This window comes from Triticum aestivum, chromosome 4B, assembly GCF_018294505.1.
Source record: "Triticum aestivum cultivar Chinese Spring chromosome 4B, IWGSC CS RefSeq v2.1, whole genome shotgun sequence".
Classification (NCBI taxonomy): Eukaryota; Viridiplantae; Streptophyta; class Magnoliopsida; order Poales; family Poaceae; genus Triticum; species Triticum aestivum.
Window position 1 is genome coordinate 497,542,378 of NC_057804.1, and position 70,942 is coordinate 497,613,319.

The following is a 70,942-nucleotide window of genomic DNA, read 5'->3' on the forward strand; positions in this document are numbered from 1 at the left end:
AAACCGATTGTCATTTCCTTCTGCTCCTCGTTGAGTTCGACACTCTTACTTATCGAAAGGACTATGATTGGTCCCCTATACTTGTGGATCATCATGAAGCAGCAATCTCCCTTCTTGTTCTTCTTGAGGGTCTTCGTACCCTTCTTCTTAAAGTTGGTATTATGTTGGACAAAATTCTTTTCCTTGGACTTGTGGGAATTGAAGTTCCTCTGATGTACCATATTGTCTATATAAGTTTCTTCGTTTCCTTTCCCGCGTGAGTCCTTTGCTCTCGAGTTTCGCTCAACACTTAGATGACCAAAGACATCCTCAACTAAGAACTCTCATCTCTGATGTTTCAGAGTAGTAGCAACGTTCCTCCACGAATTAGGGAGCTTAGCGATTATGCATCCCGCGACAAATTTGCCCGATAAGTTGCACTTAAGAAGCTCAAGCTCCTTAATGATGCATTGTATCTCATGAGAATGTTCCAGTAAAGAACGGTTCTCGACCATTTTGTAATCGTGGAACTGGTCGATGGCATACATCTCGCTACCAGCATCGCTTGCACCGAATATAGATTCGAGCGTCTCCCACAAGTCCTTGGCAACCTGCATATGTAAATAAACCAACTTATCTCCAATCACACTTAGAACTGCTCCAAGAAATACGACGGTGGCCTTCCTGAACGCCTTCTCCTGATCAGTAGCAATCGTTCCCATGGGAGTAACACCGGCGACCGAGAACATGTTCATAGCTATGAGCCATAAAGTGGTTTTGGGTCTGCCAACACTTAAAGTATGTACCAGTAAACTTATCCGGTTTCAGTGTAGCGGCAAAGCCATGGCAAAAATTGCCTACACACATTAGGTTTTTGGACCGTTGAGTATATTAGCAATTTTTTGATTAATTTAATCCACGAATAAATCATGAACATGGCATTGCCATAACATACTGATTACGATCTACATAAGCACATACTATGCGTACAGTAGAAACATCTACGCATGTAGCTAGTACTGCTAAGACAGAAAAAACACAGGAGCGGGATAAGCGTTTTATACTAGTAGGCCAGTTGGTCGTAGCAGCGGCAGCGGCGATGGCCTCCTCGGCCGCCTTCTTGCCAGCGGTAGCCTTCTCGGCGGCGATTCTCTGGACATGATGATGACAAAGGCAACACAGACGTAGTGGATGCAGACAAACGGTGGCGAGCACTTGCGTAGGAGATGCTCCCCAAAAATCTAATCGCCCCTCTCCCGTATAGGATCTGGAGAGGCGGGATTTCGGAGGCTTGCTCTCCCGTCAACCGTGTACGTGGTTGACGGGACGGGGTAACCGGCGGCAGCAGCAGCAAAAGGAACGACAGCGGGTCGCGCCTCCAATATATAGGCGCGGCCGCGTGGAGAGACATGGGTTGGACCCATGACCGGCAAAAATAAGCGCATAGTTGTGAGCTCGGCTAGTTCCGGCGACGGAGGAGCAGCGCGGGGGAACCACTTCTCTTCTCAAACTACAATAGCATGTGGAAGAGAATCCCTTGTAAGGAAGTCCAACTCCTCTCCGACTAGCAATATGGGACTAAACTTCTCCCACACTCATTGTCATAAACCCCACATGGGCCCTTGCAGATTTTCTGAAATTGTTGGATGGGCCTAAGGCCCATCCTATATTTCAACATATGGTGTCTTTGATCCATAAGATCCACAGAACGCAAGAATTTCACAAATGCAAGATTGCAATATCACGTTATCTTGAATTGTACGTGATTAAAAGGATGTTTGGTTGCAATTTTATGAATATTTTCAAGGGGTTTCGTGGCAGGTAGGGTTGGCCGGCGCCTTCAATATATAGGCGCGGCCGCGTGGAGAGACGTGGGTTGGACCCATGACCGGCAAAATAAGCGCATAGGTGTGAGCTCAGCTCATTCCGGCGACGGAGGAGCGCACGGGAACCACTTCTCTTCTGAAGCTCCAATAGCATGTGAAAGAGAATCTCTTATAAGAAGGAAGTTCAACTCCTTTCCAACTAGCAATATGAGACTAAAGTTCCCACCACACCCATTACCATAAAACCAGAGACGAAGCTAGAAGAAATGTTTGATGGGGTCATGCATATGGCAGTGGGTTCATCCTTTATAAATGTTAGTGACTAGTACTGAATTAGGGAAGGATTTTTTAAATTCATTGGGGTCAACTGACCCAATGCCTATGAGGCAGCTACGTCCCTGCATAAAACCCACATGGGCCCTTACAGATTTTCTAAAATTGTTAGAGGGTCCAAGGCCCATCCTATATTTCAACATAAGGTCTCTTTGATCCATAAGATCCCCAGAACGCAGGAATTTCACAAATGCAAGATTGCTGTATCACGTCATCTTGAATTGTACGTCATTAAAAGGATGTTTGGTTGCAATTTTATGAATCTTTTCAAGGGGTTGAAGTCTATGAAAATAAAAATATGTGAAATGTGGTGCAGTTATACTTACATGCAAAAATCCTTGCAATCCTACAATCAAACTACCAACATAGAAGAAATCCCAAAGGGTTACAATCCTCTAGAAATTCTGGGCATCAAATTGGCATTGCGGTTTATGATCTTTTAGGCAAGATGATTCCAGCTTATGCTTAGGAATTTCTGAAATTCATCATATTATCTGCATGGATGAACACAAAGGTTCTCATTAGCCCATCACATATCGCCGTTTCACCACTCTGGCATATAGCACGGCTGCAAAGTTGCCACACCGCAGAAAGGCGCATAATAATAATATCATGACTACTGTATGATCCTATGATTGGTCTAGGTAGTATACTAGTGGTTGGGGATACATGATCTCCCAAGCATGTGAGGTGACGCCATATATATGCGCTGCATGTGATTGGACTTGCCCTTTAATTAATACACGGGCAATTGCAAAGACCCAAATTGCACCAGGCTAGCACATCAACCAGGGAAGGGCTTGATGGAGCGAATCATATGTGCCCTTCTCGTGGCACTTGATAAGCTACTTGACTCCTTGATTAATCAAGATGATCAATTTGGCGTAATAAAAAAATAAACAAACTGGTGTAGGCTATTTACTATATCCACTACGAGGTAGCATGCTACATAGATATAATGCAATTTGAGGTAGTATATTTCCTCGCCGGAAATGCAGTTTGAGATACTCATATAGTAGTTAGGATTCATATGACATCCATGCACCATATAATGTGTAGTACGTATATATACATTATTCTTTCTATTAAAAAAATTAAATAACTAGATGTATCGTTAGATGTTGGTGGAGCAGAGGGAGCTACATGGGTAACAGGTTCTAAATTTCGTGGAAACAAAACCATTAGTAGCCTATCCCGCAAAAAAAAAACATTAGTAGCCTAGTAGCAGCTCACTCCAAGATTAGACTGGGAGTAAATCCATTCCGATTGAACCACATAAGCTAGAGAATCCAATTTATTTATTGCCATCATCACCTATACTAATGTTACCTAAGCAAGCTCATCCGAGAATGGAGTGCAAAAAAGGTGTATGAAGGGACAAATGTAAACCATTAACTTCTCGCCGAAATACATATCTGATATCTTGTCAATGAATGTCCAGATCTGGTTAATTCAAGAAATAAATAGGATGTTCCTTGGATATATTTAGTAGAGCCGATCGTGCCCCCTTCATCCTTCACATACCAGAGTCTAGATTTGGTCTTGGCGTGTTCTCTAATAAACATCAAATTTGCGAGCACGGAATAATATATATTTAGCATTTTATTAAATTGCGAATAGAGCAAGTAAATGATGAAAAGTAATTCAGAATTTATACCGAACCTTGAATTTTGAAGCAAATGGTGTTGCCGTCGACTGAAATAAGTTCCACTATTCTAGTGATCTCCTGTTGTAGAAACCGACCGATTAGTTTTGGATTTTGGTTCTAGTTGCGAGCACAAAATAATACTAGTATATATTTAGTATTTTAGTAAAATTTTGCATAGTCGTATTCTACAAGATTTTTCTTCATCGTAAACTCTGCTACAGGTGAAAATTATTCCTGCCTTCCCCGCCGCTTGAGTCCCAGATTGTCCTTTTGTAAAACATGGCATGCGTTCCCATGACAGAAACGGCACGCAGGCATATACCGACGTGAAACGGCATCCCGGCTGGCTCCAATCAGAGCTGGACAAGTCATTCGCCACTTGGGTTGCCAAGGGCATGATCTATCTAGGTTTATGGACCAATGACACAAGCACCACAGCGACACAACAAACGGGCGGCCGCCAACGCAAAAGAGGCCACCAAACAGCGCTTACGAACCGCCGAGGGGCCCCCCTATCATCATCAGGGATCTAGCCGCTCTCTAGTATTTTAGTGCGTCAGAAATGTGCTACCACCAGTGCCTTCCTGCCGCTCATTTCACTTGGGCCGTCCCCTGGCTTGAGTTGAAGCGATCAACTGACGGGGTAGATCGGCCGTGGTAAAAATGGAAGAGAGCATCACATGGCGGGAAGATCTGGCAGTGCGCGTGTCTGACGAGATGCTGTGGGGAATCTTTCTCCGGAGTTCTTTTCCTCGTCTGTCAATCTATCTATTTTTCCTTTGATTCCCCCGAGAGGGGATATGTGGCCATGCCTGTTTCCGTTAGCCGGTAGATGATGGTGATTAACTAAACCCACCTGACCTGACGTCGAATCTTTCGTGCATGGCAGGCACGGCCGCATGCTGATAGTCTATACCACTAGTACAGTAGTATTGAAAATGCTACTACTAGTCAAGTGGATTTCTTTTTTGAACCATATATATGCAGTCAAGTGGATTTCTTTTTTGAATCATATATATATGTGGTCAAGTGGATTAGTCAGGTGGGCGTACGAACAGGTGTGCTGCCCTTTTTCATTTTTGCAAGTAGCTCCAGTGGTAGTAGAAAACGATTAGCAACTGTCATCTCTAGCGCCGTTTGCAGCGCAAAATTTCGCTAGATCCTGGTACATGCATGATTGGCTTTAGACGTAGTAGTAGTATAATTGCATCGTAGTGGCGGTGCCAGGCCTATGAAAGTTTGGTTGTTAACCACTTGTACCACGCACGTGGTGCAAGTCACTGTGGTCGATATCGATTCGTATAAAACATGCTCTTGAGTTTTATATAGAACTTGTTCGAATACCACCGGAAGAAAAAGCTGGGGGTATTTCTGCATGGGATCGCTAATAGAGACGCAACCATTGGCCATTTCTAGCATGCCCTCCAACTCTGACCAAACCAAACCACCTGGCAACAGAAGGCTAACTTTCATCACCACAAAAGCAACATCTCATCAGCTCCACACGTTTCGCTCCATCTTGCGTGGATCCGGGGCGCCAACCCGGCCGCCTCGTCAAGGAAGACAAGAACGACTCGGGCTCTTGCACAGGCTGACGAGACGCCGCCACATCGCCTGGAGCCACCGCCGCCACCTCGCGAGGGGGAGCGCCGCGCTTTCGGTCGGGTAGATCTCCATCACTCCATCACCCGACTGCCACCACCACGACCGCCGCGAGACAGCGAGTCGGCTGCTACCTCCGTAAAGGCACGACCCCATCGCCGTCGCTTTCGCGGCTTGGCATCCACACATCCTCGCGCCTTCGTAGTTATCCAGCCGAACAAAACCAAGGAACCTCCGGCGTGGCCAGCACGGGCTGGAGGACCACACGAGCTAGGCAGCTTTCTTTCTGCGTCCAGAATTCCAAGACTGGTACCGTACAAGATTCACTGAAACGTGTTCAGGTACAACTATAACACATGGTGTACAAACATAATTCTTCGGATCAATCTCCCCAAAGCATGTGATAATGATACTGTATATGGCTCGTGAACTAAAGAAATCACTTGCCAAAGATGGAGGAGATGTACAGTACAACCGGTCCGACTGTCAGAGTGAGGGCGAGGGCCATCAGATGGTTATTAGTACGGTATATGCTGAAATCTGCCGTCTTCCTGTCGAGCATCACTATCACCAACATATGAACAGTACCCGCTCCACATGCACACGCTTCAAGATCACCAAGCAAGCGTTCCTTGGTCCACACTGGTCTCCCCCGATAAATGGTGTAGGAAACTGGTGTGCAGGGCATGGCCAGCCTATGACAAATCAGAGGAGAAATATCAAGTTCGGATGCCACAAACTAGTTTATTTACACAGCTCTAAGGGTAGCATAATAAACTGGATAACATAGGAACACGAAGCGAGGACAATACTCTACAAACCATTCTATCAGATAGATTATTCTTGTGCAGAAAGAAAAGAAAAATCTAGCGGGAATATGCTGTGACCTAAGATAAACCCTATCGTCTCAGGGCGACATGTTCGGCACAGCACGTGAAAGCAAGAGGTTGTGATATGCCAAGAAACACAAAAGGCTGGTCTCTAGTTTAAGGTCACAATCAGGACAATGAGTGTTATTGCAACTGATGCTTCCTTTGGTTGAGCCTGTCACAATAGCGGAATAACCATACTTTTTACTCGGTAACTGATGCTTCCGTTCAGATCAACTGTAACTTTTTGCCTAACTTTGACTAGATCCCTGATCTACCACTGGCCAGGGATCATTATTCATAGTTTTCATTGTCATGAACTACATAGTTCTTATTGCCTACCACTACAAATGGTATTGGATGTTTACTTTATAAAGGGAGAACTTCACACAAAGCTAGAAAAGCCAAGCTAATGTGTGCTTGAGCAGCAACAGCCTTGTACAGTTGTGGTGGTGCTCCTGTTTTTTACTTTTTCTGTTCCTTTTGTTTGCTTTCATTTTCTTGCTTTTCTTTTTGGTTGCGGTTTGGTGACGTTTTGCGCCATTTCGACACTCTCTTCTAATACAAAATGACACATATGGGTGCGTGTTCAAGAAAAATAGGCAAGTGAACGTCATGATCACAAAATCAAGCCCTCCAAAAAAAATGACACATGAACTTACAAAAAATCTCATGAAAAATGACACATGAACTTACAAAATCAAGCCCTCCAAAAACAAGCCATGAAAAGATTATTTTTAATTCACCTAACAACAAAAGAATCTCAAGTATATTCTTGAAGTAGTCAGGAGATTTGATAAATGTTCAAGGTCTTCTTAATTACTCCCTCCGTAAAGAAATATAAGAGCGTTTAGAAGTAGTGATCTAAACGCTCTTATATTTCTTTACAGAGGGAGTACAAAATAAATTGAAAACGTGAGCTAGAGTAAATCAAGCCCACAGATGGACTGGATGGAAATCTAACCAGTGGTAAGCAAGCATACTCCAAATGATCATGGGCCACGAATAAGACAATTATAGTACCAGTGCAAAAGTGATGCGCTACGAACTTATAAGATGCAGTCGCCACATTATACAATAACAATGCTGTAGTCAATTGAAGTTAAAGAACGTACCTTGTAGGCAACTACATGAGCAATTGGAAAACCCTGGCTGCCATTCCGTGCAAGAAGTGAGAAGTCACCTATAAGATCTAAAATCTTGTGGCGGCAAGGTTCATCATCAAAACGAAGTGGTGGGTTAAGCCAACCACCAGACATACTGTCAATTGCCAAACAAGTATACCATTATCTGACTAAACTGACATGGGGATGGCCAATTACTACAATACCAATATAATGCATACACAGTACTTCTAATGTTATTTGACTGGATTAAAAAAAAGACGGGCACTTCTAGTGTTATTGTAAAGCTATATTATGTGAAGTATGAACTACATAATCAGTTAAGCACCAACTAAATTAAGCTTATACTTAACCACACTTCTACAAAACCATTGAGCATGCATATTCTTAGAAAGCTCTGGCGACTAACCATGTTGATTACTTAATCATTCAGTTATTCCTCAATTAGATTTGACAAAAGAATTGTTAGTGCTGCAATTGAGTTATGGATGAAAAAAGTAGTCATATTTTTTTATTAAAGCCAGATCATTTATTCATTCATGTAGGCATCATCAGATGTATTTATTAAAACAATGTCAACAATGAAACCACCAACATATTATTATTCACCTGCAAACCATAGCATTTTCCAGTGATCCTCCTTTTATAAGCCCGGCATCACGCATTTTTTCAACCTGACGAAGTTAGAATTGCAGATCGAAGAAGTGAGTGTCTGCACTCACATGTACTCCCTCCGTAAAGAAATATAAGAGTGTTTAGATCACTACTTTAGTGAAGAAGTGAGTAATTCATAAGAACGAGGCCAGAAAATTGCTGGGGAATGTAAGACATAGCCAGCAATTCTGCAAAATCCCCAACAGAAAGGATAAAACGCAGATTGTAGTACTAGAGGAAATGAAAGAAATACTTGAAATCCTTAGTTATGCAAGATTCATGACATTACTCATTAGTCAGGAAGGTGGAAACGAATATAAACTTTTAAAGTTATGCACCATGGAATCATGATAAAATACATGAGAAACAAACCATGTGCTAGGCAAGTTGCAATGCCATTATTATTGGAGAATTTTTTATGATACTCCCTCTATCCGGGTTTTTTAAGGCGGGCATGGGTTTTTATGTCTTCAATTTGACAAGCAAAACGTGCGTTATATGCCACTAAAAATATATCATTGGATTCGTCGTCGAATGAAGTTTCCAAACATATACTTTGGTGGCATGTTACACACATTTCGTTGGTCAAATTGGAACCTAAAAGCCATGCCGACCTTACAAACCCGGATGGAGGGAGTATCATATATTTTGTATGAGAAAGACATTGATTTTTTCCCCTGTTAGTACCAGAGAATGAATGATATTGCCAGTATACAGTAAAAAGAGAGGAGAAAACAACAGTAATAATAGATTACATATGAACATCAGTTAATGTGTGCGCAAACCTCTTCAAAAATACAGAAAGTTCTTGCAGGAGCTATCTTGCTTGAGTATATATCAGCATCCAGGAAAGTATTGAACCATTGACAACCAATCGCTGGCGCCTACAATAGGATGCATAGTTTGCTCAAGTCCCTTGAAACATTTTTTGCACACTGTCAAAGCTTTTACTTAAAGAGTAGTAATAAAAACTAGGTAACATTCCTTTTGTTCATGTCCTTGCCAACAGGGGGCATTGGGGCAAGCATTTTATTAATGCAAATAAAAAATGAAGGTGCTTACATTTTTTCATAAATGTCTACTCCTGTGATGATCATCAAATCAATGATTATAAAAACGCAAGGATAATTTCAGCCTTATGCACAAAAACATTAAGCCTCACAGTCGATGTCCTGGCACACATTATCTGTATGAACAACTACTGTTCTATGCATTGGGAATGTGACAGGCTTCGAGCTCTCCCAACTTTGATTCCACCATGATTAAAACATGTGCAAAGTCCGCCAAACTAAAGACCCAATAACAACAATCTAATGGCCTCTACCAAATCACTACATATGAAAAGAAAGTCAAAGGCTAGCTTCGGGCAGTGCCGATCTGGCATCGATTTCATAGCAACAAAATACCATTCTATTCCCGGTAATGCACCTTTGTTACTTAGAATTTTCAATTCGAGAAGTGATACATCATACAATAAAAAATACAAACCAAATTGCATATCAACCAGATCGTTAACCCCCTACAATAATCACATTTCGTTGACTTAAAAAAAGGGGAGGGCATGAGACATACATACCTTTGGAAAATCAATTCCATAGGTGATGTGGATTTGCGAGGAAGGGAATGCAGCTACAAAGCAATCGTCCTTACGCAGGTAAACAGGCTCGTCGATCTTGGGTGCCAGTTTCTCCAACTTCTGTCCACCGATATCCTCGGCCGCACACAGACCTGCACCCCGAATGGCCTCCACCCACTCTTGCGCTGATCCATCAAGCAAAGGGATCTGTCATCGCTTAAGAACAAATTCACATGAATTGGAAATACATCGTAGATACTAGGAATCAGACATGAGCGTCTACTCGACTACTGTTAGCAGCATCCGGCGAGACTGGCACGCACCTCATCGCCGCCGCTGACCTCGACGCGGCAGTTGTCGACACCGAACGCCTCCATGGCCGAGAGCAGGTGCTCCACCGTGCGCACCCGCGCGCCGCCGCTCCCGCTCCGCAGCGTGGTGCAGAGCGGAGACTGTGGCTCGGCATTCCCCGCCTCCGCCGCCACCCTCGCCTCCTCCACGACGAAGTACCTCCCCTCGCCGGCGCGCGCAGGGAGCAACCTGGCGGTGGCGCGCGCGCCCGAGTGGAGTCCCACGCCCGACCTGCTCACCGCCGCCGCGAGCGTCTGCTGCGCCCGGCCCGTCTGGTGGGAGGGGAGAAGGGGTTAGTCAAACAGCCAGTCAGCGCTCCAGGGTTTAGAGACAGACTCCTTCGCTGGCTCCCACTCACCGGCTTCCAGGAGAAGGCGGCGCGGGAGACGGATTTGAGACCTCGGCCGGCGGCGGCGGCGGCGGTGGACATCGCAGCGGCGGCGGCGGTGCGGAGGAGCGAGGGATCACAGTTTGACTAGCCAGAAGTATGGCCCGCGCGTGGGGCCCAAAAGGTTTCTCCTCTCTCCCAGTCCCAGAGCCCCTCACCGCATAACCCCCAGGCCAGAGACCAGGAGGCCCAGGGCTGCTCTCGAATAAACCATGTCCTCGCGGCTGCGGCTGCTCTCGCTCCTGCGGAGCGGCCGCCTCGCCCTCGCCCCCGCCCCGGCAGATCGCCTCGCCGGCGCGCCGCCTTCAAGGGGCCTCCGCCTACCCGCTGCGGCGGCCGCTGCTGCCTCCTCCTCAGGTGAGCGCTCCCCCCTGTGACCCTGTTCCGTGGTCTCGCGTTAACCCCCGCAGGAGGATCCCTGGGCCGTGTTTAGCAGGGAAATGGCTGTAGCGAGGCGGAGTAGTGTGATTTCAGCTGGTTTGAGCGGTTGGATCGTGCGATGCGCTCTGGGGTTGTAAAATTGAGTTGATTTAGTGGCAAAATATTGGGGGATGATGTTGCGTGCTTCCGATTGTTTCCATGGAGAGAAGAGGAGCACGACGGACTAAGAGTAGATTAGGGAGAACTGATGATGTCCCCCAAGGCCCCCATGCCCTTCGATGGCATGGGATCAGACTGGAATTGGAATGTGCAAGCTACAACCTTTGTGTAAATCTGAGTCTCCAGGGAGTTGTTCAGCTCTCACGGAATAATATGCAACACTAAAGCTTGGTTGATCCATGATACTCCCTCCGTCCCAAAATAAGTGTCTTGAGCTTAGTACAAATTTGTACTAGAGCTAGTACAAAGTTGAGACACTTATTTTGGGACGGAGGGAGTAGTAGCTATGCCCTTTGTTAGTGAACTGTTCTGGATTGAGTTATAATTTGTCCTGCTTCTATTGTTTCTAATGCAGAGCTATGCCCTTTGTTAGTGAACTGTTCTGGATTGAGTTATAATTTGTCCTGCTTCTATTGTTTCTAGTGCAGCCAAGAGTGACATTGCTCGTGTTTGCTTTCATGGTCATTTTGACAAAATGCATGATTTTCTTCCCCAGGTTCTGAATCTAATGATGGTAACTTCAGTTACTTTTCCAATCGACGGCTGGGTTTCAAGTTTGGCGCTATACTGATTGGACAAGCAGGTCTGGTCTCATGCATATGCACCATCCCCTTTTCATGCATTGCAGACTGCTTAGCTGTTGCTGAATTCATAAATTTTAGTACAAGACAATAGTTGGACTGAAAGTATTATTATATCACTTGCTACCAAGTGGGGTGCATGCAATTTCAGCATTTGGGTGAGGTGGAAGAGAAAAGTTGAGGGAGGGTTATCTTGTTACCAGATTTAGAAACACGCTAACTGTGCATGCCGACAAACAAGCAAATGGTATAGCGATAAACTTCTGGACATGCACAACAAACATGCTAATGTTTCTAAAAGTACATTTCTGGAGCCCACTCTCTTCCAACACACATGCAACAACCGATAACTTTCTAGGTTCTTAGACACGAGTTTAGGAAACAATGGACTGGACAGCTTGTTTCTTTTGATGATTTCAGGCATTCTTTCATCCATGTTTACAAGCTAAGTTACAAACGCAATGACCTGCACATTTCACACATGACGAAACAATTACTTACTACTTACTACAGTTTATTTCTGATAAATACAAACATCACAGTCCTATGAGTGAAAACATAGAGGATACGGCACCAAGTAGCAATAGAACTTTCACTTTTATCAGAATAAGTGGATGCCAACATTGGTTGTTGGATAAAAAAAAGCCTTCTCATTCCCAATGCAGTTATGAGGTAAGGGGCTCCCGCACTTACAAATTAGATCCCTTGCCCTTCCACTAATATTTTTGGTTTTTTAAACTAAGAAAAAATAACTAAACTAGCTAAATATACTAAGCTACCAAAAGCAAGAAATTAGAAGCTCCAGCGGTTGCTTCCCCAGTAACGGTGCCAAAAAAACTTTCATGTGCACATGTATTGTTGGTATTGCTTATTCGATGAGAAAGAATGCCAAATCCATAAGGAAGTGTTGATTGATTTTGTTTTGTTCCACAGCTGATATCTCACAAAGCCAGCAAGCGGTGAAAGTGGAAATTCATAACTATTCTTCCTCAACTAGTTGCAAGCTTCCAGATCAAAAGAAGAACTAACAAGAGCTAAAGCAAACACTAGAAAGCTAAAACTGAAAGTACTATAATTAATTCTGCGTTTGGCATTGCGGTGGATTCTCATAATCCTGTTTGGCCCACCCGCTTTTCCCTAATTCTAGTGTTACTTTTATGGCTAATTTCCAACAGCAGATTATAAAATATAAGCGCAGCACTGCAAAGTTCAGCAACCGCGGACTGAGCCTAAAACAGGATCCGGAACAAGCAAGAAAAACTATTAAATTAATGCAACTAGGTTCATTGCTCTTCCACTATTCCAGCAATCTCTCTTCCACATATTGGTGTTGAAAACCCCGTGGGGGAGATCAATAGTTAGCGTGTTTAGTTCCTGTTTTGCTTTGCTGAAAACTTGTAATTAAGGTCCATTGACCTCCAATGTTCCAGCAATTCCCCTCTTCAGATATTGGTGTTGAAAAACCCAGAAAAAAAATCAATAGTTACTGTTTTCAGTTCATGTTTTACTTAGTTGGAAAATCCTCCCCTTTACAGTCGGTGTCTGTCAGCACTTCACCATACACTAACGGCCCCTCAAACTCACTGGCTCCTTCGGTGTACAACCGACAGTCCCGTAGGGACCTTCATCCATCGGTCAGTCACACACTAGTGTCCAATTAAGCCAGAGATGTCAGAACTCAGAACCAGGCTCTAGTACCAACTGTAGGAATATAGGATTGTAAAGGCATCCACATCCCCAAAAGCTACCTTGCTAACATAGGGGACTGCCCCACTTCTAATTTAATTATATTTATAGCAAATGTGTTCAATTAGGTTTGTTGCCTTTCAGCAACCAACGTGGCTACATTGAAAATAACCAATGTGGGGAACTTCCAAAAGCCTCACAAGTCCTCCCATTATTTTCCCAACTTCAGTCTTCAATACTCCAGAGTTGATCCACAGCAACTTAATAGAATTCCCACTCTAAAGCTTTGAAGCTCTATTATAATTTTACTTTTCAAAATTTAATGAAGGAAAACTCATATTTGATATCGTGTGATCCTAACCTCGCTCTTGTTACAGCTTTTTTTCTTAGCCTGAGCGACGGCTCTGTATTGGCTCAGGATGACTCAGTTGCTCCAGCAGCTACAATGAGTAAGCAAGCTGATGCTATTGTTACTGGTCTACGTCGGATTGAAGATGGTTCAGTGATCTCAAATGAACACACGATCAAATGGAGAATCTTCACGGATAAAGCAAAAGCTTTTTTCATAAAAGCAAGTACCTCTTGTACTTAGCTTCATCTAGCCCACCTTTTGGCATTATCTTTCTTATAAAAAAATTACTACCTATAGTTCCACACTTTGTTCCAGCATGATCCTTTTTTTAATATGTGTTATCTAAATTTGATGCAAAACTCGATCACGATCATCTTGATATATCATAACCTAGAGAGGATAACTTCGGTGTGTTGCCACATGATGCTAACTGTTTGGTCCACACAGTTTGGCCACCTGCTACAACTCTTTCTATGGGCAAAAGCCCTTTAGTTTCCTAATTAATCTTGTGAAACTGGAAGGTTTAGCTTGTCATTAAACTACACTGTTTTTATGTTCGTATGCTGAAACTTAATAGTAATTTGTCATGATATTTTGGATTGCTATTGCTTGAACGCTTGAGTGTAGCAACTTCCATAAGTACATATTCTAAAACTTGCTTGAGTCAGTAAACCATGGGACTGCTGAACATTTGCATTAATTATGATCATTTGGACCATATGCCATGTGCATCACAAGTTTCTAATACCATAATGTTCCTTGGAGTATGACTGTACGTAAGGAGAAAAGGAGGGGCCCATCTTTAGTACTCCTACTCTGCGTTCGACCTTTGAAGTACAGTTATTGTTATCCTATTATATGTATTTATCTCCTTTTTTAGGGAAAACTAGATGAAGCTGAAAGGTTCTTCAAGGCAGCCCTACATCAAGCTAAAGAAGGATTTGGACTGAGAGATCCACATGCTGCATCGGCACTAAAAAACTTGGTAATTGTCACCTCTGACTATGAACTGGAGACTGAAGTAACATTCTGTTTTCCTCTCTAATGAATGGAACTCTTGCACTCCATAAGCTTTATGAGTTTTATGACCTGTTTGAGTTCATAGCCAAAATGCCAAACATAACCACACTTTGTCACACTCTAAGATGGGCAAGTTTGACCGATTTAGGTATGGGATTTAGTTTGTAGTCACGCGTTAGGAAAGATTAATTTTCTGACAGATGGGTCTTGTGTGTCATGGATTAAAAAGGTGTGGCAAGATTCTCTTAGTGATGCTAAAGTGCACTCAGATTTTATTGACCTAACTTAACGTGAGTTTGGCAAGAAGTATGTGGCAAAGTTTAACTGCATATAAGGCTGTATACCTATGTTTTTAAGGCGACGCCTTACCGCCTTAGGGAGGGGGGGCGCTTTGGCGCCTAGGCGACGCCTAGGCGGGCGCTTTGGACGCCTAGGCGCCCAAAGCGGTCGATTTTCCAAAGCGGAGGGGGAGTGCTTCGACGCCTAGGCGTCGCCTAGGCGTCGCCTTAGGGACGCTTTAAAAACATAGCTGTATACCACATAAGCCCTCTGGAGGTGGGGTACTGACAACTTAACACTATGTAGGATATGGCCACGATTGAATCAACTAGTTTTTATGCTTTAGAATTAAAATACTTGGGTGTATCAATATTAGATTGCATGCACTGTATTTTTAGGGTCCAATCTTTCTACCAAGTGAATATCCATTGCACCAGTAACCAGCCAAGATCCCTCAACCAAACAACTTTAAATGACCCGAATTCTTGGCATCAGTGCATCATGTACTGAATTCATTATGTATCATTACATTCTCCCCAGTATGTTAAATTGTACGGGTTGCATTTAACACACCAGCAGTCGATGGTTTCCATGTAAGAATTTAAAAGGCCAGGCTACGTCCTGTCTTGTGGTGGCTTTCATAAACCTCTCAGTACTGCTCTTGCCTGAACAGACATTCCTCTTGTTCTCTGTTTTCAATATTGCAGGCGGAGTTTTATGTGTTAAGAAAAGAGTTTGAGAAAGCTGAACCGTTATTTCTGGAAGCAATTGAAATCTTGGAGCAATCATTTGGACCTGATGATATACGGTACTGTAAGTTTTAGATTAAGATTTTTTGTTCAGTAACTTCTGATTCGGTTCATTTTGTAAAAGGAATGAACATAAGGTTATATCTCAAGGGCAAAAGGCTAGTTTTTAGGGTTAAATTGGAGCGGATAGAAAGGGATGCATAGGTGACATGATATTTGTTTCCATTACATGGTGCATGTTATGCATCCCTGCCTGCTTGGTGTGTACTGTTGTTGATGAGCGGCAGAATGGTGTACACTTCCGCCTTTGTAATAGCAGAGAACTTAATATTATATGCTGATCACTCTGTGTTTGCATGGTTGATCACACTTGTCGATGCTTATGAAGTTCCATCTAAATTCCCTACTTTGGTGAATTACCTTGTTCTGCATAAAACATGTTATACATACCTCTTGTAGGGTTGGAAGAGCTTTGCGTAATCTTGGACAACACTATCATATTCAGAACAGGTTTGATCAAGCTCAGACATGTTATGAGGTACCTGTTGTTACCTCATGAATCTTTTCGAGTTCAATTTTCAAATTTTTTGTAATTGTGTTATGCTATACAGTTTGAAAAGTGTTGAAGTGATTAATAAAGTCAGTTTGAAAAGTGTTGAAGTGATTAATAAAGTCAGGTGGTTGGCCTAAAAGAAGCGTTTGAGTGAAATGTCATATAATAGCTCAATAGAACTCTCCCCTACTGTTCTGGGGAAAAAATGTAACAGCTAGCAGGCAATAGTTTGTACGGCTTGAATATATCAGAACAGAACCACTATCTGTTGCTTACCCTTAATATGTAGTTCATTTATCTTGCTGAGATCAATCGTGGAGCCGTTTACTCGTTTATCTTTGCAAACCTGAATAATTTGCACAATCTGATTCTAACTTGCATATTTTATGAACGTTTCCCAGAGCCTGCAAAATCGAACATAGGAATCAAATGTCCCCTTAAAGAAACATACCATCATTATATACCATAGAGTTCTTACATAGCATCCACAACACTGCAGAAGTTCTCATGTGAATACTCATTTGTGTTGTATGAAAGCATTAGCACGGCGGCCATTTTCTATCTTGCTGTTAATGTGATTCATTGATTTAAGCATCTCTGCTTATTTGAGTTGCTCGTCGTCTGCTCATGCGCAACAAAAATATTAAAGAGGCTGCTTGTGGAATAGAAACTTTGAAAGGAAAAAAAGAAAATTTTGCCATTGTGATTTTCATATAATTATTGACTCAGTTTTCTATGATTTATGCATGTTTTCTTCAGCTCAAACTTGCTTCTTATATCATTTTCTATTTCTATTGTTTCTTTTTTTCAGCGTGCTTTGAAGGTAATACTAAATTCTTGAACCTCCTTTCTCTTTGCATGTTTGAAATTATTATTTTCAGCGTGCTTTGAAGGTAATACTAAATTCTTGAACCTCCTTTCTCTTTGCATGTTTGAAGGTAATTCTTGAACCTCCTTTCTCTTTGCATGTTTGAAGGTAATTCTTGAACCTCCTTTCTCTATGCCACTGAGATACTTCATATTAACAACATCCAAGTTAAGCAGTACACACTAGTTTATCTGGCGTGCACATCGTTCTGCTGTTGGCACGTAAGGAGACTAAATGATAGGCCATCAGGAAAATATATAATTATTTGTGTCATGACCCGTTGGACAAAGCACTAAAAAAATGTATGCATGTTAATCGATGATAACATGAACAACTCTTGCAACTCACTGTTGAAGCCAGCATGAGCAAGTATTAGTAGATCGTGTTTATGAGTAAAAAGCTTTAGTCATAGTATTCTGCTGACTGTTGTTTTATTTGTTTTCTTTTAATCATCAAATATTTGTGAGTGGTGCATATCAGTTACGTATCACTATATGTGTGTTCACTTTTGTACAGAAATAATACTATTGACTAATTTTTCGGATATTTTTTTGTAGTTCTAACGCTCATTGGTTTAACTCTGGTGTAGATACAAGGAAGTGTTGTGGGGCCTGGTCACCCAGATTATGCAAATACAATGTACCTTCTAGCCAGGGTACAAGTACAACTGCTCTGTTGCTGTATAAGTACTGTTATGTACTGTATTCTCTTATTGTTTTCTAGAGACATCTCTCTCAAAGGGCAGGATCTGCCTTTCTTTAATAAGAATAGAATTGCACAATTAATTAAGGGAAAATCAGATACAACGAGTACACGTCTATGCTAACCTAGGTCCTGAACCCCACAGGCCAACAAAACGACGTATATTGTTTGCTAAAGATATTTATTTCCTTTCTAGGCACTGGGCCAGATACAACACGCACACACCTAGCTAAACTAGGCCCTGAGCCTCACAAGTTTTTTTCTTACCTGGAACCTTGCCGATTCAGTTAACCATGTGGTCCAATCAAATCGTTGGCCACCTCATGGGATGTCTGGAGCCTGACCTGGCCGCATCTAGGGAGGGTTCTAGGACCAGCTTAGCACCAAATGTTGCCGTGGAATGTGCAGCTTTATTACAGTCTCTGGAACAATAACTACATGAAATCAATATAAAGTTAAGCGAAGAATGGAATTGATCTCACAGAACATAGCTCTAATGACGCTCAGGCCATTTTCACTGAGGGAAGAGGAAAGGAAATATGTATCGATTAAGCATATCTGACACTGACACTGTTTGGTGGAAACTATGTAAAGTTCATGGATATTAATTATTATCTAATGGTCATGCTAATTGAAAACTGCATCCGGCCTAAAAACATGTTACTTGATTAATGAGTAAAGATGTTAATTCGAGAGATTCACCTGATAAATCAGCCGGTAAGACATAATCAAGAGAAATATATATCAAGTTTAGCAATAGATCAAGTTGCTTTGCTCATAACAAAGAGGACCCTCTATGAGGAACTAATTAAGCAAAATAAATCAGTCTTATCTCAGTCTCCTACTTCCTCTAGTCTCTCCTGCCCTTTAGGTCCGGCTGCCATCAAGGCTCCCTTCCGCCTCTTGTGATTCATGCTACTATCCTACCGTGCAACATTCCTTTTGCAATATTAATTAATTGCCTCATACAGTTACTGGTTCTGGAACAGTTAGGAGCTTGCAGCTGCCTCCACAGTTGTGCCTCCTTGCTTTCAAACCTCCGTTATTACAGTTCGTGTGTCAGGAGTCGAGAAGTGTAGCCTAACACAGGGCATCCTACCATATGAAAATAGCAGGAGCATTTGTTTCAGCATTTGCTCCCTTTGTTGGTGCACATCCTCCAGTTCTTTCTGTCCAAAAAAAATATTTTCTATTTGAACTTGTGAAATGTATGATGTCTTGAGAAAGATTGGATTAGAGTGCCTTCTGAGAGCACGTGAGAAAACCCCCTGCCTAATGGGCTTGTATGAGTCTTTTTAGACTCTTTCCTCTTAATATAATGATGTGCAGCTCTCCTGTGCGTTTGAGAGAGAGAGGGAGAAAATGATGCGCAGCTCTCCTGCGCGTTCAGGGAAAAAAAGTACGTGAGAAAACACGGCTTCAAAGCTGTTGGTCAGTTTGAAATAAAACCCAGTGTCTTCACATGTGTGGCTGTATGGATCATATATAGTTCATGATTTGTCGATTTCCTGCAAGGCAGTAGTGATGTGTTTCTCTCTCTGAGAATCTAACTGTTATATCACCATGAAGCTCATATGGTTGTGTGTGCTCTGCTGCATAGAACTGTATTTTATTCTTGCATGAAGTGTTTTCATATATATAATCTTCTTGAGCTCACTCTAAACTGTGTTTTCTTGAGATTTCCCTCCTTTTCGTCGGTTCCCTTAACTTAAATAGATGGATTTACCAGGGAAATGCCTTCTAAAACATACTCCTATTGTGTATGTCACAAAAGCTAAACCTATTGTTTTGTCTATTCTTAGGTGCTAAGTCAACAAAGAAAAAGAAAAGATGCAGAAGCTCTTTTCCGAGAATCCATTAGGATACTTGAGGTATGCTTACCATTTCAGAGTAGATTTAATCTTTTTTTGGCATGAAAGGGGGCTTAATGAGGATTAAAATAGGAAGCTGGACTTGGCGAATCCCCTGCTTGCTTACAAAGAATGATGTTTCACTCTACGGTAAGCACCTCTCATATTTCCTGCCTCTCAATAACCACTGCACTTTCTGAACTTGTGCATAGGGGTTTCAACTGTGTTCATGTTCACAAATGGAATATGCAGTGATGCTTTTTAGTGTTCAAAAACATGGCATGTATGCCACAAAGTTGCATATTGAAAACATAAAATACATTTGACAACCATGCAACAACATGGTGATTAAACCCTTGTACTCCCAAGCATTAGACCAGTGTCTCTAAAATTTAGTTCACTCATTTAGCGAGGCATCCTTTCAAGGTTCATGGATTCCTTTAATACAGTATCCAGCATGGTTCTGTACAATCAGTTAGAGCATCTCTAGCAGATCCCGCAAACCGGGCCATCCGCTAAAATAACCGCCGGTTTGTGGGATCCATCTTGTATCCCCGGTCCGAGCATATCAGCCAAATCGGGCCGTCCCGGAATTTTTTTTGTGGGATCCCGCATCCGCGAGCCCATTTCCTCCATATGTGCGGGAATCCACCCAATTTTGCCGGATCCCCTTTCGGTTGGCGCGAAGCACTTACGCCGGCTTTCGTTTCCCGCCTCCCGCCCCAATGCCACTGCCTATCCGTCCTCTGACCTCGCCATCCAGCCTCGCAGAGCAAGAATTCAGCCGGATGGAGCCACCGCCGCCACCGCCGCCGGTCCGTCCGCCCGGGCCTCCACGACTCCAACTTCTGCCGCCGCCGCCCTCAAGAGGAAGCGCCAAGGGAGCCATCTCGTTCAAAGCGGCGCAGGAGCATCACCCCTGCTTCGGTTCCACGCGCCCCGCCCAAGAGGAAGAAGACCGCCTCGACCAGCCCCGCCAATGCGCGGGCGAAGCCTCCAAGGAAGAAGGCAATCGCGTCAAGGGGTCGGGCTCCTCCTCCGCCTCCGGCCGACCGCGGCATCCACATTGACGGCGATGCCGCCGGCCACGCCTACGACGTGTTCAATGAAACGTCCGGGAGGTAAAAAAATATTTTGCTTGCTTTGCTCCTGTCATCGTTTTTCGGCCTTCCGAAACAATTGCTTGAGCTTTGGCCGTCAATTTTTGTAGCCAAAATGTGCCCTACACATATACGGAGATGTTGGCCGAGAGCATGGTGAATTTGAGTGCCCCTCTTGGCGATTTTGATGCATCATATGTTGAGGTCGACGCGGAGGTGCACGGTGAGAATGAAGATGATGATGATGTGCAAGAGATCCTAGAGGCCGACTATGATGCTAGGTTGGGGAGGACTGGCAACTACATGGAGACGAAGGATGTATGCTTAGTTAAAGCATGGGAAAGCATCTCTGTTGCCTCCCTCACCGGCAAGGATCAAACATATGGCAACTATTGGCAAAGAATTGAAGACAAAGTTCATCAAATGATGCCATTCCCATCCGGTCGGAGCTTGAAAGGCCTTCAAGGCCGTTGGAACACCATCAACAAAGCTTGCTCCCATTGGTTCGGATGCTTGGAGCAAGTGCGGAATGCACCACCAAGTGGTGTCACTATTGATGATTATGTGAGCATTTCTTCATCTTCAAGTCCCTAGCGGTGTGCATAGGACGATTATGAGCTCATACTTGTCTCAATGTTTGTGTTTAGGATCGCATCACCAACGAGTACTACAACCAAATCCCAGCCTCCAATGTCCGGTAATTCAATCGTCAATATTGTTGGAAATGGCTCCGAGATAATGAGAAGTGGAGGGTGAGGGACAAGGGATCCCCTTAAAAGAGGCATCAAAGTGGAGGTTGAAGATGATGATGATAGTGATGATGCACCAAGAGGAGGAAGAAACAAGGGCAAACCGGATGGAAACAAGGAGAAAGCAAGAGTCAAGAGGAATTCCGAGGCAATCACTTTGAGGGATCAAATTGGTGAGATGGCGAAGATGAAGGAGGATATGCTAGCCAAGCATTGGGATGCAAAAGTTGCCATGGCCGAAAGAAAGAGAAGCACAAAGAGGAGAAATGGGAAAAGAGGTGTGCCTTCGAGGAGCGCAAGCTCATCCTAGAGGAGCAAAGGAGGAAGGACGAGAGGACCGCCGAGGAGGACCGGTTCATGATGATGAATCCGGAGGGCATGGATGCAATGGCAAGAGAATTTTGGGAGATGAAAAGAATGGAGATCATGCTCCGGAGGAAGATGGAGCTCCAAAATCTTATGACCGGTGGTGGTGTTGGGTTTGGATGGGGCTTTTCTTTCGGCAATGGTGGTGGTGGCCTCGACATGGGTGGCGGAGGTGGCTTCAGCATGGTTGGTGGTGCTTCGGCAAGCCAAGTGAATGGTGGTGATGGTGGTCGTGCTCAATCTCCGGTCCAAGTGAATGGTGGTGATGGTGGTGCTCACTCTCCGGTTCAAGTTCGTGAAGATGGAGGTGCTCACTCTCCGGTTCAAGTTTGTGAAGATGGTGATGCGAGCTCTTCGGTCAATGTGGATGGTGGCGATGGAGGTGTTAGGGGCGGTGTTGGTGGCAACGTTCTTCGCAACAATGAGAATATTGCTTGATTGATCAATGTCGTTTGAGCATCTTTTGTCTTGTTTTATCGCGCATTCATGAACCTAAACTTGATACCTCGTTTGTTGCACATGATTTTGGATGTGATGAACTAGTATGATGATCAACTAGTGATGTATATATATGATGATGAACTTGTTATTGTATTTGCGGGACGGCAAGCCCTCCTGCACGGAATAGATCCCGCAAACGCGTCCCGCAGAACATTTGCGGGACGGGTTTACGGGAACTGTTCCGCCGGAGGGCTCGCCGTCCCGTAAATAATTTTTGCGGGAGCCCTCAAACGACTTTCACGTCCCGGCCATTTGCGGGGTCTGCTAGAGATGCTCTTAGACGGATATTATAGGGTTGAGGACAGAGAATGGAAAGACTAGATGACGCGTAAAAGTATCCCCAAAAATTTATATGCTAAATTTTGTTCAGATCCCTAATTATTTGTTTAAAATACGCTAGGCTGGGCAGGGGGCTGCAGGTTACATCGGCATGTCTTGGTCGCCAATCTGAGGAGAGCATGACCCACCTACTGATAGGTTGCCCTTTCTCCTGCACCTTAGGGCATGAGGTGGTCTTGTGGATCCACGGCGCGACCTCCAGTTGTTGTGATATGGTGGCATCAGGTCATCCTCTCCACCCCATCAGCGGTGCGGAAAGGCACGTAGTCGGTTGCCCTTTTTAGGGCTTCTCCCAGCGATGCCTAGCACTAAGAAGTGTGGCATTGTAATTTAGGGTGTTGCCACTTTTAGGGCTTGTACAGAGCTTGTTCTCTATCGTGCAAGACTTCTGCATTTTTTCTCGAAAAAGAAAAATATAATAGGGCAAACAACGGACTGCAGCAATTGTATTCAACGGTTTGTTTCATTTCTGTATACTGCTTACAGGAAATTAGTTTAGACACAAACCATGTAGTGTATGTAGAAATTGTGGTGTGTATAATCCATTCTGAGTTGAATACTAATTAGACAAAAATCGCAGGAGTCTGTTCCTAACATGAAAGTTAACACGTCAGGTCTTGCACACTGTGTCTGTTTTTTAGTGTTAAGGAGACAGTGAAATAAAGTTACGGATCTAACATACTCCCTTGAAAATCAATTTCATCATTTTCAGCACTGATTGACAATTGGCATCAAATTTACACTAAAATTATTAAATTGTTACATCAGAACCATTTGCTAAGTAAAAGGCTAAGAATGGTTATAACTTGAAGTTGTGCCATAGATTACTCGTACTTCATCGTGGTCTAGGTTGCTGATCAGTCCTTTTAAGTTCCTAGCAATGATTGCATCTCTTTTTTCTCTTATTCTATGCCCTACACTGTTTTTTTTAGTAGAACTGTAGGGGAGAGCCCTACAGTATGAGTAGGAACGTAAGTTTGCATCATGAGGACTTGAACCCAGGTGGTAGGATTGTACATCCACTCCCCCAACCAAGTGTTACCAGTTTGTGATTTTTTGATCGTAATTTGTGATTTTACTTTGTTCTTGAGAGCATTTTTTGTGGCTTCATACTCATGTTACCAGTTTTTCCAGGAGCTGATGAATCTGAAACAACTGGATGAAGCTGAAAATTTGCGAAGGAAGATATTACGTATTATGGAGCTTTCGAAGGTATGCACATGTAGCTGTAATCCTACAATGTTTCTTCAGTAGTCTGTCGTACGAAATCAGGCATGAAGATAATGTGGGCCTTAAATTGGTGCTTTAGTTGGTCACACTGATTTTTTGTGAAGTTCTGCATTAACTTTGCCCGAAACACAAGTCGTGTTTAGTTGTTTGTTTATTCAAGGTTGAGTGGGGTGGCAAGGAAGGACAATGTATCACTACATACGCATTCAAGCGCGTTGAAGCACATATCACTATTGCTCTTGCCTCTTCTTGCTCCCTCCATTCCAAAATAATTAAAGTTATAGGTTTGTCCTAAGTCAAACTAGCTTAAGTTTGACCAACTTATATAGAAAAATGTGCTAGGATCTACATAACCAAATACACATATGCGAAAATATAGTTCATAAAGAATCTTGTGGGACTAATTAGGTGCTCTAATGTCAATATATTTTTCTATAGACTTGGTCAGACTTAAACAAGTTTGACTTAGGACAAACCCAGAACTTCAATTATTTTGGAATGGAGGTAGTACGTAGACCAGATGTGCAAATTTAGCGAAATAGCATCACGGTGATCCTAAATGTGCAAATTTATGAAATATCAAGAGCTTCAGCTTTGTCCTACTCATTATGTATAACAGTGGATTTAACATGCCAACATAGCTAGGGGGGAAATACCAGTGCATTCACAGTGATCCTTGACATTTCAACGGGCTGAAATTCTACCAGAAAATAGCATACAATGATTCTTGACCGTTCGACAACATCTCAAGTAGTAGAAAGTCTGAAATAGTTTTGATGTGACATACTTTGTGAAACTCTAGTCCAATTGGCAGTCCATACTATTTTCTGATAAAGCATATAGGAAACAAAATAAAAGCTGATTGAAAACAGAAAAGGAGGTGACAGGCACTCTTGACCAGAGCCTGTCACATCATCCCTACGTAAACTACTGAAAATTATCTGTGGAACTGTTTGCTAGGGATGGGATTCGTTGGGTACTACAGCCGCAGCCGTACAATTAAGTGTCACTCTTGTAACCCTAGGGAAGCTGAGGGAATCAGAAGAATTATTGCAAAGGTAAAAAGGTTACTTTTAGGTTCTTTGGCCAGTTTTAAAGTTTTCTTACTTACAGGTTCAATGATTTACGATGTTTAGATGCCTTGCAGTCAGAAAAAGGATTCTATCTGAAGACCATATTCAGGTTTGCCATTGCCTTATAATATTTGGCTTTTGAGCTGATTTTCAATTTATGGTAGAAAGTCATCTTGTGTTACCAGATGAAAGCATTGTGGCCAGTTGTCTCAAATGGTCATAGTTGGTAGTATATCACAACCTCCGTTACTTGGAACCTCCGCCTTCTTAAAATTGTTTATCTTACAATACCTTTGTGAAGTTTTTTAAGAACATGTAAACAGGTGTTTGAATCCTTTGTTACACATGATATTTGTATATGGGATGACTGATTCGGCCCATATGGCCCTTCTAGGATGACTTGGCTCATGTGGCCTAATACTCTCTCTGCTGTGGTTAGAAGCATAGAACCTGATGGTAATACCAGCCACCTTGCTGGAGCCAGTCTGGGACTGGCTTCTGAAACATTAACACAAATTTGTTAAACAGTCACATACTATTAGTGGTCAATAACCTGTCTCATTGTTACAGGTAGCAAGTATATTGGTACACTTGGCAAGGCTAAGTTTGCTTAGAATTATTAGTGATATCAAAGTGAACAATGACCTATGTAGATCTCACCTTGTGAGGGGAAAAAGACTTGTCAATGATTCGATAAGGTATTCCTTTTAGCTCCATATATTTTTACACGTTTTCGGTTCCTAATCTCCATAGTTCCATTCGGCACATCAAAACTAAAAAGATGCCTAGATACTAAGTGCAGTAGTGTAGTAAATTGTTTGAATCTTTGTGAATCTATGTTTCGTCATGGTAGGATAGCGGAAAAAATACTGAATCCTTTGAGGGAAGATCAGAAAAAACCGAAGAATGCCTTTCCTATCGAATTGGAGCGGATTGCGGCAACAGGAATACTTGTATGTTTCCCACCCACCCACAAAGGGATTTATCTTCCAGTTATATGTTCATGATGTCCAACCCTTGTCCATTCTTACATTTTTCTTCCCCTGCTTTTGTGGTCATTTAGTTTTCTCTCCACTGATTAAGAATCCAATAGAGTTGCAACTCTCAGGATTCCATGGATTGTGTTTTTACATAAACAATTGGTGCATTAAATTTCGTGTTTGTCATGGTTACCATAAAGCTTCCTTTTAACATCACCATGCCTTCACATTTCTCCTGTTTTTTGCATGCCGCAATGTGACTCTTATCATATTCCCTTTCTATTTAGGTCCTTCTCTTGAGACATGTCAGCATAGACAAGCATGCACCCGAATACTTTTCAACCCCATTTTCCAATGAAGACATAACACAAACGCCTAGTATTATATCCGAAATTGTTTACATAAGAATTATCTCCCGGCATCCTTGAATCCATTTGTAACCCGATACGGCAGAGTTGTAGCTAGGATTGTGAAACGTTGGAATTTTATTTACTTAAATGGTGTTAGTTTCTTCTCAACCAGGTAGATGTGTGAATGCCATGTTTTTTCTATTGATGATACTGTTGTTGTAGTTGGAAGCACTTGAAATTGTTGGACTTCTTGACTCTGGAAGAATGGCAATACAAGCATGGGCACCAGCGGTACTTTTCCTGTGCTTCATTTATACGTTTGGCAATTATTGTTTACATCATCTTTTTTGTTTGCTTCTAACAAAACAGTGTTCACTCTAGAACTCGGTACTCTTGCTAAGGCTTCCTCGGGAACATATGAAGCATGGATACTTCAAGATTGATGTTGTGCGCATACCAGACAAATGCTGGCTATTCATATGGCCAGCAAAATATCGCATAAGTCTTCGATATACCACGCTACGAATCCATTTTAATAAATTTGAAAAGGTCCGATACACCACTGTTGCATGTTGAATTTACTTAATCATGTAATAATTACGTTTTATCAACTTGACTGCTTATATACAGTTTCTTCATTTAGCTTTTGTTGTAGTAATGCATGTTGCTTTATTCATATAATTCCTACTTCGTTCTCAGTGGGTCAATGGGATGAGACTTATTGCTCTAGAATTTATAAAGTGATTGCGTTTTATTTTAAAATTCGGTCACTAATTGTAATGGTCTCGTTCAGTTTATTATTTTATGGTATATGCATGGCAAAATTTTGTTTTGCTGTTCTAAGTTACAAATCCCACACTTAAAACTGTGTCAAATGACAAGGATACTTGACCAACTTCCTTCCGTGTTACGGTATTCATGCCTAATTTACCTTTGGTGTCTTAGCTGACTTGGATCTCTCTGTTTCAGTTTGATTATGAACATTTTGAACAAGCTCTGCGCAGGTGGGTTTCACTTTACAATGAGGTATGTGTTGGGTCCTTGGACTGTGAATTTCATTTATTTATTTTTCGAACCATGCAGGAGAGCGTCGGTTTCATATTTGTGACACTGGATGAGGATGATATGCAGTCAGCGCAGACTACAGAACTAAATAACCATTTTAACACGATATTTACTGTTGCAGCCTCGTACACGAAACATAGTGTCCAACGCCCTCAGGCCGCACTACATGAAATGCTGGAGGACCCTCGTCGGTGCTGCTCGGCACGCTCCTTTCATGGATGCACCACATTTGCAAGATTTGCTGGCTGAGTCGCAGCAAATAATGAAGGAATTGGGAGGAGAGAACAATATGATGACGGGCAGTGTGGATTTTGGTGATTCAGAGGAATAACCATGTCAGACTCAGTAATTGTCGGCAAGTGGACAAAACGTTGGCAGATACATGTATACCCAAGATCGCTTCATGATTTTTTGGATTTCCTGTGCAAAATGAGTGCTTGCCTTTTGTCTTATCTTTCACAACTCTTTTGGGTAGAATATCAAAAGATTAATTACTGTACTGTTCAGAGTATCCAAATGCTAACGACTCTTTTGGATGTTCAGAGTATCAGAATATCAGCGTTTCAGTTTCAAATTTGGAACCCAATAGTGTCGAGCCCTCTGACCCTACAACCAAATTTTCAGAATTGAAAAAATAGTGTGCGTTTTTAACAAATTTGCATCCCTCCCAAAACAGTTGCGTTGATTTGCAAAAAGAATAGGGGTTCCACGTGTAGCCTGTATGCAGCACATGTGATATATGACCAACAAGTTTTCAGCTATAGAAGAAACTGATGTTCTAACTAGGAACTAACAACACTACGGAAGCAACACAATCTCATCACAACACAATCAAACGACATCACAAAGAAACAAGGTAGACTGCTCTGTTTCCAAAATTCAGGCAACAGTTGACATATAAAAGGATGTACAAACAATTTGATCCGTGATGAGCCCCCTCCTGGGTTCTTGCACAAAATTCCACTACATGGATAAACAGCGTATGAGAGATCAATGTCCAGTTGAATCAAGATTGTCTTGGCTTTATTCCCATACTTGGTACAACAACAAATGTGCATCCCACACTTTACAATGTTGAGAGGACAAATAAAGAATGGCTAGTAAGGAGATAACAATTTCTCCTCTAGGTCACGGAAACCTCGGTACACATTATCTGTTTGGCTCTGTGGGAGATTTAATCGCCTCACCTCAGTCATATACCTGAAGATGCAAACACAATGTGAGCATGTAGAGTTGTGGTGCTTATGTGATTTACAAGAGGTGACACTAAAATAGCAAGTATAAACAAAAAGGATTAGCAATTTGACTCACGGGGATTAAGCTGCTTACCTGTTTGCCAAACTAATTATTTTATCTCGAACACCTTTCTGCAAAGACCCTGTTTGATTCAGCGAAAATGTTCCATCCAAAAAGAACGAAGCCCCAGCAGTTGTGGTGCCTAGCTTATGGGCAATGACCGACATTCCCCATTCGCGAAGGATTGCGAGAACTGATCTCAGAAGCCGCAGCTTCAGATTAAGTGAGGGCACGATTGCGCCATTCGATAACAGTTGATCATACACAGCAAGCACAGGCTCGGCTTGACCTTTACAGGCTCCAAGAAGGGCTCTTGCAACATCCTCATCACCAACTAATTCTTGTCCTGAACTTAACCTATCCTGTAGATACGAGCATTTGATGATATAAGTCTCCCTGTGAAGTGCACTGCTGCTAAGTATGAAAATATATATATATATATATATATATATATATATATATATATATATATATATATATATATATATATATATATATATATATATATATATATATATATATGCCATGTACACATACCAACGCAGCCTTCTCAAGATGAAGGCATATTATATCCAAAGGTAAACAAGCTCCATCTGCAGGATCTAGTTTTGAGCCAACTCTTTTCACCACAGAACATGCTTCTGCTAAACCACCTCTTGTCAGTGTTTGGTCAAGGAGTCTGGCCCAAATTTCCCGGACAATTTTGCTATCAGCATCTCCAGAGTAATTTGCAAAGTTGAGCATTTCCAGGCAAACCTAACAACAACAACAAGCTTTAAGCCGTCAACTTTTTGAGTAATTACCCATAACAGATGTAAGCCTTACGAAGTAAAAGGCACTCCAAAGTACAAATGCATGACCCAACAACAGAAAGGCAAGAACACCAAAGCCAGAACGTCAGTTTGCCTTGAGGTTCTTTTGTTTTGGAACTAGGCAAACTTATTGAGCACCATGATTTATTTTCTGAGAAAAGAAACATATACTAGCAGCAAGATTTCCCAGTAGTGCACACTTCATACTCCCTCCGTTCCCCGATATTTTAGCTTTTTCTTGATTCGTATGTATCTAGACACATTTTAGTATGTATGTTCACTCATTTTAGTATGTATGTAGCCAATATTTTGGAACAGCTAAAAAGGTCTTATATTAGGGAACGGAGGGAGTACATCATAGTAATCATAAGCCAGCATGATCTTACAGTGCACATCAACCAACATCTCATGCAACTTCAATGTTGGTTAGGGTTCAAAATTTTAGGTGAATAAGTGGAATGCACACGAGCATGCTAACAAACAGGACATGAAAGGTTGTTTTGAGAAGTCCATTTGCTAAGACCTCAGCTCCACAAAGGCAAGAGTTGAAATCATGTAACAATGTTGTGATCCAACTTGAATTCCATGAAACACAGAAAATCATACCTCCCAAAGATTAAATGGAACAGCATAGTCGTTGTATAGTTGAGTAATGCTCTTAAGATTCAGTGAAAGCTCTTTCGCCTTGTCCTTGGCCTCCTTGGCAGATTCTGCATCAGCTAGAACATTATCACGAGGAAAGGGGTCGCTGGGTGATTCAGAACTGCCTGGGATAGTTTCAAGCCGTGAAGCCATAGACTCCAGTTCTTGTTTAATTTGCATTTGAAACCGAAGCACTGCGAGTTTGCCTTCAAGTAGATCCACTGTACTACTGTCAATAGGATTTCTCGACGAATCAGCAGCAATGCCTGCACTTTTGGCCTGTAGCACAGCATTGCTCAGATATTGATACCTGGATTCCAAAGTTAGGTGTTAATAGATACAACACATGGACATACGAAGGTAAAGAGAAGAAGCACAACAAAATCTGGAGACCTCTGATCAAGAGCAGGAGCTTCTTCGGCATTGGAACACTGCCTTTCTGCCAATATCAATAACATCCTGGCAGCAGCAACATGCTCCCCCTTGAGAACATAGTACCTTGCTAGGAGCTCAAGATACTTCGTTTGGCTAGTAGAAATAGGTGCACCTAAATCATCCAACCTAGGAGCCCCTCGAACCTTAAAAGTGGAAGAAAGAGACAATCAGGACAGCACAACATGTATATTCTTTTATAACACAGTAAAGTCTTGAACTCAGTATAAGTTACGATGATGATGACTTGGAAAGATCTAGCAAACATACAGGCATTTCTAATGCAAGGAATCATATAGCCAGAAGTTGAAGAAGACACTTTTAGATTATCAGAGCAAAAAGAAAACCAAGTAGCAGGAACAATTGTATGATAGTATGATTGAATCTGGCTGGTATTAGACAAGATATGGGCAGGCTCCATGTAAACTTTAGCAGATGGTGTACCTTTCAGCTAACACTAAACAGGATATAAACTAAATGAACTCATGTTAATAATTTCAATTTCCATTTTATTAAGATGAGAACAATATTAAGTTGAGGCAGTGGTGGAGCCTGTAGGATCGATAAGGCAGGCAGCTCAAGCAAAAATGCAAGATATTCTTCTACACTCTTCTACAAGGCCTTCAGATTCAACACGTTAACAAAATTTTCAATTGAGTTAACATACTAAATACATCTCTAACAATACCAGGTTGTTATTAGGATTCACCTCTTCTTGATGCTTACGACCAGCACTCTGAAGAAAAGCAACCAAATCGGAGCCTCCGTACTCCAAAAGTTCATTATCCAGACCAAGCTCAATAAGTGTCCTGTATAGATGCTCGTGGAAAGCTGTGTCTGGCCACTGGACACTTAGCTGAATAATCTGTTTGATACATTTGCTTCGAGAAGCTGGATCAAGGGCAGTCACTGGACCAGGTGCCCCACTTCGTCCCGCACCTTTGAGTGTACGCAGAGCATTCATAACTATTTCATAGCACTGTACACGCTGTGCAGTTATAGTATCATGATGCCTTGCATCAATTTGCCCATTAATAACATCAGCATTGGAATCAAGTGCTTGAGCCTTCTGTAGTGGCAACCGCACTACTGCCTCATAGAATCTGAACTCCCATCCAACAAAACACAGAGTCAGCTTGCAGACCGAATAAATGAAATTGTTCAGGATTTATAGATTTGTTTTATCATATACAAGATGATTCAGTAAGGAACTAACCGTAGGTTCTCAAATCTCTTGCATATAGCACTCAAATCAGCAGAGTCTGGAATTCTGGTCAAGAGATTGAAGGCTTCCCTAGCAAGAATATCCCTCTCGTCCTGGTTGTTTGTCATAGATGCTTTCTCGAGACTCTCAACTGCGGAGTAATACTTGTAGTCTGACTCATTGAAGTAGCTAGGACAGCCCTCCCTCAATTTAGTGCTGATATCCTCAACAGTTCCTTTGCCCTCTGGGCCAATGTAGTACTGCAAAAATCAAATGAAAGTACAGATTAAACTGCAATGAGTGATGAATCACCAAGGCTGTTCCCCTTTTGTTGACAGTTTGGGCAGAGCGGAGAGAGAGGGAGAAGAGTGCTACCTCCATGAGTGAAGAAATAAGCCGCATCGCAAGCTGGTCACCATCCTCAGAACATACTAACTGATGAAAAGTTAACTGAACTAACTTTTTACGCAAATCATTGCCTAGTGTCTGAACCAAGCGAGCAACATTATGCTGACAAAGAAGTTGAAGTAGAACAAGTGCTTCACCAGATCTCCGAAGCAACCGCCTAAGGCACTCGATTGCCCTCACCTGTTATACAAGTAAAGTATTAAGCAAACAAATTTAGATTTTCTCTTCCTTGAGAAATTACAGAAATGTTACCTCCATAGCAGCTAGTTCTGCTGATGTATAAAGCGACCGTGGCTTCTTATTCGATGCAGATTGATCTGCAGAGTCCATGTCTCTAATGCGGTAGGGGGTCTTTCCATTGTTATGGATACCAGCACCAATGGTAGGCCCTGTTTTGTACAGTATGGAACCAGAATCACCCAGGCCAGCAACATACCCATAAAGTCCTCTTCTCTTGTTTCTTCTGGACCTCAAAAATGTTTCCAACGAACGAATCTTACTCTCAAGAACTTTCATGGCACCAGTAGAAAGCCTACAAACAACCACACCATCCCCGTGGTCATTGGAACCTATCAGCCCCCGAACCACCATAACTGGAAGCTCCCACACAGGATACAGAAGTCTGGATGAGCATAAGCAAAGCCCTTCATATGCGCCGGAAAACAAAGGTTCTGCTTCCTGAACAACTTGTCCCATGCTGAAGCCTCCAGCCTGAGTTCGAGTGTTAGACAAAGCAGTAGTGCCATTAAGTTGAGGCATTCCAACAAGCCCAGGGTCCTCAAATGCTTCAGCAGCCTTCTCAGAAACCGCATTGCTTATCAGACTATCTTCAGTGTAAAGTAACTTCGCAGCTAGCATTAAGCACATTGCTGCAGCCTCTCCAGCACCAAAGCGATTAAAGAACTCTTCTATTTGTGATCTCAAGGTGTTCCCATCAAACAACTTCCTTAGAATGTCAACAGGCCTGTTAAAAACTAATTCCATCAAACCCATTGTATTGAATACTACCATCCTTCTCCGTGGTAAGATATGTTGGGTAGGAAGATCACCTTTGGCCCACAGCTTTACAGATGCTTTCTCAGAAAGTTTTCTGAATGCTGAAAGGCATTCCACATCAGCGTATAAAGACTGCATGATGAAAGCAGCATCTGGAAGTGGGAAGACATCAGAAGCACAAAGCATCCGACCCTCAACTGGCAAAGCGGAGACTGTTTCGCGGAGAGCCTTAGAGCTTCTAGAAGCTGTTGCGAAGGTACTAGGCAGTGATAACTGGGCAGCAGAATCTTTCTGCACAGCTAGAAGGGAGGACATAGCTGTAGCAGATGAATCTGACATTATAAGAGCGCCGGCAGAATAGAAAGCAGACTCCACTTTTAACGCCAGATCCTCCGGCTGAGCTCTGCCAGCAGCAGAAACAGCACCAAATGTGAGTCCCCCACCAACCCCTAGAGGTGGGGAAGGCCTAGTAGCAACAATTTTTAAACAGCTTGGCCTCTGCAAACCAGAGTTCAGTCCAACTGAAGAACTGCTTCCACCTGATGTTGAAATGAATAATCTCTTGCCATCTGATAAAACAGCAACAGCATGGAGCCATTTCGATTCCATGGCAGACAAAGGTGAGATGCATACTATTGATGGTTTCGGGGATCGTGCAGCTCTTGATGCATTAGGCCTTCGACCACCATAAGGTGCATCTCGTGGATCAACAAGGTTCTTTTCTTCAGTGATTTTTTTCAAGGGACCATCACCGCTAGCTCCTAAATCAAATAGTTGCAATTTCATGCCTTCTGTGCGTGCATAGATAGTGTTCCTCTCCTCATCAATAACCATGTCCACTATAGGATCAACAGCAGAGAAATTAAACGCACTTGGCAGGACCCACCTGAAAATCAAGTCAACTGAATAAGCAGGTGACCAGAAACACATAAAAGGCAAAAAAAAGGTCAGATTATTTCACAGCTGATACCTGGAAAGAAGACTGCCTAAACCCGTGGTAAGGCAAACTTTACGGCAGCGTTTACGCCAACCTGAACCAGTTGTGTATTGCAATTCATATATATGCCCATCACGTCCTGACAGGAAAATCTGACCCCTATCTGTACATGTGATGCATGTCATTGTGACACCATCAGTAGAAATCATGTACTCAGGTAAAGGTTGCAATGAAAGTTCAGCATACGGATCTGTTCCATCAGCACTAGCAGAACAGCAAACTCCAACAAGCATCACCTGACACAACAGATGTAGGTGAGTGTATATTTATTGACCAGAAAATAAGTATCCTAGATAGTAACTTTTGTAAAAGCTTGCATGATTTGCAGGTTCGCAACAGTAAATGTCAATCAATGAATGGAAAATCAGAAAAAGGAAAACAGCTGTGTAACCAGAGGATTTATATCAACCTCAGTTCAGCAGAAAACGTTTCTGTGATGTGTATCATTCTCCAATAAATGATACTTCACTATAATTGATTGCTTTAAATCACTTCTAGTATTCTAATATTATACCTACAGCATTCTCTGTCCTAACAGAAAGTAGCAGCCATGAAGCTGTTAGGCATATGCAACTTTTATTTCCACAAATCTTAATTAAAATGGCATCTCAGTAACGTGACTGCACAAGGCTTAAATGAAAAAATGGACACAATCATTTGAATGAGTTCTTTCTATCAAGCAAACAAAAATTATCCATCTAATTGGATTCTGAGCATATCAATACTTCGGCAATTCTAGATGGTCAAGCTGGTAACCGAATAACCGTTCGTATCAGTATAACCATTGTTATTACAGATTATTTCTATCTAACAAGCAAGCCACACAAGGGCATTGTTAGGTTCCTATACAGATGTTGACAGGAAGGAGAGAAAATAATGACTAGTTTGGTATTCTGTTGGTAAGCTCCATGCTGATGTTTTTCGTAGTTCACTGCATACCCTATATATGCTGCATGGGGATCTAATCACCTTGGCAGAACTACAGGGTATGACATGGCTATATGCAACTAGCCAGACAGGGGTGGCATCCAGTGCTCCACTAGTCAAGCATTGTGGAACGCCAAAATAGTCACATGCAAACCCAAAAAAAAACTGAAGAATAGATGTAAGAGTTGTGTCCATCATTTTGTAAAATATAAATTTCTGTTCTACCTCGATATTTGCAAGAAAATAGGCTAGTGGGAAGAGTAAATTTGACCCTCTTTTCCAAACTATATTTTTCACAGGTTATCAAATTATTTCAAGTTCTCAGTTTAATGAGTTATGGAGACAAACCTTGGAATCGAAAGGGTTTAGGCTTAGTAGAACTAAAACCGAGTACATGATGTGCGGTTTCAGTACTACTAGCTGTGAGGAGGAGGAGGTTAGCCTTGATGGCCAGGTGGTACCTCGGAAGGACACCTTTCGGTATTTGGGGTCAATGTTGCAGGAGGATGGGGGTATTGATGAAGATGTGAACCATCGAATCAAAGCCGGATGGATGAAGTGGCGCCAAGCTTCTGGCATTCTCTGTGACAAGAGAGTGCCACAAAAGCTAAAAGGCAAGTTCTACAGGACGGCGGTTCGACCCGCAATGTTGTATGGCGCGGAGTGTTGGCCGACTAAAAGGCGACATGTTCAACAGTTAGGTGTGGCGGAGATGCGTATGTTGAGATGGATGTGTGGCCACACGAGGAAGGATCGAGTCCGGAATGATGATATACGAGATAGAGTTGGGGTAGCACCAATTGAGGAGAAGCTTGTCCAACATCGTTTGAGATGGTTTGGGCATATTCAGCGCAGGCCTCCAGAAGCTCCAGTGCATAGCGGACGGCTAAAGCGTGCGGAGAATGCCAAGAGAGGGCGGGGTCGACCGATTTTGACATGGGAGGAGTCCGTTAAGAGAGACCTGAAGGATTGGAGTATCGACAAAGAGCTAGCTATGGACAGGGGTGCGTGGAAGCTTGCTATCCATGTGCCAGAGCCATGAGTTGGTTGCGAGATCTTATGGGTTTCACCTCTAGCCTACCCCAACTTGTTTGGGACTAAAGGCTTTGTTGTTGTTGTTGTTGTTGTCTCAGTTTAATGATTGAATCTCAAATTTTGCACAGGAGAACCCGCAAGCATTCTTACCTCCACAGGAGTTGCTAAAATCAAAATGTACTGGATTGCTTCGACAAAAATCCCAGGCTTTGCTCTAGCAAGTCCAACAGCACAAATTGCTTGCTCATCTGCATGATACTCTTGACACTGGCCATCCCTGGTAAATAGAGAAAAAATATACCATGTATTAGATGGTTAGCGACAAACATGGCCTATCACCAGTGAGGGGGATTACTATTCGAATTTTGATGAGAAGTGAGATCATTTGTGCTAATCATTGGATTTAACTATATAGAGGTGAAATTACTTTTGCTAATCAGACCTGATCTTTGCCATCTATGCGATTACACAGAAATACAGGAAGATAATTTTCAACAACTACTATACAGTTATGTTGCCTAAATGCAAGGTACAATAAAAGAAGGTACAGCTTCATAGACAATAATAGATGCTTGGTTTAATAGAAGGTAACACATCATAGACTCATTACACTCAATTTCGACCAAACAAACATGCATATCAAAAGGAATGGTATTAAGGCATTCTCTAGAAAAAAATTACAGAGGAACTGTGCTGCACCTGGCAAACTATTCAAAACAATGGCACGAACTTTGAGATGCAAAGTAACAAGAGTCGCATCATAAAGTACCACTGGTGTTTTTTAGCTTAAGTTGTGTGTCAGCAAAGGGGATGAACAAACAAAAATAATGAATTACCACTTATCAAAGCGCCAAACATAAAATGAATTGTCAACAGTTGCCCAGGCCCGGTGTATTTCAGAAAATATTCCACAAAGAGCTGTTCCTTCACCAGCAGCTGCATTATATCTCTCAATCAGCATAGGAGGAAGCTGCCGAGTTTCTGCAACTTCCACTAGAGGAGGCCACTGCAGTAGAACATGAAAGTATCTTATATAGTTATTAACTTCACAAGAATACAATCAAAAATATTGTGTTCAAAATGCATAATAACTTCAGAATATAACTTACAACTCACACAGAAGGTAGAAAAGACTAGGCCTTATACTAAACCAATGTATTTAAGTGATTGAAAAGGTACACTTTTACAGTCAAAGGAGTAAGGGAAGATCTCAGTCACTAATATCAACAATTGTTACCCAGTATCATGAAAATTGTTGATTAGCAAGACTCGAGGATCAACTGCATTTGAGGCAAAAACTTCCCACAGAAACAAGCAAGAAAAAACAATAGCTCCTAAATCCTAAAATTTTGTTTCAAATTTGAACTAAAACCACGACAAGAATTATGGAACGAAGGGAGTAGAACTTTGAATCTGTCACCAGAATGAAGGACGCTCGTTGCCTAAAAGAGTCTAAGTGGGTGGGAAAAGCAAATTTTAAATAACCTCCGCGTGGCAAGAACAAGAATGCCATTGGGCTGGTAGTACTGTGCTGCAGACTCTCGAATGTAAAACAGTGGTTGCTTTAACCACTGGAGGTTGAAAGATTCGAAGGAAGTTAAACTGTGTCTTGCTGGCATATACTCTAATCAATCTGTTCTGCAAAGGATGTTGGAGAATTCACGGGCAACAAGGAGAAGTTGCAGGTAATGTTGCAGACAAGCTCAGCTCAACAAGATACGAGCTCAGCACCAAATCAACCCAAACTCAGACTCAAAGGATTATTGAGTTTAAGCTGAAGCTAAGCGTAATTATAAATTATAAGTGAATATATGCATGCATTCTAGTAAATACTAATACACGCCTAGAAAAACAAGTGCATTTTACGATATGGAGGTCTAGTGTTAGAGGGTCTACTGTTAAATAGCATTGTACAACAGCAATGAGCTTGCCGAGAGACATGTTTAAGCTCTCCTTTGAGCGGATGCATCCTCTGTGGTTTCGCTTATATGCTTAGGCCTGCTTACATGAATGAACCTTACTAAAGAAGGAAGCTCACTGCTTCACACGGTGGTCGGTGATGTTGCAAAACTTACACTGCTTTCATCTTGTGCTTTGTGTACAACCCCAAAACAGGGAGGTCCCCTAAATACTAGAATCCCCCTGATTTAGTCTCCCGTGTAAATTGCCAAATGCGCACGGTTATAACTTTAGTTTGTTTCCCAGAGTTTACATGAAATTTCACAGGATTTGCCGCGAAGTTTCACATAGGCAGCCAAACTTGACAAAATGATACACCGCTGCATCTATGTCAAAAATTGACCTCGATTTTCTATCAAGTTCCAAATAAACAGGTCCAATTTCAACCACATCGTGTTCTCCTCGGCCTTCAACGGCTTCCAACCCAACAGGGAGAGCAGAAAGACTAAAAAAAACGTCCGCGAATGCCCCAGAACTAATGCTGCTTAACCTACGCGTAGCTCCGCTGCAAGCCTCAGATACACCAAAAAAAAAAAACACATACGCTGCCGGTGGCGCGGGGGTTACCTCCTTGGGGTGCGAGGAGTAGGGGTGGGAGGCGTAGCGCGAGGCCTCGAGCGCCTCCTCCAGGTCGGGCTGCGCGGCGGCGTCGCGGCCGATCCACTCCGAGACGTGCAGCCCCGCCGAGGCGACGTCGGGGCCGATGGCCTCGTCCTCCGCCCACGCCATCATCGGAGCGCCGCGCCTCTGCGGGGAGGAGGGGCGGGGGACGGCGAGAGGCGGGGGAAAACCCTAGAGCGCGAGTAGGGGGGGCGGGCAGTGGGGAACGGTGCGCGGCGGGGTTTGGTCGGGGGTTTGAGGCTTTCGTGGGCGGGGTCCGGATTTTGCAGTGGCGCGTTGGGGAAATTTTCCCTTCCCGTGAAACTCACCGGTGGCCCGGGGCACGGCTTTTTTACGGTACGCGTGGTGGTGCTTGTGTCCGAGCTCGGTCGGGATCCGTTTTCTGTTTGTGCCATTCCAACGGAACCCGGTTGTGAGGCCAGCTCCAACGCGCCGAATGCTTTTTGCATCTTTTTACTTCAGAAGTTTGTGTACCATCAGTTGATGTTTTGAATAAGGTGAAAGGTGTGTTACCGAATATATTAAAGGTTTCGCAAAAAAAAAGGTGTGAACCAACCTGTAGTTGGATGATTAGAGGGACAATAGTATTCCCAGTCAAGCAGGGTTCAACTCCTGGTTCTCGCATTATTTCTTAATTTATTTAAGTATTTTCGCCGATGCGCTTTCAGTGGGAGGAGACATTTCCGTCGACTACAAGGCGCCTACGGTGACTTCGTAAATCTTAAGATGATATGCCGGCTCAGTCTCTCGAATGTGCTCATAGAGAGTAGGGTGTTCGTGTGTGTGTTCACAAGGATGAGTGTATGCGTGTATGTATGAGCGCTTGTGTCTGTACTGTGTTCCAAAAAAATATGAATGAGCCCCCCCCTAGATCCGTACATGGCAGAGGAAGTCAAAGAAGTTAGTGGCTACACGGCACATTTCTCCTACTCCGGGGCAGATCGTATATGTCGGCCACGGCGTACAAGAACTCGCGCAAGGCGGTCTAAGTAACTGCTCATCATCGGCCGCCACTTCGGCGGGCGACCGCAACACCGCTGCTGCTCCTTTCGACCTTCCGCGTTGAGGCTATGCATGCAACTATGGCACGAGGTGATAGTATTGGCAATTGAGAGTTCGATGCTAGCTTGATGTCCCGACGAGGGATTTTCCTGTCAGGCCTATTGTCCCCCAGCGTTATAACTAGGGTTTGCTGTCCTCTAGGGGCTCCCGTTGTCCAAAAGTTTTTCGTTCACCATTCGTCGTCGTCTCCGCTGACCGGACACAACGAAGCTAATTAGTTGGAACTGTCGTGGAATGCTTTCACCCACTGCAGTTCGAGAGCTCTTGGATCTTCGAGGGCGTGTGAAAATGGATGCGGTTTTCTTGTATGAATCTCATCTGAGTACAGCTAAAGCAACTAAGCTAAGGGTGAAGCTAGGTTTTGATCTTTTTCATATTGTTGATAGTGATGGACGATCTAGAGGTTTTGTCCTTTTTTACAATCTATCAAATGAAGTCGTGTTAAATTATTCCTCACCTAATTTCATATATTCATATATGGTTTTTTCATGGATGACAATGGTTGGCGTTTCACAGGTTTTTTTGGAGAAGCAAATTTAGACATGAAACACATGTCATGGGCGCATATGAGAACCATGCAAAAGAGCCATGAATGATTATAGGGGGACTTCAATGAAATTATGGTTGCCAGTGAAAAGGAAGGTGGAAATACCAGATCGCAACAATACATGCAGGACTTCAGAGACTGCATGGATGACCGTGAGTTACAAAAAGTGATGACCATTGGTGATACTTTTACATGGAGTAGAGGAGTTATCGGAGAAAGGCTCGATAGAGCTTTATGCAACGAACAATGGGCCAAGGAGTTCCTTTATGTGGCTTTAATCCATGAGCATCATGTCCATTCAGATCACATGCCAATTATGTCGACGCAACTTATTTTTCTGCGGTCATGGGACAACAGATGAGGGGTGAAAGAATGTTTGTAGCGATGGCTGAGTGAAACAACAATCAATGAGATTGCCAGTAGTGCTTGAGAATGAGCGAAGCTTGCTGGGGTGGGGCCCTCCCTTGCTGCTCGTACAAAAGCACTGAAGGATGATCTGTTTCTTTGGGACAGTGACACCCTAAAAGGGCCCAAAAGAGAATTAATAAGCCGAAGGAGCTAGAGAAAATTAATAAGAGGATCTTTGACAAGTGAGGTCCGACGGAAATTAAGGAGTCGCAAATACTCATTGAGAATTTTCTTGATCAAGAGGAGCTGACATGGCTGCAACATGGGCATGCCAACTGGCTCCTTCATCGAGATAGGAACATGTCTTGCTTCCACAAGGCGACAACGTCTCGGAAGCAATGAAATTGTATTAGAAGGCTCCCTGATGACTCAAGTGTTTGGAAGGAAGAGTTAGAGGATTTAAACAACATCATCACAGGCTACTTTAAAGAACTATTTACCTGGCAGGTGGTTTTGCCAGATAATAATTTCCTGAATAAAGTCGACCGACGGGCTTCAGAAGGGATGAATAATTCACTAATGGACCAATACACTGCCGATGAAGTGAAGAAGGCCCTTTTTCTCTGTCGGTGATTTTAAAGCCCCGGGCCCGGATGGTCTTCATGCAATCTTTTATAAGAGGTTTTGGCCCATGCTAGGAGGCAATATTGTGATGGAAGTTCTGAATGTTGTTAATTCCAAAGTAATGATGCAAGGGTGGAATGACACTACGATTGTCATGACTCCAAGGTAAATACTTCTGAAAAGGTTTTGCAGCTTACACCAATTAGTTTATGCAATGTTGTTTATAAGGTAACATTCAAGATGATTGCTGCTAGACTTAAGGTTTTGCTTCCATGGATTATTAGCCCAACCCAAAGTGCCTTCGTTCCTGGGAGGTTCATTATTGATGATTTGCTTATAAATATGAAAGTTTACATGCAACAAAACAACACCTTTTTTCATCAACAACATACACTCACCATCGGAAGTGAGTAATTCCATCGTAGGCATACTGGAGGTAGATTAAGATTGATGAAATTCATCATGTGATCGAGTCAATTTGTTAGGGCTCGATCCCTAGTATCAACTATGTTCTAAGATTGATGTTACTATGACATTGTTATGCTTAATGCCTGTCATCAGGGCCAGAGTGTCATGATTTCAAATATGAACCTATTATATTTTCATGATATATTTGAGTTTTTTATCCTATCTGCAAGTTATATGCACCTATTATTGTTCCTATCGGTAGACCCCAAGTTTGCAATAATTGGGATACTCTCGGGCAATGACTGTAATTTGAGGAGTTCATGTATTCACTACTTGTTGCACTTTGTTCTGGTTCTCTAGTAAAAGGAGCGACTTAATTTACCTTAGTTTCCACTAGGACCCTACTGTCACAAGAGGGTAGGGCAAAAGATGCCATGCAAGTTATTACCACAAGCATGTATGACTATATATGAAATACATGTCGCATATGATTGATGAATTGGAACTATTATGCATCGCTCTAGGTTGTGACTGTTATATAATGAATTTCATCCAAATATTTATCGCTACTCCATGCCTACGTTGTTATAATATCGTCTTTGCTAAAGTTACTATTACCGTCACTTTCTCGATTGCTACAAAGGTACTACTGTTACTGTTACTACTGGTACTATTGTTTCCACTGCATTGTGCTACTAATAAATGGTTGCAAGGAAGTGGCTTCTCAGGTGTGGTTAAATTGACAACTCAACTACTAAGGCTTATAAATATTATTTGGCTCCCCTTGTGTCAAATCAATAAATCTGGATGAAATACTACCCTCGAAGACTATTGCGGCCCCCTATACTTGTGGGTCATCACCAACCCTCTCGAACACCATATCATGCTAGCGTGTTACTCCAAAAGAATCGAAGAATTGCTAGAGATTAATTGAAATATTCTCATATTATTGGCTCGCTTATGTATTTAGCCAGTGCTACGAGACCTAATATCTCTTTTGTTGTTAACCAACAGAGCCGATTTGTTTCAAAACCGGGAATGATCATTGGAAAGCCCTCGAGAGAGTTATGCTTTATTCGAAAGGCACTGCCAGTGATGGACTTCACTACACTGGGTACCCAAAGGTGCTTGAGGGGTATAGTGACTCAAACTGGATCTCTAATGCTGATGAGATAAAGGCCAAGAGCGGATATGTAATCACTCATGGAGGTAGCCCTGTTTCTTGGAAGTCTTGCAAGCACACCATCTTAGCGAGGCCAACAATGGAAGCAGAACTCTGAACACTAGATACAACTATGGTCAAAGTAGATTGGCTTCGTTGGCTCTTGAATGACTTGTCAGTTGTTGAAAAACTTGTACCGAGTATCCTTATAAACTGCGCCAATCAAACCGTGATCGCCAAAGTGAGTAGCTCAAAGGATAACATGGAATCGTCTGACGTGCACAAAGAATATTAAAGTGTGTCGGGAAAATGAGAAACTCCGAAGTTATTGCGTTGGATTATCCAAACATCTAAAAATCTGGCCTTTTACCGAGGGTCCATCACATAACGTGATAGATAATGCATCGAAGGAGATGGGTATGAGGCTCACAATATGAGTTGTTCATAGTGGTAACCTACTCCATGTGATCGGACATCTCGTGAATTAGAATTGGAAGATAAATTGTTAGTCAGCTGAGAGGAGAGTATCCTTACTATTGATAATATCACTCCACGAAGATGCAATACCCTCCTAATCTGGATGGTAGGCTGATGTTCATCCTAATGTGTTCTGGGTGATTTATTCAAGCAGAGATGTTGTTATGTAGAATACCTTTTGAATAACACACACACACACACACACACACACACACACACACACACACACACACACACACATATATATATATATATATATATGAGTCTGGTAGTTAAACGTCGCAATCTTTGGGAGTCAGGTGCTCTCTAGTAAACTCATGAAATGCCTTGAAGTATGACGCATAAGCTCCACCCATGGGGAAGTCCCACGGTAGCCTGGTATCAGTCAAGGTTTTGTGTGAAACTTGATTCGCAGAAAACTTGCACTTTAAGGCTTAGTCAACTGTTCAAGTTGTAGTCTACCGTAGAGTTCTAGGTGGAAGTTTAACTTAACAGTCTCCACCGCATTACCGATATATAAACAATGTTTTGGAACCAAAGACAATTTGTGTGTGCCTTTGGGATCTGGTGGGGGGTTGTTGGAATTTGGTCTATTTTTGGCCAGCCTACTAACTGTTTGAAATATGCCCTAGAGGCAATAATAAAATAGTTATTATTATATTTCATTGTTCATGATAATTGTCTATTATTCATGCTATAATTGTATTAATGACCGTAATACATGTGTGAATGCATAGACCATATGTCACGACCGGTTTTTCAATAAAATAATTATTGAGAAAATCGATCTTTAGAGTCCAGCATAGGAAAAGTCATCCTCAATGGTAGACAAATACTTGATGAAAAGAGGACCAGTAGCATTAAATATATTACAGGGTTGAGCTGAGGCTGCTCAACAAATTATTACAAACTTGCCAAAATCTAACATAAGGGCGGTTATGACACAGAGGTGTGGTGGCATGCTACTAGCTCGAGGTAAAAAGTGGTGGTGGATAACTTGACTCCTAACTGGCAGCTCATCGAGCGTCGAGGTGAGGCTCGATGAATTTATTTATGGGGTTGCGGAAGCGGATAATACAGTGACGAAAACAAGATCACACGGGACTGACTGGGACTCCTCTAGGCGTCGGACTCGTTATCAAACTCTTCATCCATGAGATCGCCTTCATCAACATCTGGCCAAATCAACAAGCCAGGTGAGTACTTTGAAAGTACTCGCAAGACAGTTCGGACAAAAGATATAATCAATGAATGCATGAATGCGTCATGAATAAAAATAATGATGCTCATACAATAATATTAATATTTATGCACGACTTGATAAGTAAACAAATAAATGAAAACCGGTCGGGTGTCTGGAGCGACGCCTCGAAAGGTAAACAAATAAAACTCATGCCGCAGTCGGGCGTCTAAGCGACACCACATAAAGGGCTTGAAAAGAAATGCCTCAGTCGGACGTCTGAGCGACGTCACAGACAGGGCTTGAAAAGAAATGCCACAGTCGGACGTCTGAGCGACATCACAGACAGGGCTTGAGAAGAAATGCCACAGTCGGACGTCTGAGCGACATCACATAAAGGGTTTTAAAAGGAATGCCACAGTCGGACGACTGAGCGACATCACATAAAGGGCTTTAAAAGGAATGCCACAGTCGGACGTCTGAGCGACATCACAGACAGAGCTTACAATAAAAGTAAATACAAGTATGCCACCGTCGGACGTCTGAGCGACATCACAGACAGGGCTTGTAACAAATGTAAATAACAAGTATGCCACTGTCGGACGTCTGAGCGACATCACAGACGGGGCTTGTAACAAACGTGAATAACAAGATTAGTCCATCCACAAGAATAATCTTTTAACCGGGTTTACCACACATGTATTCCACCGGAGTTTTGTCATTGAGGCTGATACCAGACAAGATAAGATGAATATGGTACTTGAACATGTACAAGATGATTGAAAGATTTGTGACTCTGCAGAGTTGGTATTGACTGACCACAGCCAACGGATTTCCGTAGTCACGAATGGACTAGTTCCGTTTATGGTATTTCGGTAGAAATACATTTAACTAGTACACACCCATTTCACCTCACGATGCCAGGAATCACCCTGGACAACGTCCAAGAAAAACTTGACGGGGAGGTCACAACCTCGAATAGCATGGGATCAAATTTCTATACGCGCGCTCTAAGGGGTGCCCCCCTCTCGGTCCCAACCGGAAACACCCATGCCCGCTGACCGGATGACGGGATTTAATCCAGGGCCATGGAACCCTCATCCCAGCCTCTCTATTTGGTGTGTACCAGGAAAACGATTTGCAACTTACTAAGCCATATTCCTTTCGGAAAACATGTGACAGTACAGGAAGGAATGAATGGAAATGTAATTTGTTTCACGATGACACGGAAGTCAAATAATCTGGCATAAGACTGGCATGTCACAACACTGCCATCTTACCCATCCTCATGCCATCACATGGCCATGCAAATATGTATCCAACAACATAATGCTTTTCCGAAACTTACTTTCCACTTATGTGCATGAAATATAACATTCAAAGAAATGTTCATAAACATGCCATGACTATACAAAAATGCAAACATGCAACAACCACTCATCATATCAAGAGTTCAAACATGCTTGCCTGGTTCGGAGTAGTCGGAGTTTAACTGTGTGAAGTTTGCAGCTCCGTCACTTCCTCCGGTATCTACGGTATAAGAAAAATACGTATGTAACGTAAATACCGTGAGTGTACAGAAAAGTGTTCCAAATATTTTTCAAATAAATATGACAAAAAACTAGACAGAAAAATAAAGATGACAGAAAAAGAATCAATCAAAAACCATTTTCTGCTTAAAAGTTATAAGAGTTTTGGTCCAAGGACCCATCTGTAATGAAACAGAAAACTTCCAGGGGTTCTGCGGAAAAGTCCAGAAAACGGTTTGTTTAAAAGAAACGGCTGAGAGACTGACGGGCGGGCTCCACCCGTCAGGTTTGAATTTTTAAATGAGGGAAACAGGGCGCGACGACGCCCGAGAGGTGCGGTGGTCGCCGGCGGTGATCCACGGCGAGGCAAGGTGATCGGGGGTTACCTTCGTGATCAGTGCACCTTTCCGCGTCTATGGGTGGTGGTGGTGGTCGCCGGCGAGCACTGTGTCGACGGCGGCCCTTGCTTCGGGCGGACGGCGGTTCGGGCAGTCGTGGATCTCGCCGGAGGGAGCTGCGGGGGTCAAATTGAAGTGGGGGTTAGCCTTCTGGAGGTGGTACGAGGCTACGGGCGAGAGTAGGGCGGCAGAGGAGTTCTCACCGGAGAGAATGTTGCCGGAGCCCGAGGCGGACGGAGGTGGCCGGAGTCGAGGAAGAAAGGCCCCTCGAGGCTCTTCCAGTGGCTATGCGGGGTCTGGTGAGGTGGTGGAGTTGTGCGGGGGCGAGAGCAAGCTCGGGGGTTGCTATTTATAGCCGGCCTGAGGTGGTTGCCGTGAACGGATAAGTCCGGCGAGTGATTACGGCGGCGCTATGGCCGGACGGTCGGCTTAGGAGCTGGAGCATCGACTAGATGGAGCATTGGTGCCATTTCAGTGTCCAACTCAGCACGGTAGGGGTGGTTACAGCCTGTCCTCAACGGAACAGCCGCACGACACGTCGGTGGCAGAGAACGTGCTCTGCGCGTGCCAGGCCACGGCGACGGTGCTGCATGCGTGCGCTGGCAAGGAGGTGGCCACGCGGAGCTCTCAAGAGGTTTGGGCGGCGCCGAACGGCGTTATGCCGCAGTGTTGCCCCCTGTCGGCCGTTACGGTGGTTCTGCCGCCGCGGGACACGCCGGCGCAGGCGGGCCAGGGCGCCACCGATGCCAGGAAGGCGCCAAGCGCGTGTGTGGTGCTCCGGACAAGAGGGAGGGGCTGCGAGCAACGAGCCAAAAGCACAGTGGACATGTGACTGAAATTACTGACGGAGAAACAACACTGAATCTCTGAATTTACTGAATATGAACAGTAACAATGCATGCCAGGTGTTCGACAGAATGATCTAGGCATGTAGGGATTTTTCCTTGAGCTGATTTTTTGTGGAGTGGTCTCTCATTGCAGCTAGAGGTTGCCTGAATTTTGGTGGAATTTTTGGAGGAGTGGAGATATGAATTTCACCAAATTTGGCAAATCTGGTCCAAACTTGCAGAGAGTGAAATTTGAAATTTTTGAAAAGAAGAAGAGTAGATCTTGATGGTTCTAGGTTGTGGGTACTAAGGACTATCCAGGGGAGTTGGTTTGGGATCAAGAATCAAAGGCAGTAGGGTACTTGCTTTGCAAATCACCTAGGCTCAAAAGAAAGGACACAATTATTTTGGAAAAAGAAATAATTGGAATAAAATCCAAAAATGGATTTTATTAGTTTGGACAAAATGTTTGGGTTGAACCAAAGTGGAAGGAGGGGTTTTGGGAAATTTTTTACCATGGGAGGCATGGTAAAAATCAAGAGGGGTCAAAACCAAAATAAAAGCCCAAAACCAAAAGGGTTTTCCTTTTTTGAAGAAACTAGACCCAAGAAAAGATTTTTAGAGGGCAAACTTAGATGAGAGGTTTTTAAGAAGGGTTTAAATGACCTTCTTCAAACCAAGCAAGGCTCTTTCTGAAAACAAAAACCACAAAAAATTTGGAGTGTCACACCATAACATGTCCCTAGTGAGCCTCTAGTTGACTAGTTCGTTCATTAATAAATGATTGTGGTTTCCTGACCATGGACATTGGATGTCGTTGATAATGGGATCACGTCATTAGGATAATGATATGATGGACAAGACCCAATCGTAAGCATAGCACAAGATCGCGTAGTTCGTTTGCTAGTGCTTTTCTAATGTCAAGTATCATTTTCTTAGACCATGAGATTGTGCAACTCCCGGATACCGTAGGAATGCTTTGGGTGTATCAAACATCACAATGTAACTGGGTGGCTATAAAGGTGCACTATAGGTATCTCCGAAAGTGTGTTGGGTTGGCACGAATCAAGACTGGGATTTGTCACTCCGTATGACGGGGAGGTATCTCTGGGCCCACTCGGTAATGCATCATCATAATGAGCTCAATGTGACTAATGAGTTATCCACGAGATCATGCATTACAAAACGAGTAAAGAGACTTGACGGTAACGATATTGAACAAGGTATAGGGGTACCAACGATCGAATCTCGGGCAAGTAACATACCGATGGATAAAGGGAATTGTATACGGGATTGATTGAATCCCCGACATCATGGTTCATCAGATGAGATCATCATGGAACATGTGGGAGACAATATGGGTATCCATATCCCGCTATTGGTTATTGGCCAGAGAGGCATCTTGGTCATGTCTGCATGGTTCCCGAACCCATAGGGTCTACACACTTAAGGTTCGATGATGCTAGAGTTGTAATGGGAATTGCATGTGGTTACCGAAAGTTGTTTGGAGTCTCGTATGAGATCCCGGACGTCACGAGGAGTTCCGGAATGGTCCAGAGGTAAAGATTCATATATGGGAAGTCCTATTTTGGCCACCGGAAAATGTTCAGAATTTTTCAGTATTGTACCAGGAAGGTTCTAGAGTGGGGCCCACGTGCATGGGAGGACCCACATGAACATGGGTAGTGGGGGCAAGGCCCCACACCCCTGGTCAAGGCGCTCCAAGATCCCCCCTTAGAAGGAATAAGATCATATCGCAAAGGGATAAGATCAAGATGCCTAAAAAGCGATATGATTTCTTTCCTCCCAACACTAACTTCCCCAACACTAACCATTTTCAGAATTCCTAATAAATCCTAGAGGCCCATATAACTAGATTGATCTTGGTGACAAGGCATGACTAAAGTTTAGTCTCATACTGCTAGTTTAGTAGGAGTTGCACTGAAACCTCCTTATAAGGGAGGTTGTTTCCCGACATGTATGAGTATGACAAGAAGAGAGACGTACACGCGCATTCCTCCGCCGCCGCCCGTCTCGCCTTGTCACGATGCATGCGCCACAGAATGTGGGAATGAGCCGAGCAGTTGTGTTTTATCTATTGTTTCTGTAAATGAAATCATATGGTAAATTGCTTATAGTTCCAACAGTTTTACCCCCCCTTGTGCTACCTGGTTGGTATAGCTAAGGCTGGTCGTACTGGGCACTATCATACACTAGTATCAATGATATATACTACATTTGTAGTGCATAGTATCATAGATAACTTCATTTATTGCCATGCATGACTCATAATAGCATATCATTTAATATGATACGACATCATAATATGATACTCAACCCTCTCTTTTCTCATTTATAATTCTATGCCATGTCATCAAAATTGTCTAGTTGGCATACACCATACCTATGATACTACCATTAAGGGCAGCCTAAAGGCCTCGATGTAGTTATCTTTGGATGGTGATCCTTATAACCCGAAGACATGCAATCCTCCCTTGATAAGGTTGTGAGCTTGGAGAATTTCATGGGCTCAGGGAAGTAGCCTTATTCAATTAGTTTGTGACTTAAGTGTAGGTTTCAGATTAATCTGTTGGGCAGCGCTGGGGATCAAACTACTGATCCCTTGCTTCCCATCAGACCAGTGGATGGTCGTTGGATTAACGTCATGATGTTCTTCCAATTTGACATGATGGTTAGCCTCTGACTTTTTCCTTCCTACTCCCGCTGATCTCTCCAACCTTTCCTTTCCATGCTTCTAGTAACTAATTGCTTCCCAGAAATTATGTTAATTGTTTTGGTAAGTCATGATTGCTTCAAACAAACAAATACAAAATATAATGCTTCCCATTAATTTCATATTTGCTTCCAATAAACAAACAAAGAAAAAATTACCTCTGGATGTTTTTCTGCAACACAAACGTGCCATGGAAACATTATTTATTTCGATGGAAGCACATGTGATGGAAACATATCATTCAGAAAACAACTTCCAAAATAAAGGTACTCCAAAATTCGTTCCAGATGTATATATTCTCAACTAAAAGAAAGTGTATATATTCTCAATTGAAACTAGGAGGTCTAAACTGAAACATTAAACAACATGTAATCCCTTGAAGGACGAGGAAGCAAAGTGTGCTTTTGTTAGAAGCATGATTAGTGTCTAACCGAAACTTTGTTCAACTGTGTAGGAAGCATAAATGTTTCATGAAACCTACACCACTTGGTTATTGTGTAGATGAAGCTTCATTCATTTGCGCTGGAAGCAAAATAGAGACATGTTGGATACAAAATTAATAAGTTGGTGCAGCGTGCATGTGCGACAAACAATTAGATCTACTTCAAACAAAATGAGCATGTGCTTCCAATGAAGTTGAAATTTGTATCCAACATTGCACATATATATTTTAAACGACCAACTTTCTGATTCATGCATACTTCCATCAACATTGCTTATAAATGAGATCATAATTTGCTTCCAAAGAAAACAAAATTTTCCTTGAACATACATTGGACTTTGCTTCCATACAACAAGAAATAAACATTGAATCACAACGAAGCGAAGCCCCAACTATAACATGAGCACTGGATGCCTTCAAGGAGTAGCGTCGATGAGATCAGAGCGACAATGACGAGATCGGACCAACATAGGTGGAGTGTAGTGGCTAGTCTAGGCCGCGGGAAGACTTGACATGCCTAATGTCCTCGTGCAAGGGCGTAGATGAGGTAGGAAGCTATTGTCATGCATGAAGAAGCAGTCAATATCATGTAAGAAAGCATGCATTCTTCATGCCTGCATTGTCGACATCGAACCCGTCCCACAAAGTAGTGATTTGAATCAAGTAGGTAGCTCGTCCATCCTGCTAGATCAAGGAGCAGATCCAGCCATTTGTAAACTAAAAAAATATACAAGCATAATTTGTGTTCAGACTATCTTTTAAGATCCAACAGATACACAAATGCATACCTGAAAATAATGATGCATGATTGGCATAGTTTGGCACAAAACATTTGTCCAACAGAAACACATATGAGAAATACGAAGAAAAAAGTATCTATCACAACAAACATGATGTGTAATGCAGCCATAGAAAAGTGAGATGAAGAAAAAAAATACGGCTATAAAAATATATAGGCATGAAGCTTATGAGAAGCAACAATTTGATCTATCACAACATACTCCTACATGATAGGTAGCAGAAGCATAGATAATTGAGATGCAAAAAAATGCTATATAGAGGCATATGCAAAACATGAAGGTAGGAAGCATATGCTATATAGACTCCTCCCGTCCCTCCCCGTATGGCGGCGCCGCCCCGCATCGGGGAGCCCCCGCCCTCCTCCTACAGCCTCGCCCCTCCTCCGCTCCCTTCCGCCGCCGTCGCCCGGGACGTCATAGGGCAAAGCCCTTGTGGCGTGGCGGCGGCAATGGTTTCTCCTCGGATCTCGATCTGGTTGGGAGGCGGCGCTCCTCTCCGACTAGATCAGCGGTGGTGGCGCAGATCGGCTGCGACATGGAAGTGGTGCGGCGGCGGCGGGGGAGGACTGCACCAGCAACAGCGGATCTAGCCTTGACTCATGTCAGGATAACTCGTTGTGCTGCCGATCTCAATCACCGTCAGTGGGGCACTGCTCCTGGACTTGATCTGCCACACGAGGATGTCTGGGGCGCCGACCCTAGGCTTGGTGGTGGTGGCCTTCTTCTTCGTCGGAGTTGGTCAGACGACTGGCTGTGCTCGCATGGTCATGCAGTGACCGGCGGCTTGGCCGGTCGGCGGCGGCGAAACTTGGCCGGTGGCAGCGGCAAAGTTCTGTCTGGATCCCGGGGCGGCGACCCTGGAGGGTGGAGGTTGGTGAAGCTCGGGCTTCCCGCGACGGCATGGCATGGTGCAGTCCCTGTCCAAGGCGGATCTATGACGGCGATCTGCTATGGATTGGTTCGGATCAGAGACGGCGACGAGCGCGCGGGATCCTTCTCGACGGCTCTCGCGGCTTGGCGAGGCGGGGTGGGAGCCCTCCTCCTAGGCTCAAGTGGTGGCACACTCAGGCAGTGGCCGGTGCGCCAGGGGTCCCATGGTGGCACCATTGCTGCGGTTGGTTGCCGGATCTAGGTGGCTGGATCTGGGGCTTTGAAGGCGGTCCAGACGGTGCACAGGTTGTTGGGTGGATTTCTTGGGATGGATCCGGTGAAAACCTGACCTTCGGTCGATGGCCGGAGACGGTGATGACGATGCCTTATCATTGTTTCCTTCATGAAGGCATCATCGAGGTGAAGCTCCCAACTCCACTCAATACCTTCAGGGAAACCCTAGATCAGCTGATCGGATGATGGCAGCAATCATGTGTCGTAACCCCCTTGGGGACGACATTCTTGGAGGTGCACTCGACTTCGCGGGACCAGCGGACGGCTTCTTTGGTGGAGTGGTGCTTCATCCATACATTGATGGCGACGGATCTGGGCGGCATGGCACAGTGCAGATTCAGAGTTTGATGTGGATGGACTCGCGCAGGAGGACGACGCTATCTGGCGTCATGGTGGTGTCGATGGCTGAGAGACCTAGCACAGTAGATGCAACAGTGCAACTCTGAAGATGGACTCATGGCAGATGGCTGCAGTGGACCCATACCTGGCAGGCGTCCTGGTTAAGGAGTGCGCAGGACTGGTAGGTGCCCCATACCAGGCAGGCGTCCTGGTTTGAACCTCATGTCTTAGATGTTTAGGTTTGGCTGCGATGTCTGTTTGGTATTAGGCCCAGACTATCAGCACCCCTTCATTAACTGGATAGGTGTAGCGACAGTTGTTGCTTAGACGGTGGCTTCAGTCTTACTATTGTATGACTTTGTAAGGTCTTGTGAAATAATTAATAAAGTGGCCGCATGCATCGCCCAGATGTAGAGGCCGAGGGTGTCACGCTCAATATGCGATACTATCCTAAAGAGACTCGAAGGTCCCACCAAGGATAGAACCGCATATTGATACACTTTTGCAAGGTGGATATCATTACATCAACATTACATAATAGATGGGGATACATACAAGAGGCATAGAATGCCACACGAATACAACATCACAATACTAAGAGCATCATCCGACTACGGATGAAACACAAACAGAAACTCAAACGACATCCACCCTGCTACCCCAGGCTGCCGACCTCAAACCTATCCCCCGATCGAAAAAGAAGCAGAAGAAGAACTCCAAAACAAGTAACATCGCTCTCGCGTCATGATCATCGCATAACCTGTACTTGCAACTGTTGTTGTAGTAATATGTGAGCCACGAGGACGCAGCAATCCCATTACCATGGGTATCAAGACTAGCAAAGCTTAATGGGCAAGGAAGGGGTAAAGTGGTGAGGTTGCAGCAGCGACTAAGCAAAGTATGGTGGCTAACATACGCAAATAAGAGCAAGAAGAGAAGCAAACGGAACGATCGAGAAGCTAGAAGTGATCAAGAAGTGATCCTGAAACTACTTACGTTCATACATAACCCAAAACCGTGTTCACTTCCCGGACTCCGCCGAAAAGAGACCATCACGGCTACACACGCGGTTGATGCGTTTTAATTCGGATCTGGTGTCAAGTTCTCTACAACCGAATATTAACAAATTCCCATCTGCCGCATAACCGCGGGCACGACTTTCGAAAGTTTAAAACCCTGCAGGGGTGTCCCAACTTAGCCCATCACAAGCTCTCGCGGTCAAAGAAGGATATTCCTTCTCCCAGGAAGACCCGATCAGACTCAGAATCCTAGTTACAAGACATTTCGACAATGGTAAAACAAGACCAGCAAAGCTGCCCGATGTGCCGACAAATCCTGATAGGAGCTGCACATATCTCGTTCTCAGGGCACACCGGATGAGCCAGACGTCGGGTTGGCATAGACCCTGGTTGCCCAGGGGGCGCCGGACATCGCTCGGTTTGGACCAGCACCTGAAGGAGCACTGGCCCGGGGGGGGGTAAATAAAGATGACCCTCGGGCTCCGGAAACCCAAGAGAAAAAAAGGTTTAGGTAGGCAAATGGTAAAACCAAGGTTGGGCCTTGCTGGAGGAGTTTTATTCAAAGTGAACTGTCAAGGGGGTCCCATAAATCACCCAACCGCGTAAGGAACACAAAATCAAGGAACATAACACCGGTATGAAGGAAACTAGGGCGACAAGAGTGGAACAAAACACCAGGCATAAGGCCGAGCCTTCCACCCTTTACCAAGTATATAGATGCATTAATAATATAAGAGATATTGTGATATCCCAACATAATCCTGTCCACCATGGAGCAATCTTCAACTTCACCTGCAACTAGCAATGCTATAAGAGGGGCTGAGCAAAGTGGTAACATAGCCAAGCAACGGTTTGCTAGGAAGGGCGAAAAAGGTTAGAGGCTGACATGGCAGTTTAGGAGGCTTGAGGAACAAGTGATAGGTAGCGCATCATAGCGATAGAACGAAGCAACTAACATAGCAATGATAGTAGTGAGATCCAAAGTAACGGTCATCTTGCCTGAAATCCCGCAAGGAAGAAGAACGAGTCCATGACGAAGATGAACGGGAGTAGTCGAACGAATCCTCACAATCGCAACATTACCGGAACTAAGAAGCAACACCGGAAAGAAACAAACAACATGGTAAATGCACAAGCATAAACATGACATGATGCACAAACAAGTATGATGCATGTCCGGTTTAATGAGGCATGGCATGGCAAAGTGCAACAAACAATACTACAAGTTAAGTGGAGCTCAATTTGCAACAAGTTGCATATTGACGAAACACCATATTGAAGTATTTGGTTCACTCTCAGTTATGCTACTCAACAATATTAAATGTTATTAAACATGGCAAAGGGTGAAGCATATGAAAAACTACCTATCAAGACAAGTTTAAATGAGGCCGGAATAACAAACAACAATTCCGGAGAATCCCCATATGCGTATTTTGGATTTGGTATTGTTCTGCCTATTACCTAATTTTAGAGTTGTTAAATAGTAAAACAAAGTGCACCAAGTTAATCTATGCATTTTTCTACCCCATTTACATATAAAGTTTATTTCAAACTGAGCTACGGTTATTTAGTTATGAAATAAATCATTTTAGCATGGCATTTAGCAAATTAAATGCAAACAACATTTTAAACATTTTAAAACATGGATGCAAGAAGCATATTATGAAACTAGATGAAATTCTAAGCATTTTACATATATAATTCATTTTAATCCGATGCACGGTTCATGAGTTATTAAATGCATGAACATGGAGGGGTTTTATGCAAATCTGTAAATCCTGGATAATGACAAAATTCGCAGGCAGGGAAAAAATATATGTGGGCCGAATCTGGAACAGGGGCTGAACAGGGCAGGCGCTGGGGCAGCTCATCCATGATCTAAGGCCCGGCTTGTGGAGAGGCCTCACAGGCCTTGGCGCTGCTGGGCTGGCGCGGTCAACCCGGGCAGGACCCGGTCGAGCAAGGCGCTCACTGCTGGAGCTCGATGCAGGGAAACAGAGTTTGCTGCTGCAGCGGCGGCTCCTGTTGAAGAAGAGAGAGAGGTCCGAGAGGTTAGAGACTGGAGGGAAAGGGAGAGAACGGAGGAGGAGGTCCGATTCATCGCAGCTCGTTGAATCTTGCCGGAGATGGTGGCGGAGCAAGGACGAGGCTGCTGCGGTGTTGCTCCTCGAGGTGCTCCCATGGCTGTCCTCCTACATAGAACAGAGAGAGCACTAAGAGAAGAGCGAGATAGGTGAAGAAGAAGGAAGAGCAGGGGCGCAGATGACCTGCAAGGGGCGGCGCCGCTTGCTGGTCTTCGGGAGGAGCTCGTCTCCCTGCGTCAACGAGGAGAGCGGGGAGGCTGCGGGGACGAAGGACGACGACTTGACACAGTTCCAGCGAGGAGCGGCACAGGAATGGCGGGCGTGGGTCTCCAAGGTGGCGGAACCAGGCGGTGGGGAGCTCGCCAATGGTGCGCCCATCCATGGCGTCGGGGAAGAGCCTGGGGCGGTGCCATGGCTCGATCTGTTGCAAGCAGAGGAAGAAAGGTGAGGAACGAGGGGAATTAGAGGAAGGGAGGAAGGAGAGCAAGGCGTGAGACAGAGGCCTGGCAAGGGAGGCTGGCACGCTCTGGCTCAAGGAGAAGGCCGAGGCGCTTGAGAAGGGAGGTGAGGTGATTTGAGGTGGAGGCGCGCAGGGGGAATGAGAGGATCCCGAGGTGGGAGATGATTGCGGCGGCGACGGATGAGAGGATCCCTAGAAATTAGGGATTTGGTCTCGGTTAGCCTAATATATATAGGGAGTGGTTTAGGGGCTACTCGGGCCCTCTGATCGCAATCGGACAATCGATAAATAAATAAGTATGGAGTCCAAATAAGAAACATATATGTTTTATAGATGTTAGGGGATGATCCGGACCCAACGGTCATGACCATGCGGTTCGGGTTCAGGACAGCTTTCGGACGCGCACGAGAGGGGGCTGACAAAGGGCCACGGAGACAAGGGGTTTGACGGGCTCAGAGAAGGTAGAGAAGAGAGCGGTCCGGTTGATCTGAGAGGAGGTCAACAGAGACAAGGGAGAAGCGGCAACTACGAACGACTATAGGTTTTAAGAAAACATGCGGATGCAATGCGGATGATGCTATGAGATGAAATGCATGACATGAACAAAATACAAAACAAAAGACAAAAACCCAACCACGAAGGAAATATCATATCACATAGCCGTAAATGACAAGAGTTGGAGTTACAATTATGGAAAGTTACATCCGGGGCGTTACAACACTCCACCACTACAAGAGGATCTCGTCCCGAGATCTAGGATGGCACCGGAGGGAAAAGGAAGAGGAAGATAAGAGGTAAACTAAGTTGCTTCTTCGACAAACGAGTGAAACCATGAACCTTGAGATGTTGAGCAAAATGAAAGAAAGAAAACAATGAAGATGAGCAAAGTTGAAAACACTCCGTTAGAAAAGAGGAACAAGGGATACGACGAGAACCAAGAGGTTGCAAAGACATGAATCAAGAGTTTAATGGACAAGATAGAATTCGAAACCACTCGGTTAAAACAAGATGAGAGATGAAGAGTTCGGGCAGCACTCTGGTTGAACATGGAAGGAATAGAACCTGAACTTGAGAAGATGAAAAGAACTTGAAGAGATAACACAACACTCCGGTTAAATGGATAAGCACGAAAAGAACACAATCCTCACAATTCGAGATGATGAGTGAAAAGAGCAACATCACAATGTCTCCGGAAGAAAGAATAGAAGATAGATCATTGGAATAAAGGGATGGATAAGAAAATGCCAACTTCTGCCACAAATGATCTTGGAAAGCACCCTTCCAAGAAGGTTAGAATGGAGTTCTTGGAAAACCAACAATGAAACGAATAAGCTTGTAGTGGGCTTATGGAAAACTTCTCAAAATTGAGGCGAAATTCTGCCACTACGGAAACAAATAATATAATTGATAACACCAACGAGATGAAAAATTTCTTCCACCATGAGAATGGGAGGAAACTTGGATTATTGATAGGCACCACAATTAGCAACATTCCTTAGGGAAGGCTTTAGGTGAAATCTATACCAAGATAACCTCCAACGAAGCAATTATGATGGGTTGAAACAACTCATGATCGAAGAGAAAATGATGGTTTTAAAATATCTCATTCTTGACAACTTGTGAATCACGAAACATGAATGGAAATTGTCAAGAATGATATGACACCGCCTCAAAAGATAAGGTAGAAAGAATTGCACTTTGAAATGCAAGAAGAAGAATACTTGAACTCCTCAAAACAAAACATGTGTTGAGCACCCTGTTTAATTTTGAGTATAGCTTGGCGGATCATAACCTCGAGAGAAATCTCGAAGAACAAATGAACAATGAAAGGAATACTTGACGAACCACCATGTAGAGCCTCCATGAAGAACTCCGGTAATAAAAGGATGATAAAAAGAAAGAGAAGTTGAAAACACAAGGTGAAGCCTTGTGATGATTTCGAAGGAGCTACGAAATGAGTAAACTTTGAACTCCGGGCAAGAAAGATGGATAACTTGGAACCGAGAATTACTTCCTGATGAACAAACTCCAGAAGAAGGAATTAATCACTTGGATGAAACAAGAATAAGAATTATTGTATGCTTACCCTTCATCTAATTTAATTGATGATAAATGAATTTGGCATGGAACTTATTCCCCTTGAAAAGGATTGAGGAGTATATGGCACCACCTTTAGGAAGGTCTTCAATGAACCACCGTTAGGATTGGAAAGAACGAATGGATTAAAATGATAATCAAGGAAAAAGAATCTTGAACGAACCACCATAAGAATTCGAAAATGACTGATGAAAGAGAATGAATCACCGGGAAGAATTAAAAGAACAAATATGCTTGAGGGGATTTAGATGCAAAAGAACGGGAAGAACTTGAACTGATTAAAGAGCACTTGAACGAAGCCCCGGGATAATTGGATAACGGTAGCTGAAATGTGAGGACGAAGAATTCTTCTCGAACGATGGCCTTCGGTGAAGCAAAACAGAAATCAACTCCTGAACTACTCCGGATAGGTGAGAAAAAGGAATATCTGACAAATGGAATAATTCGAGAGGATAACATGAAGCTAGAACCACGAATCTTCGAGAGAACAGACAAGATTTAGAGGAAAAACTCTTCTTGTATCTTCGAATGACGACGAGAAACACCACCAAAATTACTGGGATACTCCGATAGAATGAAAAGTGAAGAGGTTGAGCCAACAATGAAATGATTTGAAAGAGATCTTGGAGAAGGCATCTGACTGATGAAATTCATACTTATGTCAAACTTCAAAAATGATTTGAGAAAGGCTCCGGGAAAATTAGAAGAGTCAGGTAAGATCCTGGGAAAAGACCTGCGGGTTAGGGCCCACTCAAGAGAAACACCGTTGAAATAATTTTAAAGAGAGATTGCACCGGTTGAATTAAATGGCTCAAAAGAGATAACAACCTCGAAATAACTTGAACAAATTTTGAATGGAAAGCAATCTTTCGAGATATCTTCGCACTCCGGAACAAATAAATAGTGAGAGGTGAAAGATTAAGAGGTGCACTGGCAAGAGAATACATTTGAAACAAGGAAAGGACATGATCGACAAAGCTTGATATGAATCCATCGGAGAAGAAAATGTGACGAAGAATTGATAAACTTGAAGCTCCGTTAGTATCTTCTTGAGAATCACCAGATAAGAGCATTGACGGAAAAGAATGGAGTGACTTCACATCGATAAAAGGATACTTGATTAAGAAACCTGAGTCCTTGAAGAAAAAGGGTGGGTGGGCGGGAAAACAAAGGCAACTTGGGGACGGATGAAATGGATACCGTTGAGAAAACTTAGAATTGATCTCACAAATGTTGAAATGATCGGATCCACTTGAAGAGAAGCACACCGGTTGGAAAGAATTGACATGACAATCTCAATGATCAAAAGGATTAGTACTCCCATAGAAATATGAGAACACCGTTTAGGAAAGGTATGGAATCAACACTTGACTTTGAAGCAACTCGAATACCATAAATAAAACAAAACAAAGGATTGGCTTGCAGAAATAAGCCAGAACAAATACATATGATAGAGATTTACCCAATCCCATATCATGCATCTGTCAGAAAGATATTCTAGGAGCTACTTGAATTCCCACCTATAAACTCCCGAAACTTTCTGGTGATGCAATCTGGTGTTGGGGATACAGGGGAAGCAATATATATCTCACCCAAACTAACAATCCCTACATCCAGCTGTATCCATCCGTCAACACATAACCAAGAAAACTCCAGAAATCGTGTACCTCAACCTTCGAAAAGCATCCGTTATACTAGCCATGGCAATACTCCCAAACTCCCCAGTACTGGGTGGCATCAAGGTTATCTCACCAACAACTGTGTCGGCGTTCTGGGAACGGGGGTCCCCAGACTTGCTTGCCTGCGGCCTGCGGCGTGGCTCAAGGGGCGGCCCAGCATGGCCCATCTTCATCAGCACGAGCTCAAGACCCTCGCGAGGGGCCAAGCCTCACGGGGTGGACGACAGGAAGCTTCCTCAGGCATGGCCTCGTCAGGCTGGCTCGTGAGGAGGCGGAGAGATCAAGGCGGGGTACCTCAGGAGGTGCCCATGACGCAAGCCATGACGACCAAGGGCGCTAGGAGGGCGCCAGCCCGCGCAGTGTCCTCCTTTCCTCTTTGGTGCAAAGGAAGCAAGCGCGGGAGAGAGCATCAAGCAAAGGCATCCGTTTCGGTGTAACAAGACCAAGACCATCACAACGGCAGGAAGGAAGTCATTGTGGAGCCCAAGCCGGCGTCACCACCAGAGCCTTTGACAGGCGAGGACCAACTTTAGTCAGGATAAGTGTACTAGATGTTCCCCTTCAAAATGGCCAATTGTTGGCGCCCTTCCCGCTCAATATTTGGGAAGAGGCTCAGGGCCTTTGCCTAGAAATAGGACTAGCCACCCACAAGGTAGGAGAGATCGGAAAACCAGTAGGAAGAGCGACTGAACTCCCCCTAGCAGTTCATCGCACCAGCCAAGAATAGACCCTCGCAAGGCTGTTCTTCCTTGTATTGTTCATCATCAGCCCAAGAGGCAATCCACCACACCACAAACTAGAGTAGGGTATTACACCACAATGGTGGCCCGAACTAGTATAAACCCTGTGTCTCTTGTGTTGTTCCTTTCATAGCTTAGATCCTAGCGAGGCGGTGAGGTGCAGGTAGGTAGAGGGCGAGATCTCCGCGCGCACCCCAGTGTTCAAACCTAGAGGGTCTGCTAGAACCCGAAATCTGACATTTGGCACGCCAGGTAGGGGTGCGCCGGAATTCGTCTTCCGCCGCCCTGCTCTTCACCGACCACCGCATCCATGTCAGACGCTCGACGGGCCTGCGCCGAGCGCCGAGCCGCTCTCGCTTCTCGCGTCGCCCAGACGACCCCTGTTGGCGGCCGCCCCCGCCGTTCCCCATCGCCTGCCGTCAACGCCACCACCAGTCCAGCGGGGAACGAGCAGCAATCATCATCCCAACATCCATCCGTGAGGCGAGACGGCCGCACTGCTACTCCCTCACTCACCCCAGCTGGTTCTTTGTCCCGCGCACTCCGCGCACCCATGGAGGCACGAGCTGCGCTCATTGCGGCAAACGAGCTCCTGCGCTACTGCCCAGTCGACGACGTCTATGAAGAGTGGCTCGACCGCATCGCCGAGCTCATCCGCGCTGCAGGGGGCTCAACCGCACCGTCCATCTCGCTGCACTGTGCCCCGCCCTGCGCGGGCAATGAAGCTCCGGGGGTGCCTCAGTCGCCTCCCCCTCAAGAAGGCGCCCTGGCCCCAAGGCGCGTGGCCCCTGGGCGGAACCCACTCCGTCTGGCGCCAACACAGCGAGAGCAGAGTTGTCAAGAGGTCCCTCGCCCCCAAGAAGCTGCCCGAGTGCCCCCTGCTCCGGCCCGTCATGACCACGCACCTATTCCAGCACGCCAAGGCCCTGCACTGCTCCCAGCTATAGCGCATGGGGACCCGTAAGACCAAGCTCTTCGTCACCAAAGGCCTCCCGTGGCCACAGCAGGCTGCCGCGCCTTCACCACCGAGCTGCGCAGCATCGCATGGCCTGGCAAGTTCAAGCCAGACCTGCCTCCTCGCTACGACGGCATGGCCGACCCTGCGGAGTTCCTTCAGCTCTACGAGCTGGGCATCGAAGCCGCCAATGGGGATGAGAAGGTCATGGCGAACTGGTTTCCCATGGCACTGAAGGACGGGGCCTGCACCTGGCTCCTAAACCTGGCTCCTGGCACGATCTCCTCCTGGGACGAGATACGCACCCGCTTCATCGCCAATTTTCAAGGTACTCGCGACCGGCCACCTGCCGTGAGCGACATGCGCTGCATCAAGCAGCAACCAGGGGAGACCCTGCAGAAGTACATCCAGCGCTTCAACAACACACGCCTCAAGATTCTCAAGGTGACCGAGGAGGCCATCATCTCAGCCTTCTCCGACGGTGTGAGTGACGTCAAGATGAAGGAGGAGCTGGCGATGCATGAAGATCTGTGCACTTCCTTGGAGCTGTTCAACTTGGCGACCAAGTGCGCCAGGGCCGAGGAAGGGTGCCTTTCCCTCCTCGAGCTGCCAGCCGCAGACCTAGAAGAGAAGAAATCCAAGGTCAAGGACGTGAAGCGCAAGGGGGCTGCCGTGCTCGCGGTAGAACCAGACACCAAGTGGGGCAGAGATCAGCCCGAGTCTTTCAAGGGCAGTCAGTACTGTGTGTACCACGACCTCCACACCCACAACACCAACGGATGTCAAGAGCTCCGAGCCGTGCGAGAAGGGAGGATCAGCCGATGCCCCGACCGCAACGATAGAGGCTACGGCCGAGGAGGAGAAAGGAACACAGGACGCTGGGAAGACTGCGGCCCTCGCCAAGGGTGGCGTGATCGACCTCGCGAGGATCGCTGGCAGGATCAGCCTCGCGAGGGAAACTGCAGGGATCAGCCTCGCGAGGATCGTCCGCAAGGAAACGCAGGCCTCCCTCCTTTGCCGCCGCAGCCAAGGAGAAATGAGGACCATCATCAGGACGAGGGGGCTGGGGGCTTCCAGGAGCCGCGCGCGATCGCTTGCATCCTGGGCGGAGCTCAAGCCCCAGCCTCTCAATGCATCTTCAAGCAGTTCGCCCGCGAAGTGAATGTAGTCCTCCCCAAGCTCGAAGCCACGCACCCTCTCAGGTGGTCAACATGCGCCATCACGTTCAGCTCAGCGGATCAGCTCAAGTGCGCGGCCACAGCCGGAGTCCTCCCGATGCTTTGCTCCCCAATCATCAGCAACATGCAAGTCACCAGGACCCTCATCGACGGCGGGGCAGGGCTCAACGTCCTATCCGTAGAGACATTCAAAAATCTCCAAGTGCCTTACAATCAGCTTCAGGCAACCAAGCCTTTCTCCGGAGTCACCGATGGCTCCACGGTTACGATTGGGCAGGTCCGCCTCCTTGTCACCTTCGGGGCGCGCAACAACTACCACACCGAGCTCATCGACTTCGACGTTGCCCACATTCGCCTGCCATACAACGCCATCCTCGGGTACCCAGCTCTCGCCAAGTTCATGGCCGCGACTCATCACGGCTACAACGTCCTCAAGATGCCAGGAAGCGGCGGAGTCATCACAGTGCCTTGTGAAGAAAGAGACGCAGTGTGCTCCCTGGAGCGAGCTTTTCTGGCCGCATCACTTGAAGACCCAGATCGTGGGAGCGGGAGGTTCCCTGAGACCGCTACCAAGAAGAAGAAGACATCGCCAGGCCCGACCCCTCAGGAGGCAGGCCCCTCAGGGTCTGCGCCTGCTCAGGGGGCACCTCCTTCTGTCGCATAGGAAGGCGTGCCCAGTGCCCTCCTCAAGCAAGGCTCGAGGGCTCCCTCCTGGAGGGCCACCGACCTTGCTAAGGTCACAAGGGAGGCGCTTGGGCACCACTTGGAGGCGTGTTTCAAAGCATGTTTCCCTCAGGAAGGAGCAAGGCAAGGAGGGCCAAACCCTCAGGAGTTCATTAGTCAGATCTCGCAGGAGTTGCAGGAGTCAAGAGTCATGAGTGGTAGCCGCCGCTTACCCGCTGCAGCTCCCCATCCAGGCGAGGATGGTGGGCTGCGTGTCTGCATCGACATCCCAGGGCTCAACCGGGCCGCCTCTCAGGAGCGCTTCTGGCCCTCACGCATGGGGCGCTGCGAAGGCCCACCCCACAACTACGTTCGCATGCCCTACGGCTTGCCGAACGCGGCCGCCACGTACCAGCGCCTCATGGGGAGCATCCTGGAGGCTCAGGAGGCCAGGCGTTCTGCAGTCCAGGTGGAGATGGAGATGGTCCATGAGGAGCCACCAGCGCCTCCGGAACCTCCCAAGGCTCCTGGGCCTAGGGGCTCGTGAAGATCGGCTTCCGCAGCCCACGACGTCCGCTACTTCAACACCCCTTCATCTTCAACGCTATCAGGTGACATCCTTCAAGTTTCGTTTCCAACTGGGAGCGCCCCCCAGGGCTGCATTATTCCCAGGCTGCGTGGGTCCGTCCCTGTGGCATGTATCCCCTTTTTACTTTATGTTCCTAGCTTACTTTATTGAGGCGCCCCTCGGGCTGCATCATCCCCAAATCGCTCGGGCCAGACCCAGCGGCATGTACCCCTCTTGCGTTTATTTTCGGGCCATGCGTTCGACCCATCATGCTTGTTATTTGATGCCTGTCCACGGCACCTCTTCTTCCTTCATGTCGGCCGCTTGCACGTTAAAGGGGGGGGGGTACCTGAGCATCGCGACTCATGGGCTCCTATTGGCTCTCCAGCCCTCACCCTCTGGCCTTGTCCACGGCATCACAACCTGGCATACCAGCGACGGCTGAGACCCGCTCGAGGGCCGGGACCCAAGGACGTAGAGCGTCGGCATCTAACCAAATTTGCAGGAACACATCACAAGTTACGGCCCAGTGCCATGCGCAACCCGCCTTGAGGTAGGGCCCCATGAGTCCCGCGCTGGATCACGGGTGCCCAGATACACCTCGTCAGGCCCTACCGTGCCAGCCACGTGTCAGGGCGGGGCTATACACGCCCCGGGGGCTCCTCCCGGAGGGGAGCCCCCTCCCACGCACCAGTGGAAGCACCATGCTCCGCGCTGGCTGATGACACTGTCGAGGAGCGGCTATGCCCATACACATACGGAAGCGCTATGCTCCGCGCTGGTGATAAACAACTGAGGCTGGCCCCCGGCCGCATCAACCCCAGGGAGCCCATAGCTCAGTGTCTGGCCTCATCACAACGCCTCCCCTCGGGAGTGCCGCGCGAGGGGGCTGGGCACAGGGGCTGCGCCTAGGTCACACCTAGATGCATGCCACCCAGCCAGGCCCCTCGGGCCTGGTTCGTCGCACGTCCCTCCCCGAGCGGAGCCAAGGTACGAAGGCCGTTTGAGCGTCAAGGGGGACTCCTGAGCATCGCGACTCAGGAGCCTAACTAGTCACGTAGCCCCTCACCCCTTAGTTCCGAAAGGCTAACGGCGGTTGAGGTATGCGCGGGGCCGGGCTCTGCAGACGTAGAATGGTAGATTCACCCACACATCTCACCTCCCTACTTCTGTTCGTGCGCCAAGGGGGACTCCTGAGCATCACGACTCAGGAGCCTAACTTGTCACGTAGCCCCTCACTCCTTGGTCCCGTCCTGGTTATCGGTCGGGGCTAACGGCGGTTGAGGTATGCGCGGGGCCGGGCTCTACCGGCGTAGAACATAAGCAAGTAGGAAGGAAAAGCGCAAATCTCAAGGAATTCAAAAGCAAATATTACAGTCCATAATTGTTATCACAACACCAAACACAAGTTTAAACGCCTCCCCGAGGCATGATGCATGTTGCAGGAGATGAAAGCAGAACAGGAGCCACGACGGAGTCATTTGTTGGCGGCGGAGCTGCACGGAGCGGGTTCGCATTGTGAAGCCGCAGGACCGGCAGCGCCTCGCTTCGGCTTGGTGCTAAAGGCCCAGAACTTCGCCAGCAAAGCCTCCGCACGACCCTTCATGGCCTCAGCAGCGGCAGCGGCAAGCTTGCCGCTCGCTGGCTCCAGCAGGCTGTCGAGGTCGACGCCGGGACCGTGAAGGTAGACGTGGGTAAGGACCCGTGTCAGCACTGCAGAAGACAGGACACGTGCCTCGGCCTCAGCTGTAGGGCCAAGGCCAAGGGTGACATCTTCAAGAGCACGGATCAGGAAGGGGAGCAGCTTGGCTGGGCCGTCCTTGGCACCGGCCAGCGGGCTTTCCAGGCCGCTGTCGTAAAGCGACCTCAGCAAGGTGCGAGCCTTCACCTCCATCTCCGTGAAGGCCTTGCGGTCCTCGGCGAGGACCCGCGCCTTGTCGTCCAGCTCGACCTTCTTCGCTTCCAACTCCTGCTCCAGGGCGCCCAGGCGGTCACGACGCTTGTTAAGCTTGGCGTCTCGGTCCTTGACGGCCGCCTCGCGAGCCTTCATGTCTTCCTCCTTCTCTTGGCGAATGCGGGCCTCCTTGGCAAGCTGGTCCCACAGGCCCTGCAGCTCACTCTCCAGCGCCTTGCAGCGACCTCGAGCATTGGCCACCTCCCCCAAGGCGGCATCGCGAGTAGCCTTCACCCCAAGGACGGCCAGCTTCTCCTTGTCGCAAGCCGTCGAGGCCTGAACCAGCGCCGCTCGAATCGAAGCTCAGAGCGAATCCAGCCAGAAGCCAGCTCCAAGCGCCCGGCCACCAAGCGAGGGTCGGCGCCCAGAAGATCTTGCCGCAGCCGGTCCAGTTCAGCAGTAGGACGATCCAGGACAGTGGGACGAGTCGAAGAGACAGCAGTTGGTGGAGTAGGAGGAGAGGACGACAATGTAACCACAGTATCCTAAGGCGGGACCTGCTGCGCCCCAACAGCTATGGCGGTGGCATCAGGCAAGGATTCCTCAGGAGTTGCTTGGGCCATGGGAGCTGAGCTCGCCCCAGCCAGCTCCACTAGGCCTCGCGAGGACGACCTGGCAGGAGAGGCCCGTGCCTTGCAGTCACCTCCTTTCACGGGCAGAGGCGCTGCCCCAGACGGAACCTCAAGAGCTCCCTTCAGCTTCTTCGCCGCAGGCGCCAACCTAGCCAAGAGGTACAGACATCAAGCCTCAGCGACAAAACAGGGAATAAAACAAGAATCAAGCACTTACTGGTCATCACTCGCGAGCTCGAGCAACCTCCGGCCATACTTGAAGCCCGAAGCCGGCTGCAGGGATCAGCCTCGAGAGGCCCGGGAGCAGGAGGCGCATCTGCGGATCGCCTCGGAGCCGGGGCAGACCCGCAGAGGACCAGCCTAGTCCTGTCCTTCTTCGGGATCAGGGGCAAGCTCTCACCGCCCCGCTCGTTGCCATCCTCGTCGTCGCTCGGCAAGAGGCGGAGAGCGCGGGACCTGCACCGGGGGAGGGGCGCTCTCGACTCCCCGTTGGTAGCCTCGGAGTCAGGCCCTTCTTCTAGCTCCTCTTCTTCCTCCTCTTCGCTGGAGTCGCCGGAGGACATGTTCACCGTCGCCAGGGCCGCCGGGTCCTCGGGAACCTCCATGGGCACGGCCCCGTCCCCATTGAAGACGGGCATGGAGTCCACCGCCTGCTCCCAATCATCTCGAAGGAACAGGGGTACAGGGGCGCCCTCCAGCCTTGCCACGTCTCCCCCGACCAAAGATTGGAGGACCGCGGCCAGATCTTCGTCGGCCAAGCCTGCGGGGCTCGGGCGAGGCCTCCACAGCGGAAGCGAGTACTGACGAAGCGGGGCCACCTGGTGCTCCAGGAACTCCCTCAGGAGCGACGCGCCGGTCAGCTTCGCCGCCGCCATGTTACCCGGCCTCAGATCCGCGTCCATCTTCTCCAGCACTGGTTTCACGCGAGGTCCACGAGTTCCGCGCGAGACCAATCATCGGAGCTCGTGGGGTGCTCCGTGGGCAGAATCAGCCGAGGGTGGATGCGCCCAACATCTACCAAGACCCACTTGCTCCTGAAGCCCTCAATCCTCTTCCCGGGCTTCGAGATGGCGTTGGAGATGCCATACGCGACAAAGCTCGCGCACGCGGAGATGGGACCACGAGAGGTCCGGAGGGAGAAGTAGTGGCGCAGCAAGGCCACTGAGGGCTGCACTCCGACGTGAGCCTCACAATAGTAGGCGAAGATCGCGAGAAGAAGAACAAAGTTGGGGTGGAAGTGCAGAGCTTGCAGGTCATAATGGCGGAGGACAGAGAGGAAAAACTCAGAAAAGGGAGGCACCAGACCGACATCAATGGCGCTTACAAAGAGCGGATAGAAGGTGCTCCCTCGGCCCTCGGGAAGGGCGGAGCCGGCCTTGAACACCTACGCCCCGTCGATGCCTTGCGCCACCACCATCTGGCGCACCCGGGCAAGGCTCGTCTCCGACACGTTCGGCGAGTCCAAGGCGGGTGAGTACCAAGCTCCGGCCGGGGTCTGGCGAGGCACCATGTCTTGCTAGGGCATGCGGTCGAAGTAGATGTGAAGATTTCGGGGGCAGGAAGGAAGGGCGCAAGAAAGGGGGTCTGGGCAATGACCGGAGGAAGCAAGGGAAGCAAAGCCTAGACCGATGCCGCTCTTTTGTCGATTCACGCAGTTGCTAGGGCCGCCCACGACCAACCAACCGCCACGTGTCGCCCGAGGCCGCAGGCTGTTAGGGCCCACGACGCTTCACACTTGCCCCTTTGCTTCTTTGCTCAGCCAAGTCCGGGCGCGCCTTGGGCCCGGGGGCTATTGTCGGTGTTCTGGGAACAGGGGTCCCCAGACTTGCCTGCCTGCGGCCTGCGGCGTGGCTCAAGGGGCGGCCCAGCATGACCCATCTTCATCAGCACGAGCTCAAGACCCTCGCGAGGGGCCAAGCCTCGTGGGGTGGACGACAGGAAGCTTCCTCAGGCACGGCCTCGTCAGGCTGGCTCGCGAGGAGGTGGAGAGATCAAGGCGGGGTACCTCACGAGGTGCCCATGATGCAAGCCATGACGACCAAGGGCACCAGGCGGGCGCCAGCCCGCGCAGTGTCCTCCTTTCCTCTTTGGTGCAAAGGGAGCAAGCGCAGGCGAGAGCATCAAGCAAATGCATCCGTTTCGGTGCAACAAGACCAAGACCGTCGCAACGGCATGAAGGAAGTCATTGTGGAGCCCAAGCCGGCGTCACCACCAGAGCCTTTGACAGGCGAGGACCAACTTTAGTCAGGATAAGTGTACTAGATGTTCCCCTTCAAAATGGCCAATTGTTGGCGCCCTTCCCGCTCAATATTTGGGAAGAGGCCTAGGGCCTTTGCCTATAAATAGGACTAGCCACCCACAAGGTAGGAGAGATCGGAAAACCAGTAGGAAGAGCGACTGAACTCCCCCTAGCAGTTCATTGCACCAGCCAAGAACAGACCCTCGCGGGGCCGTTCTTCCTTGTATTGTTCATCATCAGCCCAAGAGGCAATCCACCACACCACAAACTAGAGTAGGGTATTGCACCACAATGGTGGCCCGAACTAGTATAAACCCTGTGTCTCTTGTGTTGTTCCTTTCATAGCTTAGATCCTAGCGAGGTGGCGAGGTGCAGGTAGGTAGAGGGCGAGATCTCCGCGCGCACCCCAATGTTCGAACCTAGAGGGTCTGCCAAAACCCGAAATCCGACAAACTACATAAAAGAGATTTTCGATGTCGGCAAAACTCAGGTATTCCAGAACTGCAACAATAAAATTGTGACGACAACACCTCGGAGCTCAACTCCCCGGGACACTGCCACAACCCCTAAATGTCAAGAGGCACCAAGAACAATGTTCTCATCATAAGAATATTGGAACGATCCCAAGATACTCGCGTGATCCTAATTTTTTTAGTTAAATTTGAGGAGAGGAAAGACAAAACATCTACGTCGAGAGTCCTCACCAGAGCGACAAAGGGGGTTGAGGAGTAAAAAGAATCCTACTCTCCGATATATATAATCCTAAGACTCAAAATAGTTTTTTTCTAGACAACAACGACCAACAATCAAGGGGGCTCCTATGGTCGGTCGAGGCTGTGATACCAACTTGTCACGCTCAATATGCGATACTATCCTAAAGAGACTCAAAGGTCCCACCAAGGATAGAACCGCATATTGATACACTTTTGCAAGGTGGATATCATTACATCAATATTATATAATAGATGGGGATACATACAAGAGGCATAGAATGCCACACGAATACAACATCACAATACACAAGAGCATCATCCGACTATGGATGAAACACAAACAGAAACTCAAACGACATCCACCCTGCTAGCCCAGGCTGCCGACCTCGAACCTATCCCCCGATCGAAGAAGAAGCAGAAGAAGAACTCCAAAACAAGTAACATCGCTCTCGCGTCATGATCATCGCATAACCTGTACTTGCAACTGTTGTTGTAGTAATCTGTGAGCCACGAGGATGCAACAATCCCATTACCATGGGTATCAAGACTAGCAAAGCTTAATGGGTAAGGAAGGGGTAAAGTGGTGAGGTTGCAGCAGCGACTAAGCAAAGTATGGTTGCTAACATACGCAAATAAGAGCGAGAAGAGAAGCAAACGAAACGGTAGAGAAGCTAGAAGTGATCAAGAAGTGATCCTGAAACTACTTACGTTCATACATAACCCAAAACCGTGTTCACTTCCCGGACTCCACCGAAAAGAGACCATCACACCTACACACGCGGTTGATGCGTTTTAATTCGGATCTGGTGTCAAGTTCTCTACAATCGGATATTAACAAATTCCCATCTGCCACATAACTGCGGGCACGGCTTTCGAAAGTTTAAAACCATGCAGGGGTGTCCCAACTTAGCCCATCAGAAGCTCTCGCGGTCAACGAAGGATATTCCTTCTCCCAAGAAGACCCGATCAGACTCGGAATCCCGGTTACAAGACATTTCGACAATGGTAAAACAAGACCAGCAAAGCTGCCCGATGTGCCGACAAATCCCGATAGGAGCTGCACATATCTCGTTCTTAGGGCACACCGGATGAGCCAGATGTCGGGTTGGCATAGACCCTGGTTGCCCAGGGGGCGCCAGACATCGCTCGGTTTGGACCAGCACCCGAAGGAGCACTGGCCCGGGGGGGGGGGGCGGGGCGGTAAATAAAGATGACCCTTGGGCTCCGGAAACCCAAGGGAAAAAAGGCTTAGGTAGGCAAATGGTAAAACCAAGGTTGGGCCTTGCTGGAGGAGTTTTTTCAAAGCAA

The 70,942-nt window shown here is 45.7% G+C and overlaps 4 protein-coding genes across 7 annotated transcripts; 2 read left to right on the forward strand and 2 right to left on the reverse strand.

Moving 5' to 3' along the window:
* Positions 1-5,671: 5,671 nt before the first annotated feature.
* On the reverse strand, positions 5,672-10,522 carry LOC123092919 (probable UDP-3-O-acyl-N-acetylglucosamine deacetylase 1, mitochondrial). Its single transcript, XM_044514778.1, has 7 exons — positions 10,321-10,522; positions 9,935-10,234; positions 9,612-9,818; positions 8,821-8,919; positions 7,991-8,055; positions 7,373-7,517; positions 5,672-6,083 (listed from the first exon to the last, which is right to left on the reverse strand). The coding sequence occupies exons 1-7, from the start codon at positions 10,390-10,392 to the stop codon at positions 6,003-6,005; spliced, it is 969 nt and encodes a 322-aa protein (XP_044370713.1). The 5' UTR covers positions 10,393-10,522; the 3' UTR covers positions 5,672-6,002.
* On the forward strand, positions 10,323-27,885 carry LOC123092918 (uncharacterized). 4 transcript variants are annotated; one of them, XM_044514777.1, is made up of 19 exons: positions 10,323-10,474; positions 11,447-11,533; positions 13,595-13,788; positions 14,450-14,554; positions 15,576-15,676; positions 16,077-16,155; positions 16,982-16,993; positions 17,628-17,693; positions 19,543-19,611; positions 19,684-19,740; positions 23,780-23,857; positions 24,836-24,933; positions 25,012-25,057; positions 25,519-25,646; positions 25,802-25,901; positions 26,501-26,569; positions 26,660-26,827; positions 27,248-27,304; positions 27,465-27,885. In XM_044514777.1, exons 1-19 carry the CDS (start codon positions 10,450-10,452, stop codon positions 27,672-27,674), a joined length of 1,749 nt encoding a protein of 582 aa, XP_044370712.1. In that variant the 5' UTR covers positions 10,323-10,449; the 3' UTR covers positions 27,675-27,885. The 4 variants fall into 4 exon arrangements, with proteins under 4 accessions (XP_044370712.1, XP_044370709.1, XP_044370711.1 ...); XM_044514774.1 differs by having other exon boundaries at positions 10,333-10,707; XM_044514776.1 differs by lacking the exon at positions 17,628-17,693 and having other exon boundaries at positions 10,453-10,707.
* Positions 20,732-23,770, forward strand: LOC123092921 (uncharacterized). Its single transcript, XM_044514779.1, has 2 exons — positions 20,732-21,254; positions 21,338-23,770. The coding sequence occupies exons 1-2, from the start codon at positions 20,829-20,831 to the stop codon at positions 21,389-21,391; spliced, it is 480 nt and encodes a 159-aa protein (XP_044370714.1). The 5' UTR covers positions 20,732-20,828; the 3' UTR covers positions 21,392-23,770.
* Positions 27,886-28,326: 441 nt separating the features above from the next.
* On the reverse strand, positions 28,327-38,903 carry LOC123092916 (nuclear pore complex protein NUP155). The gene is made up of 13 exons (XM_044514773.1): positions 38,619-38,903; positions 36,929-37,098; positions 36,243-36,369; positions 34,104-34,366; positions 32,390-34,019; positions 32,105-32,317; positions 31,742-31,989; positions 31,235-31,628; positions 30,487-30,671; positions 30,058-30,403; positions 29,177-29,395; positions 28,673-29,001; positions 28,327-28,543 (listed from the first exon to the last, which is right to left on the reverse strand). Exons 1-13 carry the CDS (start codon positions 38,781-38,783, stop codon positions 28,441-28,443), a joined length of 4,392 nt encoding a protein of 1,463 aa, XP_044370708.1. The 5' UTR covers positions 38,784-38,903; the 3' UTR covers positions 28,327-28,440.
* Positions 38,904-70,942: the final 32,039 nt, after the last annotated feature.

What these genes read in the sequence shown, in the direction of transcription:
- LOC123092919 (XM_044514778.1), bottom strand. Translation starts at nt 10,392, where the DNA reads ATGTCCACCGCCGCCGCCGCCGCCGGCCGAGGTCTCAAATCCGTCTCC. An exon ending in CCGCCTTCTCCTGGAAGCCG is followed by an intron (nt 10,235 to 10,320) that starts GTGAGTGGGAGC and finishes CCCTCCCACCAG; the next exon opens with ACGGGCCGGGCGCAGCAGAC. An exon ending in AGGTCAGCGGCGGCGATGAG is followed by an intron (nt 9,819 to 9,934) that starts GTGCGTGCCAGT and finishes AAGCGATGACAG; the next exon opens with ATCCCTTTGCTTGATGGATC.
- LOC123092918 (XM_044514774.1), top strand. Translation starts at nt 10,563, where the DNA reads ATGTCCTCGCGGCTGCGGCTGCTCTCGCTCCTGCGGAGCGGCCGCCTC. An exon ending in CAATGTACCTTCTAGCCAGG is followed by an intron (nt 17,694 to 19,542) that starts GTACAAGTACAA and finishes GTCTATTCTTAG; the next exon opens with GTGCTAAGTCAACAAAGAAA. An exon ending in TATCTGAAGACCATATTCAG is followed by an intron (nt 25,058 to 25,518) that starts GTTTGCCATTGC and finishes TCATTGTTACAG; the next exon opens with GTAGCAAGTATATTGGTACA.
- LOC123092921 (XM_044514779.1), top strand. Translation starts at nt 20,829, where the DNA reads ATGTTGGCCGAGAGCATGGTGAATTTGAGTGCCCCTCTTGGCGATTTT. An exon ending in GTGTCACTATTGATGATTAT is followed by an intron (nt 21,255 to 21,337) that starts GTGAGCATTTCT and finishes GTTTGTGTTTAG; the next exon opens with GATCGCATCACCAACGAGTA.
- LOC123092916 (XM_044514773.1), bottom strand. Translation starts at nt 38,783, where the DNA reads ATGATGGCGTGGGCGGAGGACGAGGCCATCGGCCCCGACGTCGCCTCG. An exon ending in GTTTGGCGCTTTGATAAGTG is followed by an intron (nt 36,370 to 36,928) that starts GTAATTCATTAT and finishes TCTATTTACCAG; the next exon opens with GGATGGCCAGTGTCAAGAGT. An exon ending in ATCTTGAGAAGGCTGCGTTG is followed by an intron (nt 29,002 to 29,176) that starts GTATGTGTACAT and finishes TCGTATCTACAG; the next exon opens with GATAGGTTAAGTTCAGGACA.